Genomic DNA, 64,347 nt, shown 5'->3' on the forward strand with positions numbered 1-64,347 from the left:
AAGCGAGGGTGTGCAAAGGTTCTGTCAATTGTCAAGAGCTACATAAACGCTGGGGTTGTTATTTCCTGCCAAGCTGCCCACCTGTGTTCTCTAATTGTCAAGTACTCCTGAGCAGAGCAGATCTGGACACCGGGGCTCATTAGAAATTCCAGGCGATTCCGTGTCTTTTGCTGACCTCTGCATTAATTCTTGCCCTTTTCTCCCCTCATTAAATCCCGTTCCTGGAGCTGGTATTAGCTCCCTAGTCTCTCCCCTGATTAAATAGTGACCAGGGATCACTCATTTTAGGTGTCCCCCACCTTCATGACACCACCGACCCAAGGCACGCCACCTTTGTGTGGGTCAGTGATTGTTGTGGGCACTGGCTGAGCTGGCAGATACCACCAAATCACCTTTGCTCTATCTCCCGGCAGACGCTTCTCATGCCAATTCTTAAAAGCTTGCCGTTTTCATGGGGGAGGAGACTGCAGTTCTATAAATAATTAGGTTGGGTTTTGATCTTCCCTGCAGTTAAAGGACACTAATGAACCCATTCCATCTGCAGAGTTCTCATCATGAAGCCTGGGATGGTCTGAGATGCTCCCTGCTGACAGCCATAGAGCCCCGCTCTGGGCTCTGCCTATGGCTCCACCATCACATTAGCCCTCAGCTGGCTATCCAAACTCGTGTTTGACTAGTCACCCTTCACAGTCCGTGGCCTGGCCCCTTTGGATGTTTCCTGACCTGAATTAGAAAGTCCAGCCCTAATTCCTTGCAGGTAAAAGAAAAAATACTGCTAGCTTTGTAAATAATCACTGAGCCAATTCAAATACAGGGAAAGGGACTTAAACATAGCATTTGTTAGAGAAGGTGCACACATGGCAAATGAGTGTGTAGAAGACATCAACTGCCAGAGAAATGCCAACCAAAACCACAGAGAGGTACTGTGGCCACAGTCTGATGGCCACTGCCAAAAGGCAGGAAACGCCAAGAATGGGTAAGGATGTAGAGAAAGTGAAACCCTGCGCATTGCTGGGGAAGTAAAATGGTACGGCCAGGGTGGAAAACAACACAAGCCTTCAGAAAATTCAAAACAGGGCTCGGTGGGTAAAGTGTTTGCTGTGCAAACGTAGGGAACCCAAGTTCACATCCCTGGTTCACATAAAGTCAGCCATGGTGAAACATATCTGGGACCCTAGTTCAGAAACTGAAGACGGAAAGATCCCTGGGAATCGAGGGCCTGCCAGTCTAGTCAATCAGTGAGGGAGACCTTGTCTCACAAAATAGGTGGAATGCAGTAGAGAAAAACACCTATTGTCAGCCCCTGGCCTCTACTCATCATGTGACCACATACACATAGGCACACGCACATGTACACACACACACACATGTACATGCATACACACACACACATGTACATGCATACACACACACACACACACACACACACACACACACACACACATATTGAAAACACAACTACTTAAGCTGTGAAAATTCCATTTCTGGTTAAACTGAAAGCCGTAGGGCCAGAGGGGTTGCTCAGTGGTTAGAGCACCTGCTTGACTTGAACATGACCCTTGCTTTAAATTCCCAATTCTGAAGAAGAAAAAAATGTTTTTTTCTTCTGAATCACATATTTGTAAACCTTCTCCACAACATTGTCATGCAGAGCGCAAGTACCCATCAGTAGGTGACGGGTGAAGAAAGAAAGAAAGAAAGAAAGAAAGAAAGAAAGAAAGAAAGAAAGAAAGGAAGGAAGGAAGGAAGGAAGGAAGAATATGTTGATTTCTTCAGGTTGCTACCACAAAATGCCATAAATTCAGTCATTTATAAACAACAGGTCATGCCACCAACGCGTTCAGCACCTAGTAGGCCTGCTGTCTGCTTCACTTTTAATTTCGACTGGCTGAAGACACAAGTGAGTTTCAAAGGATGGATGAGACCTCTTTCGCAAGGGTGCAAACCACACTCCTGAGGCTCTGGCCCTAGCTGTCTCCTCAAGGCTCATTCTCTCGGTGCTAGTGTGCATGTGTGAGAACAACACGGACACCCAGGTCTAAAATAACTGTGTGTAGCCCGCCCCGCCCATGCAATGAAACACTATGCAGCCTTGAAAAGGAATGGAATGCTGACGTGTGAATGAACCTGGAAGATGCTGAGTGGTGTGTGCCAGAGAAAGGGACTCTGTTCCCACAGGAAAACTGTGGACTTCTCAACTAGGACCATTTTTATAAAAAGCTACCCCGTGCCTTGGGACGGGGGTCCCATGACGGGGGTCAAGTCCTGCCCTGTGGGGAGCATAGAACGAAGATACTAGCATCCAGAGATCTCCGGAGAAACCAGGAATGTTACGTAGGCAGTGGGAAAGACGTGAAACCTGTTCTTCTATCCAGAAAGCTAAGAATGGAAGTAATTAACAGCGCGGTGACCTGCTTTATCTGTTGGGCCAGGCCTTATCAAGCTTCTACAACCGGAACCAGAGGTGGCTAGTAACCTAAACAGCCCTTATATTTCTTGTACCGGCAGAGGCTCCTCCAATCTCCCACAACCAGGGCCCAGAGGTGGCTAATAACCAAAATGACCTCTATGCTATCTGTATGACTGAGACCAGGCCAGACACTTAGGCCCTTGCTAGTACAGGCAGCCTACCTCTAGAACCCATCTTCTTAAAGGAAATATCATGGGTACCCTGGGATAATTTTTCTGTGTAATTACACCTCCTTATGCATCGGGGACTGTATTACACTAGGAAACTTTTTTCTAAATTATACTGGGCTTAACTACATTGGGAATAAACCACATGTTATTTGACACCCCGAAGTCTGATCCAGGTTGACAAGTCAACCTACACTGGGTTTTCAGTCTTATTTCTTCCCAGGATTCACCTCCCTGCCTGACAGGAGGGAGCCCCCTCACTGTCCTCCCAACATGTGCCATGTTGCTGCAGAAGCCTGAGAAGAGACGACTCCAGACTTCTAAAGAAGCTAAGAAGAACAAATGGGGTCATAAGTCACCAGAGACTGGTTTATTAATTGGGCTTTTGTCACTGTGACAAAATACCTTCAATAAACAACTTAAAGAAAAGTTTGTTTGGACCCCCAGTTTCAGACGGGTCAGTACGTGTTCACTTGTCTCTATCGTCCTGGGCTATAGTCAGACAGAGCCTCATGGTGGGCCATGTGCGGTGAAGCAGAGCTGCTCAACCCATGGTGGCCAATAAAGAGAGAAAATATTCATACAGCATATGAAGCCCAAGAAGAAGGAAGACCAACATGTGGATACTTCATTCCTCCTTAGAATGGAGAACAAAATACTCATGGGAGGAAATAAAGGGACAAAGAGTGGAGCAGGGACCGAAGAAAAGGCCATCCAGAGACTGCCCCACCTAGGAATCCATCGCATATGCTGCCACCAAACCCAGTCACTATTGCTGATGCCAAGAAGTGCATGCTGACAGGAGCCTGATATGGATGTGTCCTGAGAGACTCTGCCAGAGCCTTACTGATACAGATGAGGATGCTTGCAGTTAACCATTGGACTAAGAAAGGGGTCCCCAATGGAGGAGTTAGAGAAAAGACTGAAAGAGCTGAAGGGGTTTGCAACCCCATAGGAAGAACAACAATATCAACCAACCAGACCCCACCAGAGCTCCCAGGGACTAAAACACCAACTAAAGAGTACATATGGAGGGACCCATGACTCCAGCCACATATGTAGCAGAGGATGGCCTTGTCTAGCATCAATAGGAGGAAAAGCCCTTGGTCCTGTAAAGACTCATTTCCCCAATGTAGGGGAATGCCAGGGTGTTGAGGTGGAGTGTGTGGGTGGGAGTGGAAGCATCCTCATAGAAGCAAGGGGAGGGAGAAGGAGGTATGGGAGAGGTGGTAAAGTGAATAACATTTGTAATGTAAATACATAAAGTATCCAAGAAAAATAAAATTTAAAAAAAAGAGAGAGAAAGATAGCACAAAAGAGACCAAGGATAAGGTACACCCTTCAAAGCCACCTCCCAGCAAACTTCTTCCTCCAGCCAGGCCCCACCTCCTGATCATTATTAGGACCTAATTCATCCAGTGCTGGTGAAATCAACATCTTCCTGAGGCAATTGCCTCTCAACAGCGCCACCTGCTGGTCAGAAAGCCTCAGGACAAGCACTTGTTGGGAATGTAACTTCAACCTCTAATATTTGTTCATAATTATTAAACAAATATAATATTAAATGTACATCAGTGGAGATAACAGAAAACTGTCTCTTTATAAGAACTGAAGAGTGGAATGGTCAAAGGTGGACCTGCCATTGTCACTCAAACGGAAGTAACTCCGTGGCCCTTCAGGGCAGCCGATTTTCCCAGCCTGGAAAGCGGTAGCCTGGGGTCTTCATTAAAAGGAGAAACCGGGCCAGATGCTTTGGGGGTTCCTTGCAGTCCTCTAAAGAGAAGTCCACTTCAGGCCTCCCACTAAAACTGCACATTCCAGTACTAACCCCTAGCTACATATGGCCAGTACATTTAGATTCAAATTAATTACAGCTAAATAAAATGCAGGGTTTAACTTGGTCTCAGGAGTCACGTTTCAAGTCCTCAACAGCTGTGTGCAGCTAGCAGTACACACTGGGCTGCACACAGAACTCTCCTAGCATGCAGTTCCTTCATGGGATCCTCCAGCTCCTTGAGACCACATGCTCCCAGCCTGTGAGTCCACGGAAATCTGGAGAACTCATAGATTCCAGTCTCCCCAGCAGCTCTGGGTACAGAGGAATCCCATGGGCAGGAAGTGAGTAACACAAAAGGGCTACCCTCCTGCCCAGGGGCAGGTTCTTGGGATGTATCCACTAAACAGCAAATTGGGTCTCCACCACTCTGGTTCCCCAGAAAAGTGGAAGGCAAATTCATAAGGTTAACTAGAGAGAATAGCACTGCTGTTCCCCTGGCAAGTGACCTCAGGTGACATAAATCCATGTTTACCGATTAAACCTCCAGTCTCATTCACATAAGGCCTAGCACTGACCTTTTACCTCCTAAAGCCTTCATAATCGCTTTTATTATTATGGCGGAATTTTATCTCAGTTGAAAGTTTCTTTTTTTGCACCCTATTAAAAGTGTTAATAAGCTGCATTTAAAACCTTACCTCACAATTAGGTTGGATAGGCTGAATAAATCAACAGTGGTTCTTGGTCCATTTGAGGGAGAAAATTGAACTGCTGTGAACTTAAATATTTTAAAAGTCAGAGCTGATGAACATGTTAATGCTGCCCAAAATTAGCATGCTTAATTTATGGTGACAAACAGGAGGCCATTCCCTGCAGAGCCCTGGAAGGAAGGAGCACAAGAAGGCGGGAGGCGCTAACGAAAGGCCTTTGGCGAGAGGCTTTCTGGGAGCTTTCTGGTTCCCTGGTTCATGGTGTCCATGGTTATTTACATTCACAACTTCAGACGAGAAACCTCAAGTGCATGTGGTGGGGACGGGGGGGGGTGGGGGGAGCAGCACGTCTCGTGTAGCCCAGCCTAGTCTTAAATTTGCTCTGTAGCCAAGGAATGCCTTGAATTTCTGTTCCTCCTGTGCCTGCTTCCAGAGTGCTGGAATGAGACATCTAACCTAAGAAGCAGTATTTTGAAAGGCCCTGACAAGGACTGGTAAGAGGGCTCAGCGAGGAAGAAAGCCTGCCGGACAAACACAAAGACATGAGTTTGGATCCCAGTGACCATGCAAAAGACTGAACACGCCCAGTGTGCAGCCTGTAACCCCAGCACTTGCGGTGCGAGTGGAGTCAGAGACAGTAGCTGTGACAGTAACTTACTGACAGCCGGCCTAGGATTCAGTCAAAGGAATAAGGCAGAGAATGATAAAGCGGGATACCTGACTTCCTTCTCTGGCCTCTGCACAAGTGTGTACACAAGTGCAAGGCACACCCATGCATACACAGACTCGTGCACATGCACCACACATACACATACCACAGTTACTCACAATACCAATGATAATAAATAAAAGCCCCCGGCAAGTGTTTGTGTGGATAAGCTATGTGGGAGCCATGCAGCTCTGGACACATCCTGCCAGCCCTCTGTGAAGACCATTCTGCCCCTCTCCTCCTAATATGGTAGAAATGTGCCTTAAGAGTAAAATCCAAACAGACCAAAGGTCTAACGTGCTCAGTCTGCCACATCTCTGATGCAGAGATCAAAGGGCCAAAGACGGAAGCTTGGGGAGATTTCTTAGTTGGTAGAGTGCTTTATGCAAGCACGAGGACCCGAGTTCAGATCTCCAGCACCCACATCAAGCTGGATTGGTGATGAACATCTATAACCCCAGTGTAGAGCAGACAGAGACAGAAGGATCCCTGGGGCTTGCTGGCTAAAAAGATGAGCTCCCGGTTCAATGAACAACACTGGCTTTAAAAATAAGGTAGAGAGCGATAGAAGAAGACACTCAACATGGCCTCCATATGGGCACATAAAAATGGGCAGGTACTCATGCACAGGTGTACACACAGGCACACATCAAGCTTACACTGATGCATGTGCACTCTCTCCTCCTCCCTTTCTTCCCCTCCCCCCTTCTCACACCAGGGGAGGGGGAAGAGAGAGAGAGAGAGACAGAGACAGAGACAGAGACAGAGACAGAGACAGAGACAGAGAGAGCACACATAGTTGGACACTGGGTAAGTAGCCCGGTGGAGAGCTTGCCTGATGTGGCAGTTAATCTTCATTTGTCCACTTGACTGGATTTAGAATTACCTAGGAAACAGACTCCAAGGCATACATGTAAGGGTGTTTCCAGAGAGGTTTAACTGAATGGCAAAACCCACTCTAAATGTGGGTGGCACCACTCCATACATCCCATGGGCTGGGGTCCCAGAGTAAACAAAAAGAAATCTAGTCTAGGTGTAGGGCCATACACATCTCATCCTAGCACTTGGGAGGCAGAGGCAGGAGGACCTCTGTGAGTTTGAGACCAGTCTGGTGTACATCGCAAGCTCCTGGACAGCCACAGCTACATAGTGAGACCTGGTCTCAAAAATAAGAGGAGCAGGAGAAGCACCGGAGGAGGAGAAGGAAAAGAATGGGAGCAGAGTGTTTGTCTTTCCGCTCCCTGACAATAAGTACAGTGTGTCTGGCTGCCTCATCCCTGCTGCCATGCCTTCTCTGTCATGATGGACTACACACTCAGCAGGTGGGAAAGCTCACTGGACAAACATGAAGACAAGCGTTTGGATCCCAGTGATCATGTCTAAACAAAGCCTGCCTTCCTTAAAGTCTGCCTTGCCTTGTTCAGGCATTTTATCATAGCAATGAGAAAAGCAACCAAAAATAACTAGTGTAGATAAGACCCTGGGTTTCAGCCCCAACACAGCACAAAAGGTTAGACTCGAGTACAGGGTGTGGTAGTTCAGTGAACAGTGCTTACCTAGCACTGAGAGGTCCTGGAAGATTCCCGTCCACTGTAAAAGCTGGCCCTGGGTTTAATCTCCACACCAAGCTAGAGAATACACAAACCAGCTTTGCAGGTTTCAGGCTGGTGAGAAGGAACACCAGGCACAGACCTACCCAGGGATGGGATCCTGGACATCAAGGCTCTCAGACCCTGAGCAACTTGCCTAAGAGCAAGGCTGGGGATAACTAAGTCAGAACACTGAGGGATAGCCGGATACACTTTTAACAGGCATCTGGGGTGTGGTCTGCAGCTGACATTCATAGGAAGAAAACAACTTAGTACTTCCTTTTTAAATGTCAGGATTTTGTGATATATAATATACTCCTTAACGCTGTCGCTGATAAGGTCTTTGTTTATTTTGAGACAGTCTCAATGTGTAGCCCAAGTTGGCCTGGAACTCACCATCCTCCTGCCTCAGCCTCCCAAGGGCCAGGATAACAGTATGAGCCACCATGCTGACCATCCTCTTTTTAGAACATAAAACAAAAGGTGAGCAAGTTCTCATGGAGTAAAATCAGTGTTCTGAAAAGCTCGTCGGTTTTCTCCAGGACACTGTACATCTCAGCTACAATAGAATAGAGGAGAACATCCACTATGTGCAAGGGAAGTTAAAACCAAGCATGAATTTCCTCCTGGTAACTTTTCCTTCACAGCAGCCCCAGAGGTGCTATTAACAAGGCCCAGGAAGCTTCCACACCTGTCCTGGCTCTCTCATCTCTGCCTAGAGTCAGAGACAAACACCACCACTGTCATCAACCACATGGCACAAGATCTACCAGGGAAGGTGGGGACGGCATGGGGCCTCTAGAAATCCTCTACCTCCAGCACAGGACAGCATGAGTCCTGTGTTGTCAACTAACAGTGAGAGCATGCACAGCCCTAGGCTGACATTCCACCTCAGAACTCTGTAAATGGACTCAAATTGCTCGTGCGCAGTTATTTATTTTATTTATGGAGTCTCGGTTTTCCAAGTAAATTATTCTCCCCTGACTCTGATATATTAGTTTGAAATGACAAGTATTGCAACATTCAACACAAAACACAAAATGAGCTCCAAGTTAAAGAGATGTGAATCTCCAGATGTGGGGTAGAAGTCCATTCGAAGTTTTCGTATTTAAAATGTCAAATAATCTAGAGGGTTAGTACCATTTAATAAGTTACGGGCTCATGTTCCTTAAAATAGTTTCTGTTACAGGAAGGCTACTCAGACTGTAAAACACCCAGGGAGGAAAGGGTCTTGTGTGCCTACACCACAAACACCATTTATCCTAGGTCAGAGGCTTTTCAGCTGTTCATATCTAACCTGGGGTAACTCAGGTGGCCTGGCCAGTCACTCAGAAAGGGTCTTGCTCAGTTCCTAGGACAGCCTCTGGCCCAGGATTCCCAAAGGACCTTCTGCTCTTATGCTCTGCCATGTTTGTAGCCTGAAATGCTGCTGGGCATTATAGTAGGGACACACCAGGGGACAGGTGGCCAGCCTATGGTGTAGAGGATTCCCAGAAGCAGGCTGGAAAGGTATCTAAACAGTCAACCAATCACAACAAAAGAGGATCTCCACATGGACTAGTGAAGGATCCTAGTTCCTACTGAAGTGTAAGCTATTGAGGCTTGGCCTGGTAGAAAGTAGGTGGGTTATGGGGTTCCTGTGAAGGACCCTAGGGGCTTTTGCCAGCTTTACACTCACTGCCTCAGGTGGAAATTAGGCCAAGTATCAGCTTCCTGCATCCGGTCAAGGCTAGGCCAAGTTCCATTCTCCACCCACAGTTCTCAGGAGGAGCAGGGACATTCTTAAAAAACCACAGAATGTACTGACTGGTAGTCACCTGACCTTCTGGTCCCAGATAGAGTTCGAATGCATGTCATATGCTTGCTAGCCAATAGATTCAAAGGTCAATATGCTTAGCCAATAAGTTTAAACTGTAACCTTGCTGATGTAACCTGTTCCCATAAAAAGTATAAAAACTGCTTGTTGTAGCCATTCGAGGTCGCCTTCTAGTCACTCGCCACGAGGTTGAAGGTCAACCCTGATGCGCCAGAAAATAAACCTCTTGTGTTTGTACCAACCTCTGTTCTCGTGTCTCACCTTCGGGGGTCTCCTGGTAGTTAAGACTCACTTCGAGCCTTACACTAGGACTCGAGTGACTGGGTGCTAAAGGGCCCACCTTTAGTTCTGGGCTTAGGAACAGGACATTTCAATTCAACATGTGTGAAACCAACCCACGTTGTCCCTGCTGCCCTGAGGGACAAAGCATCTGTGGCCCTTCCAAGCAGCCAGGCCCACTGGGTCTCCATGATCCTTGATGTGTTCAGGTCCCCCATGACTCCCTCATACAAGACTGTCTCAAAATAAACTATCTCCTGAGCAACTAATGGTACTAGACATGGTGGGCAAGCTGTATGATGGGCAGGTTGTATAGCCTGGTAGTGTACAGCTCTGAGCAATGGCTTCACTCCCACTTGCTCCAAGCACCACCCAGCTCAGGTCCCTGGTAGCCCTGAGCAGAGACCTACAGGACTGGGACTCATGCTGAACCAACAGCCACATATTCCGATGCAGCCAGGCCATGTGTTGTCTCTACCCCAGACACTCCTCAATCCCTAGGAAATACAAGGTTGTTCCAGGCTTGGAAACACTTAGCCTGAGGCCACAGAAGCAAGAAGCTTGTTTTGATAAGCAGAGCTTCCTAGAGGCCAGAAGCATAGGGGGTAAATCTAGGAAACCAAAAAACCAGCCTAAGAACCGGGTGAGTGAGAAGTGAGGAAGACCCAGGATGCAATCCAACCCTGCCTGTAAGAGCAGAGGGTCTCTCTCCCCTTGCTTTGGACCTTCCTTCTCATTCCTCCAGTGTCTCTATTGGGTACTACAATCTAGATAGTGCTTGCCCACTGTGGCTTTGCCCTGGAATTAGTCATCTGGTACTACCTCAGGTTATAAGATGTCCTGGGTCCTCAGACTTCCTCATGCCTACAGTTTTGATCACAGAGAAGGATCCAGACCTATACCTGCAGCTCTGCACAGTGGTGGAGCCCTGAGAACTGTGGAGGTGCTCAAAATACCTGCAATTCTATCAGTTCTATGAATTACACTGGCTTTGTTTGTGATAGACTCGTGCAACCCAAGGGCCTCAAACTCACTATGCAGCTGACGATGGCTTTGAACACTTGATCCTTCTATTTCCAACTGAGTGTTTGGATTACAGATGTGCAACATCATGCCTGGCTTGTGATGAGATCAAACTCAGGGTCTCATGCATGCTAAGCAAGCATTCTAATGACTAAACTACAGCCCTAGCCTGTGACTTTTTAAATTCTTATTTGTAGTCATGTATACATGTGCAAGTCTGTGTGTGAGTACATACGTGAGTCCAGATGCCTATGGAATCCAAAGGCATTGGATCCCCTGGAACCAGAGCTACAGGGCATTGTGAGCTGCCCAAGCCCCGTCACCATAGCTTGTTTCCTCTTGACAGACAGGTTCTCTAGCACCAATGTGAAAGAAAACTTCTAAACCTTTTGCCACAAGGCCTTTTGGAAAACTCACTAATGGCAACTTTCTATCTAGGAACTCTAGAAGAAACCAGATTCCTGTTAACAAATAGAACCTGAATGAAATATTTTAGCAGTGTTTCCTTAGAGGCCACAGCAGCAGGGTCTGGCTCAGTGCTCAGGGTCCCCAGTTTGAGTCCTAATACAGAACTGTGTGCCCTTTCCCAGCTCAGCAGAAAGTCTCAGCATCCAACCCTCGAGAAGTGAGCATCTCATTTCCCTTTTTCTTGCAGGGGACAGCCAAATGACTCACCCCTAAAATAATGGAAATTAAAGAAGATGGCATGGGAAAGGGAGGGGAGGAGGAAGACAAGCCCTGAAATCCCAAGGAATCCCAGCAGCACTGTGTCTCACCCAGGACTCCTGCTCATTTGGCAGACAAATTAGTTTTTTTTTAAAAAGTAACAGAAATTGTTACATTGGAAAAAAAATCCCTTAAAATGAGGTACAAGAGTGCCACCCTGTGGTGCGTCTCTTCAGCATGTCTGGAGATAACTATTTCCTGCAATGTTCTGAATTTTCCTTCTAACAAGCCCAGGTGTATAGACACCTGAGGCCACCAGCACATGCCATCCAGAAGGTGCATGTGGCATCTGAAGAGGTTGAGGCAACTCAAGCTATGCCAGGAGACTCCAGAATCCTGCCACCCCCAACCAAAGAAACTTAGTAAAGCTACAGGAGTGTCTTAACTGACACACACCGCAGAAGAGGCAGTGACAAGCCCTTCGGGGAAAGCTCCATTCCTGGTGTATCACAATGCTCAGTGGTCTAGGCCTGCTCTTCACCACCATCCCTAACCACTGATCTGGAGTGATGGGGGCAGATCCTAACACACAACTAAAGCCAAGCCATTAGCTGTTGTTGCTTCTGTGTCTTCTGCATCTAAAGCAGGCCAGAACCTGATGCTGTTGGTACACTGGTGACCTGAGGACCTCACTCCCTTGAAGGTATGCCCACAAACAACTAAGCTGCAACACTGGACAAAACCCAGAACAAAACAAGTTCACTGGTTGTAGGTTTTTGGGTTTGTTTGTTTGTTTGGTTGGTTGGTTGGTTTTTTTTGGGGGGGGGTGGGGGGGCAAAACAACATTATACTGTTTATTACAGGTGTGCCTTTTATTCTCCTAGACAAGAGTCATTTGGACCCTTCGTGTTCCTGCTGAGAATTAACATGCAGCATAGTCATTAAACAAAGCAGCATCATTTTGGGGTCAGTAGTATTGTGTCCTTGTTGTTTCCCCAATGTCTCAGCTTTGTGAGTTAGAGTCTTGATGTCTCCCCAGGTTACTCGCTTGCTTTTCTTCTTGTAACGTCTCCTCTTGATGGCTTTGTTGTCTCCCTTCAGCTGCTTCTTTTGCCCAGTGGTCATCAAGGTGCTCTCCGGGTTGGACGAATCAGAATGGGAGCCACCTGGCATTTCATTCACTTTATGAAGGTTACCAGGCATTGGTGAAGCACCAGAAGGTCCTGGAGGCAGTTGGTAGGAATTATTCGGAGAAGGCTGGAGTCCTGGGGTGGGATATGAAGCTTCAGGAGAAGGATAGGATGCCGGTGGTTTCCAGGCTCCTGGTGGCACTGTGACCCATGCAACAGGTGGTGCTCCTGACACTGGCAGGGGAGGAGTGGGAGATGGCTCTGGAAATAGATATGGCACATTGGGATGCTGCCCTCCCATTCCTGGCGCCCAAGGTCCAGAAGACATGGATCCCTGTGTACCTAAAGGACCAGCTGGATCTGTGTGTGCACTATTTGGCCTAGGTAGCTCTGGAAAGGGCATATTTGTTGTAACATATGGCTTTGTGTGGCCAGGGACTCGTACAGCAGGGCCTGGATAAGGACCACTAGGTTGGGGACATGATGGTCCAGAAGGAAGAAAGGGTGCTGGAGATCCTGGTAACAGTCTAGCCGGAGGGAGGAAGGGATACATCCTTGTTGGTGCTGGTCTGAAAGGCACAGTGGAGGGTGCTGCACTTAGTGGGCGTCCAGATAACACAGCAGGTGAACACGTGAGTTACTTTTAGGGCTGGAGCCTGGCCAGCCTGGAGGAGATTGGCCAGCTTTTGTCGTGCTCACAGCAGAGGTTCTGGCAGGGGCTGTTCGGTGATCAGGTAGCACATCTGCCAGTGAAGATTCACGTGGTATTTTTCCAGCAGGATCTAAGCCCAAGGCGCAGCCTATAGCAGTGATGAGTCCAATAAGACAGGCAATGGAGAACCGGCCTGAGCAAGTTGACTGTTTAAATGTTTCATAAAGGGAAATTTGCCCTAAATAAAACAAAACAAAACACACAGTTGATTATATCACATTCTGAACCATTAGTGGTCTAACCACTTTACCAAAATGAGGAAAAGGCCTGGAAAAGACTCAAGTCATGGAGATTGAATGGGGATAGAGAAGAGAGGGACTAGAACACAGGGCACAGGTTGGGGATAGAGAAAAGGGATTAACACATAGAGCATATAGGGCACAGGAGCTAGGACAGCATCTACAGAACAGCAGTGAGGAAAGAGATGCTTCTAGAAATGTCTCCATTGCTTATTCTGGAAAACAGTCTTGTAAAACTTTTAAAAGGAGTTTTGTAGATTAAAAAAACTTTAAAAGATAGTTTTGTAATAACTTAGTAAAATTCTAGTAGAGTAGAATTCTCCCAAATTAAGAAAGAACATTAAAACCAAACAAAGTTGCCTTCTTTCTTAATGGTGAAAAAAGATTATTTCCACCTGAGATTAGGAAGGACAAGGCTTATCTGGGAAAGAAAAAAAAAAAAAAAAGGAAGGACAAGGCTGTGGTGCCCATGTCACCATGCCTACTTGGCATCACAGAGGAAGTCCTAGCCAACAAGAGCCGAAAGAATACAAGAAAGGAAAATAAAATGTATGTAGAACAACAAAGGAAACCAAAAAGTCTTTGTTCTGATTATCCCATTGTCTATGTGGAAAATTCCAACAAAAAGACCTTCTGTGGGTTCAGTCCTCAGCTGGGGGGGAGGGACGACCTCCTGGAGATCACAACCAGGCTGCAGGACAGAGTCACCACATAAAAGCTGACTTCTTTCCTCTGTACCAGCACTGTAACTGGGCATAAGTATCAAAAGAATTAACATCAGAATTCCAGACTCATCAAAGCAGAGCAACATCAGAGGAGCAACACTGACATCAAATAAGTTCATATGTGACAAAAGGTAAAATAGTATGATGCTTGAAAAAATAAATAAATAAAAACAATGGAGTAGAGGAGCCAGTCTGGAAATAGACATACACAGTATCAACAGATTTCTGACAAAGGAGACATAACAATGGTACAAAGAAAGTCTAAGGCTGGAGAGATGGCTCAGTGGTTAAGAAAACTGACTGCTCTTCCAGGGGTCCTGAGTTCAATTCCCAGCAACCACATGGTGGCTCACAACCATCTGTAATGGGATCTGTCACCCTCTTCTGGTGTGTCTGAAGACATAGTAAGTCTAATCCACAAAAGTTGCTGAAATCCCCAATGTCCACAAGCCAAAAGCATGTAACTTAGACACAGATGGACACCTCTCAAATGCAGCTCAAGTGGATTATAGACCTAAAGGCAAGGGCATGACAAACACGTACGATTCTTTAAAAAACAAAAACAAAAACTGTAAGAGATCTTTGTGTGACATCAGCTTTGGCAGTGAGTTTTTAGATACAATACCAAAGCCAAATCACACTTGTGAAAGAAAAACTAAGAAAACTAAGGTGGATTTCTCTAAAATGTAAATGGCCCATCTCTGAGAGATAGCTTTCATGGTACAAGAAGCCACGCCAGCTTCCAAAGGAGGGAAGTAACCAAAAGTCCTACCTTGTGTCCTAAGCTATGACACCTATGAACCACAGCAAGGACCAGCATGGCACAGCACCCCTAAGGGTGCAGTAGTGGGGTGCACACCTTGGTGGTAACCGACAGCTCTCTTGTTGGACTTAAGACCCGCTCAAAGAAAATGATGCCTGGTACTGGAAACCTAGCTAACTACTCAGCACTGAGGAGGTTATAGAAGTGTGAGAGAATCTATAACCACCAATTTACTAAACCACCATAATCCTAACAATAGTCTAGCCACTCGTCAGTCCTTATACCCATGGACTAAGCACGGTCTTCACCCCTCATCAAGGAAACTTCTCTTGCACAAGATGGAGACCATTGCAGAAAACAACAACCAATCAAAATGCAGAGTTGTGAAGCCCAGTCCCAGTGGCTACATGCACAAAACATTCCTGCACCTAAGGCTCAGAGAATATTGTAGAAGAGAGGACAGAAAGACTTTAATCAGGAAGTTAGAGGCTATCTCCTGATAGCCTCCAAAGCTATACCCATAAAGTCTCACCAACATGACTTCCCAAACATTAGCTGAACAAGGACCTCCTTGCACAAGTGCATATGCTGAAGTGGATAGGCAAAAGCCCACAGGACTCAACCCTACACAAAAAACTATAGGATACCGAAGAAAGCTGGGGGTAGCAGAGGTGGTCTTCTCTAGGGAAGAGCACAGCAACTGGGTTGTCCAGTGTCAAATGGTCAACACTGAAAACATAAATACATACAGGTAGCATAATCCATATATTTACATATTTATATGATATGTATGTGTGCTATATTATGACTAACCTTATATATATTCCTATATAACCTTATATGTTCCTATATAAACATACACATATACATGCATGCAATAACAGTTAAAAAGGAGGCCATAAACTTGACGGAGAGTGGAAGAGAGCACCTGGGAAGGTTTGAGGGAGGAAAGGGAAGGGAGAAATTTTGTAAGTATATTATAATCTTAAAAATTAAATAAAACAACATCTCTGGTGAAGAGCTAGTGTCAAAAAACAGAGGAGTCCAAAGAAGAGGGCTGGTTGCTATACAGTTTTATCGAGCTACTGTAACAAACTGCCACAGACTTCATGACTTTCAGTAACAGAAATGGACTCTCCCTCAGATCAGGATATCAGAAACACACAACCAGCTTCACTGCAGTCTGGGTGACTTTCTCTAAAGTCCTTCCTTCTGTCTTCAAAGTACATTACTGCAGTGTCTCTCAGTCTCCATCTTACCTGTTTCTGTTTTGCACTTTGCCTTTACAATAAAATCACTTTCCAATGTATCTGGGTCTTGAGACAACTTGGTCTAGCCTCAACTTGGGGCTAGAGAGATGGCTCATCAGTTAAAAGCATTGGCTGTTCTTCCAGAGGATCAGAGTTCTGTTCCCAGCATGGTGGCTCACAGCCATCTATACTTCCAGGCCCAGGAAATCCAATGCTATCTTCTAGCCTTTACCAGCTAAACACATGTTACACACAGACACAATGCAAGCAAAACATCCATACACAATAAATAATTTGTAAAAGTCTCTCATCTGAATCCTATCCAAAACCTCATGTCCCAGTGAGGCCCCACTCACTCACTGCTCAGGGAATGCAAGCATAGATACATTAGCCTCAACAGTCAACACAGGAAAGGGTTAGCCAAAGGAGAAATGGCACATCATCTCACAAGGAGGCCTGAGATCCCTGGCTGGCTTCAGCATCTAGGTAAGGTTTAGAGGAGTTCTCATATCTCATGAGGAATCATGGGAAATTTCACTAATAGTATCAGACAGATGTTGGGTTCTTAAGGTGACTCCAGCAGAAGGTTAACAGAAGGGCTGAAAGGAGATGAGGATCATTAAAGAAGGGTCAGCCAGACATTCCAGCTCATAGAAAAGCTGTGGCAGAAACTGCCTGATTGACTATGACCTGTTTTGGTAAACAGTTGTGTTTACCAAAGCTTCATAGCCATAAACAAGTCGTCTGGACAAAGCTGGGTCTCCTGTGAAGACCTGAGCCCAAAGTCTCATCCTTGAATGGAACACAGAACAATTAGCCATGCCTCAGAGGCAGCCCTGCATTTTCCCCAGAACCCCAGATAGTAGAGACCTATTGTGCTTTGTGAGGTTGGCTGGGCCAGGTCATCTGTCAAGGAATGAGAACCTACACACACACACACACACACACACACACACACACACACACACCCCTGCCTTGCTTCCACTCACTTTTCCTTCCTGTTCTCCCTTCTTCCTTCTCTCATTCCCTCATCTCTGGCAGCAAGTGAGAGCTAAGGCCAAAGGTCAGGGCTAGGGCATGTCCATAGCTCAGATGCATCCTAATGATCTCACCCCCACTCAAAAGGCTAAGATAAAAAAGGTTTCTGTCGCGGGGTTGGGGATTTAGCTCAGTGGTACAGCACTTGCCTAGCAAGCACAAGGCCCTGGGTTCAGTCCCCCAGCTCCGAAAAAAAAGAAAAAAAAAAGTTTCTGTCCAGGGTCTTACAGTGAGTGTGCTAGTGTGTAAAGATTCTGCCAGTTCATATGGGCAGGCTTCAGCCTCTGATCTAAAGGAATTTCTCTTCCCAGGATGCTTTTGTGAGCACATAATCCCAACCAGCATACACTTTGGTCTCTTCCAGGACTTTCAAAGTGATCACTGAGTTGCTTCTCCTGTCTCGTCCAGTAGAGGGCAACAGCTCCCTAATGAAGAAAGCACCTGCCGCCAGCTTTGTGCCTAATGAAGCTCCTCCAAGAAGGGCTGGTACTTCCTTCTCTGGAAATGTGTACACACACACACACACACACACACACACACACACACACACACACATTTAACTTACATATATACACATGTTTATATGTACATGTATGTATGGACTGGGACCCATAAATGACTCCCACCTCTCTGAAACTCAGTAACAAATATCTCATTGAGGCCACAAATAAGGCTGGCATAGAATTTTGGTTTACTTTCTAGAGCCCTCCTAACTCATGCTCAAGGATAGGAACTGTTGCTCCTAACTCTTGGCGATGAAGAAACTAGTTCCGATAAACTAAAAAGGCACGGTGGCACGCACTTATGTATGTACCCGTGTGGTGGAGTACACCTGTAATCTCAGCACTGGAAAGACAGAGGAAGGAGTTCAATGTCATCCTGGGCTACACAGAGAGTCCAAGGTCAGATAGGCCTACATGAGACCCTAATAAATAAAGGGGTGGGAGAAAAAAGAGAAGGCAGGAGAGAGGTGAAACTTTCAATCTGGAAGCACAGCTTCAGTTCCTGACTTTGTTGGGCTCCTGGCCTTGGCCACTAGGGCGATACCTTCTATAATCACCTGGCTCCTGCATGGGGAGCTGGGGTGCTGCTCCAGCTGGACATATTAGGGTAAGTCCCATGTACCACTGTCAAGTTCACAAGACCAAGCTCTTGGACACCCATTGTGTTAGTTCTAAGGGCTCAGAGGACAGAACATGGGGCTGCTGGAAAACACATTCCTTGCATATCTTCCCTTCCTTATTACTTTTTACTGAAGGGCAGGTGTCTCAGCTGTAATGAGTCACTAGGCCTGGTGTGGGTTCTGATCCTCATGGTGGCCTGTTTCTAAAGGTGACTCATGGGGTAGATGTCAGGTGCTAAAATGAAGGGGCTGCCCTAAAAGGGCTTTCCCCTGAGCAAGCAATCAGAGCTGAGGCAGGAGAGAGAAGCCCTCACTCCCCAGATCACATCAATCAAGCTGACATTTCCTCCCACAGGAAGATAAGACAACTTGCATTGTTAAGGAGCTTTGATGTACAAAGAGCTTTCCCCGATATACAGGATTCCTCAGTTACTAAGATAAATGGGGAAAGATTTGACATTTACTGTGCATAATTTAAGTTCAAATAGGTTCCCAGTGAAGGAAAACTGCAAGTTGCTGAGCTGGGTCTGTGCCTCCAGTTCCATGCCTTCTGTCGCCATTTCGGCTCTGCCTTGATTTTATAATTTAGAGAACAAAGCCATATTGTGGAATATTGGGAAGCTGTATTTCTATTCTTGAAGTGAAGCTATCCCCATCTGTGAATTATTTCTTTTCCAGAAAAACACTTAAAATGAGCAAGTGGTTTTCTCTCACTCTAAAATATGATTCAAAAACATCGAATAGCTGACAATGTTTAAAAAAAGAAAAGAAAATGCCAGGTATCTATCAATTTAGAGCGGGAAAGTGTTCCCAAGCTTCTAGGCCAGCCTCTGAGACCTTCTGTGCATGGATGTGATGAAGTGTGTATTCTGCTCCTAATTAAAAGCCTGCTGTGTTGCTCTAAAATGTGAAACAGAGAAATGCCTGAATATCCACGCATCGGCTCAGGATGAACAAACCATGCTGCATCCCACTATGACAGCAAGGACAGCAAGTCTCGGCCCTTTGCTTCTACTTTTTCCTTCCCTTCAGGCAAGGGAAGAACAGCATCATGGAAGCCAGAGAGCAGCAGAAGGGGCAGGTGCACTCCCATAGGTAATGCCGTGGCTTTGGGAGTTCCTGAGCTAATAATGCAGGTAAGTGGTAAAGCCAGTGCTTTTCTTCTGTCACCAGGACTTGTAGATCCTGAAAGTTAAGAGCTTTGTGTTGAGTCGTTATTCCTAGAGAGGATGTTATGATCTCAGGTATGGGAAAAGCTTAGCAGTAAGTGTCTGATTTGTATTCTAAGCCCTTCAGTGGGCTCTGACTTACCGATGACGTACACTTACCAGACCCAATGGATACATATTAGGTAATGCATCTGCTTCTGATACCTTGGGTGACATCCTAGAAATTCTAGAACTGTCAGCAGAATCGGGCCAAAAGCAAGCTCAGGGATTCCAGGCAAGGAAGCTGGCAACTGAGCTAGCAACTCCAACAAGGCATATAATTGTCCCAGGACCCATGCCCCTCAGTTCCCAGGGCTCCTCTATGCTCACCTGCCCTCTCCCCTAGGTTCCTGTCCAGTCCCGAGGAACCCAAAGTGTGAATCAGGATGGGATCTTAAGCTGAAGTTAGTGCTGGCATTCAGCTACATGAGCCAAGCAAGTTTCTACAACCCATCCTGGAGTTAGGCCATGACTGTCAACCCAATAGCCTCAGCACCCACCTTTCCGGCTAAAGCTCAGAACTCTAGCCCATGCTGAGTTTCCAAGGACTCCGTTCCATCAACCTGCTTACATCGTAGACAGAGATGGCTCAAAATAACCTGCTCCTTATGGACTCTGAGCTCCTGTGCACAAAGACTAGATCAGTCTCACTCAACAGACATACAGTATTTGTTTCATTAGTTACTAACAATTGCTATGGAGACCTTAAGATCACAGAAGGCATGAGCTGCAGCACAGTAGCTTATGGTCTTTAGGGAATGACCCACACGTGTTCTCTGTATAAGGACAGAACCACGTCCTTAGAAAGGAGGGTGATAAAGACAAGAGAAGAAAAGTGGGGATAGATAGAGTGGAGGTGGAGAAAAAGGCAGGTACTATCCTACTCCACTTTAGAGTAAGCAACAGAAAATGATGAGAATAGAGATGGTTCAGTGGCTAAAGGCACTTGCTGCTCTTCCAGAGGTCCCTAGTTTGGTTCCAAGCACCTGTGTCAGACAGCTCCCAACTGCCTATAACTCCATCACCCTCTCATGGCCTGGATGTAGATGTACATAAATTTTAAACTTAAATTTGGCCTATGCTGGCTCATTTCTTGTCAACTTAACACAAGGTGGAGTCACCTGAGAGGAGGGTACCTCAATGGGGAAAATGCCTCCATCAGATCTGGCTGAGGGTAAACCTGTTATTTTCTTAATTAGTGATTGATGGGGAAGGGTCCAGACTATTATGGGTGGAGCCACCTCTGGCCTGGTGGCCCTGGGTTCTATAAGAAAACAGGCTGGGCAAGCCAGGAGGAGCAAGTCAGTAAGCAACACACTTCCATGACCTGTATCAGCTCTGCTTCCAGGATCCTGCCCTGCTTGAGTTCCTGCCATGACTTCCTCCAACGATGGACCGTAATGTGGAAGCATAAGCCAAATATACTGCCTGTCACTGATTATTAGGGCAGCTACTTACAGTTCTGTCCACTCAGTCTGTCATTCTTCATAGAGAGCATTCCAGTGCACACGGGCACACGTCTGTGACAATGGGAACCGTTTTAACTATTGCAGTCTTCTTACATATCTTAAACATGCAGCTACAATTAGGCAGAAAGGAATACTTAGCAACCCAGGCATTACTTGAGATACCCCTGTCTACGTGGAGTCTGAATAAACTTAAGTTAGATCCCAGTTCTGCAAGAAGTCTCAGAATGCTTCTTCCCAGGCTTGGAATTCCTTCCTCAGGCTTCTCCCGGTATGTCCTCTCAGAGCTGTATACATATGCTTCTAACTCTCTTGATGATCTGGAGTGTCACTTGAGTGACACTCCTATACCCTCACTACCTCACTACTCATTACTCTCACACACCCAGACGCCTGCGGCTCATTTTACCCTCCTACTTAACTCGGGAGACAGTTCTTTCAGAAACAACCCTGGGTGCTGCGGCTGATGGAGGGTGCTATTCCATCATGACTTTCCCAAACTCTGCCACAGCCAGTCCTCTCATCAGAGTTCACCCCCTGAAGACATCGTCCTGCTTTGTCCCTGACCACCATGCCTCCACTACCATGACTAGCCTTCTTTGGTCACTCTGTTCTCCCCTCGGCTTCTGGCTGTGCTTTAAACATGTTAGCGAGCTAGGTGTGCTCAACAAGGTGGAAGCAGAAGTATTTCAATTTAGAGACCAGCTTCAGGTTACATGGCAAGACCCTAATCAAAGTGTGTGTGTGTGTGTGTGTGTGTGTGTGTGTGTGTGTGTGCGCGCGCGCGCAATTGAATTAAAACTAAAAACATAGACAAGGTCAGGGTGGACCTTCGTGTGCACTGGCTGTCCCCACTTCTAGCAGCTGCCCAAGATTTCGGAAGGAGACTCTTATCTCCTCCAATTGCTCTCCTTAAGATAGCAACTGCTCCAATCTCCTTTCCCCTGCTTCTGTGCTGTATTTAATTCTACGCCACTTGACTTTCCCCAGGTTTTTCTTATTGTCTCTTCTCCACTGCAGATTAAGCTCCACCAAGACAGACGCATCACCTCTACACAAGCAGCATCCCAGCCAAGACTGAGAACAGAAAAGACACTTGCTAAAAGGCAGAACAGCATTTGTGGAGAATGCTCTGGTTTGGAACAACTGCCCTCTAGTGGTGCAATAAGCTCACTGCCAACTTCATAGTGACTTCGGATACGTCAAGCCCACGAACGAATAATTCCTGTTCATGCTAGAAAAACACACCCACAAATAAAGCAAATGTCGACGGTTCCCTGGAGCTATACTGAGAGCTCAAAGAAGTGCCCTGAAGTAGCACTCTGGTGAGATCGGTGCTCAGAAGCTACGGTCAAAGATACTGGGGGCAAGCAAGCCTGAGTGATGGGCAAAATTACGCACGCAGGTGCTGGGTTCCAGGTGCTCCGGGATTCAGAGACCCCGCCAGCCCACGGCCGAGCGCTCTCTATTGGCAGATCCACGGAGGTTCCGCGTTCCCGTTGGCTCAGCTGTAGGAAGGGTCCAGGCCTTCGAGCATCCAATCCAGCCGGCCGCAGAAGAAAGTCTGAGGCCTTAAGAACGCAGAGGGCGTCGCGTCCTAGCCCTTACACCACTCGAGAAGGCCATCTATATCTGCTGGCCGACTATTCCAAGACACTCTTTCCATAGACCGCAGCGGCTACGCAGGCCCAACCTCAAAACAGCTCGCGCAGACGCAGTCGGTGCACGGTGCGCCCCCGGCAGCCCCCGCGGCACTGACCGTCGGAGGAGGCGGAGGGGGATGACGTCATCCGGCGGGGCGACGGGCTTTGGGCGCCATTTTGAAAAGGGAAAAAAATTCCCTCCCCGGCGGCGGCGGCGGTGGCGGCAGCGGCAGCGGCGGTGGCGGCCGGGGCTGAGCGCTCGGAGCGCCTCGGTCGGCCGCGCTCAGCTGGGCGCGTCCCGCCCGCGCCATGGCAGGTGAGGACCGTGCGCGAGCGGGCGGGCGGGCGGGCGGACGGTGGTGGGGCGGGGCGGGGCCGGCCTGACGGCGCGCTCTGTTGCAGGAGCCGGAGGTGGCGGCTGCCCGACGGGCGGCAACGACTTCCAGTGGTGCTTCTCGCAGGTGAAGGGCGCTGTCGACGAGGACGTGGCGGAAGGTGAGGCCCGACCGATCCCCGAGTCCCGGGTGCAAGGTCACGCTCAGCCGCCGGTCCGGACGCGGTCGCCTTTGCCCGCCTGACCGGCGTTGTCTTGTGAGACCCTCGGCCGGCCAAGCATAAGAGAGGGAGGGGCGTCGGTAGGGAGACCGCTGTGGACGCAGGCATGGGGAGAGACTGTGGCTGAGTCCCGCTTCGGGGGTCTGTCGGGGAGACGGCGGTGGACGCTAGCCTTGGGAGGCTGTGGGGAGATGGCTATGGACTCCGGCCTCGGGGGTCGGTAGGCAGATGGCCATGGAGGGCCAGTCTCGGGAGGCTGTGGGGAGACGACCATGGACGCTGGCCTCGAGGTCTGTGAAACGGTAAGGCTGGGGCAAAGGTATCAAGCCTTGTAAGGAAGCTAGGCCTGTGGTCACAGGTCTTTGGAGTCTAGGGTGCACAGCCGTCGTAAATGCAAGTCTCTCTAGAGTCTATACGGAATAAGACGGGACTGTAGACACTAGTCTCTGGCAGTGGCCCCGGGATTCGGCTAGGAGTTGGTACCACAGGGTGAGGTGAGGCTCATTTGTTGTGGAGGGGGGGGGGGGTGATGGCAGTTGACCTATGGGGTAAATCAGGTCCCGGACACATTTCTGTGGGGGCCCATGGGCTGTCTTCTCCCTGGCACCTGTGTAAGGGGGAAGGATATTCATGCAGGGTTATCAGTCAGTCTCCGGGAGCCCATGCTCTCTGTGCTACTTGACTCAGGATGGGATGGAGCACTGAATTTCTCAGGGTGCCCTGTTTGTAGACCTTGGTGTGCCAGTCTGTCCAGTCCAATCTCTGGCCAGGTAGACATCGGTCAGCTCTGATCTCCACCTCTTGGTGTTGAGCAAGAGGAACTTACTTTGTCATGGGATCTCCTGAAGCTCTGCAGTAGTGGCATTTCCCTGAGTGTTTTCTCTTCCTCCACAGCTCTTTAAAGCCACTTCTCCAGCCTTCCTTCTTAGTTTTTTGTTTTGTTTTAGATTTATTGGTTGGTTGTGAAAGGGTCTTGGTATTGTAGCCCAGGCCTTAAACTCTGTCCCATCCAGCTAAGTGCTGGAATTTCAAAGTGTTTGTGAGTGTAGGCTTATACACCCCCCTGCATGTGTAAAGATTAGAGGACAACGTGTCAGAGGAGTTGATTCTTTTCACCATGTGAGTCCCAGGGATGGAACTTGGGTTATCAGGCTTGACAGCAAATGACTCTTCCTGCTAAACCCCCTTAAATTTTATTTGTTTTTGGGTTTTGAGACAGAGTCTCATGTAGCTCAGATAGGCCTCAAACTCCCTATGTAGCTGAGGCTGGCCTTGAACTGTTTGTGAGACAGGGTTTTTCTGTAGAACAGCCCAGGTTTTGTACACGAGGCTGGCCTCAGGGATTAAAGACGTGGACTGCTATGCCCAACTTTGGCCTTGAATTCTTGACCCTGCTGTTTCCGCTTCCCAAATTCTGAAATTATTGGAAAGCGCTGCAAAGCCCAGCTTTCCTTACGACTATTCCTGAGCCTCCAGACTCAGTCTGTTGCTTTGTTTTTCCCCTAATCATAGTTTAAATGTGCCAGGTACACAGGGAGCTAGGAGAGTCTAAAGGCTGTGGAGTTTATTCTTAGAGATTTAACATTAGCCTTTTATATTAGAGTCATTGCAGCTTGTTCAGTGTCTAATACATGGGCCTTTCACTCTTTTAAAAGAAAGTCTATTTACTCAACCCACCTTTCTTGTCACTAGCAGCCTCTCCTCTGATGTCCTGTCCTGCTTCTTGTTCCCTCCTTCACCCTGTCTCTTCTGGAAGTATCTGGCTTGACTCATGACCCTTGAGAACATTCAGAGGTCTGTGGCCCCAGGGGACAAGACCAGACCATGTCATCTTGACCTGTGAAACTGCTCTCCAAAAGTTGCAGAGGTGCATGGTTTGGGGTTGAAGTCAGGTGACTTTTATGTGGAGTAGTTTATTGATTTTTTTTCTTCTGTATTGGCATAAAATGTATTACTGTGTTTCATTTTTCATGTGCCAGGTAGGTGACAGGTCAGCCTCACTCCTGTTGACTCATCCTATTTGTGATAATAGTGGTAGGAAGGTTAATCTGCCTTAATTTTGGGTTTCTGTGTGGTTTGGTTTGGTTTAGGTTTTATTGACCAGTTAAATGAATTTTTTAAAACCTACTTTTATTTATTTTATTTACATGAGTACACTGTTACTCTCCTCAGAAGAGGGCATTGGATCCCATTACAGATGGTTGTGAGCTATCATGTGGTTGCTGGGAATTGAACTCAAGACCTCTGGAAGAGCAGTTAGTGGCTCTTAACTGCTAAGCCATCTCTCCAGCCCCTCAGTTAAATGAATTTAAAACGACTTTATACTTTGTTAAATACCATTCTTTCCCTTAAAAATCATAACAGAAATATTTTGTTGCTTGTGTTAAACTGATTAGAACTTTTTGTGGGTGTTTTGTTTTTGTTTTGGGGGGTTTTCTTTTTAATTTTTGTTTTGTTTTGCTTTTTGTTTCGAGACAGGGTCTCCCTGTGTAGCCCCAGCTCTGTAGACCAGGCTGGCCTTGAACTCAGAGATCCTGCCTACCTCTGCCTCTCTGAGTACTGGAGTTAAAGGCATGCTCCACCACTGCCCAGTCCTTTTATGATTTTTAAACATGTGTTTTAAGTAAAACTTTGAGTACATCTAAAATTTTTAGTTTGCAAGTCTTTTGTATGTGTAATATTATATGATTGCCTGTATTTTTTTCAGTTGTATGTATTTACAGCTTTCTGTTTTAACTCACGCACTTCTTAATCCATCATTTATTTTCTGTCATTTTGTCATCAGACAGCTGAGATATTGTTTGACTTTTCAGTAATGGTTTAAAAAGGCAAAGGTAGTCACTGGACTAGGACTTGTACCAACAAAAATCACAACCCCAGTCTTATCCAAACTCACACTTGAAGAGGAAATGTTGGTGAGAGATAATTAGGAGGTGGCATTTCAAGGGGTTTAATTCATGTGCTGAGGCTTGGATTTGAGATTTTAAAGTATAGCAAAATTTATGTGTTGAAACTTGTAACTTATGGGGCTTTTTGTTCAGCTCTGCAAAATTCCAGGTAGCCCTGCTCCTATTTTGTCTTTCTGCTGTCCTGGGCATAATGGTCAGATGTGTGCTAGAGATTAATAAGTCTCAGAGAGCCTAGGGGACAGAGGGCAGGGTGTAGATAGGCTGGCCAGGCAGAGCAGGATAGAAAGGGCCTTTATTTCTATTTGAGTTTTGTGTTTTAATGTAATAACCCCTGATACAGTATTGAACTGTGTACTAATTGATGCACTATTTTTATGTATATAAGAATTAGATTTTGCTCTGAGTCAGGTTAACTCTTGCTGAAAGTCAAGGTTTCATTGTGTGGTGAGTCCTATATACCTGCAAATAGGAGCAAACTAGGCTCACAGAGAGATTAGTAATTGTCCTGCTGGTGCCCAGATGTGCAAGTGGCTGACAGTAATGATCGGTTCTCCTTCTCCTGTTGGAGAGTAGAGAAAGAAGCAAGAATCAAAATGGCAAAGCCAGGGGACTTGCAAGTACTGGGCTTAAGAATGTTCACTCACTGCTTTATTTGGGAAGATTTTGTGATGTGGAATAACCTGCAACCAGCCTCTGCTTTCTGACCCTGAGCACGCTTTTCTGCTAGTGAACATTGCATGACACTACAGCCTTTTGCATGTCTGTGCTTGGTAGACTGAGTCCTTAAGGCTAGCTGTCACCACCCTTTCCTAGGCCTTGCACAGGACCAAGCCAAAAAGCAGTGATAATTAATATTATTGGGTACTTCATGTTCCAGAAATTGTGCGGAGGTGTACTACCTGTGCCAGGTAATTTAGTCTTTGCCCATCTGAAAGGCTGTTCATCCCAGTTTCAGATGCACAAACAAGGCACCAAAGAGTGATCAGCTCAACTCCATTAGATGTACTAGAGCAGAGAGAGGGTGTGAAATTAGGCTGCCTGTCTGGAAGGCCTGTGTGCTTTACTGCTCTAGTAACCAGTTTTAGCCAGCCCTGGGGGGAGCACCTTGTAGGAGCCAGCTGTCTGTTAGCAGAGATTGTACCACTAGCAATTGAATTTAACCCTTTGAAAACACAGGAAAATGGCATGCCTTAAAAGGGAATGCTTATCAAATAAAATAAGGTCAGTAGTAGGAGTTCAAGGGTTGAGTCATTTTCTCAAACTTAAAGAGTAGGCATTGTAGGAAACTCAAAACTGGAGCCCTGCGTAACAGTAACTTAGTCAGCTCACTCACAAGGAACCTCAGATCCTCTCTTTCTTTGTGTTTATTGGTGTGTCTTCGTCGTCCCCCACCCCAAGAAATGGGGAACTAGTAAAAGAGTCTTACGTTGAATTTAGTGTTTTTGAGCTTGGATCACAAGATCAACCAGAGGGATCACATCTGGTTCCTTAATTTCAGGCTCTGACATTTTAAATGTCTCGTCTTTTTATTTAATTATTTTGTTGTAATTTTTTCTGCATTTACATTATTTCTACACCTTCATCCCCTTTCCATTTTAATCCCCTACTACCTCTCAGACCTCTTTTTCTTTAGTAGTGTTACCCATGTATTTTGTGTTTAAGACTGACCACGTGGGACTGAGTGACTTTCTTTCTTTCTTTCTTTCTTTCTTTCTTTCTTTCTTTCTTTCTTTCTTTTTTGGCTTTTATATTTGGAGAGCAGGCATCAAAGACAGTTTAGGGGAATAGTCCACATGGCCTCCAGGGATTAACCTAGGTTCATCAGGTTTGTTAGCAAGTGCCTCTCCACTGAGCCATCTTGCCAACCCTGACGTAATACTTTCTTAATCCATGAGGTAGTTTATTGCTTTGAATTCAACTTTAATCTTTTTCTCCCTAAGAAAATAATACAAAGTCAAACTAAGGGTCTATGTGCTTAACTCCAGGCTGAATCTTAAGGGTTATAAAAGTGACTTAGCAGACTGAGTGATTTGGCATAAATTATAAAAGATAAATAGATAATCTCTCCTTAGGGGTTACATGGTGTTTTCAAAGAAACAATCTCCCCCACTCCGCCCCCTGCCCCGTAACAAAATGAAGGGACGTTGGACTTGAAGTCAAGAGATAACTATGTTTCACTGAACATAAGATACATCTCATTTGAGAGATAGTAAAATGTGGAGACTATGGTTATCAGGGAAGGAACACTTGGTCACAGACTTAATGATCAGGATTGATTTCCACATAATAGACCATGGACAGTGGTGCTACTATGGGTCTTTCTCCCCATCCTATCTCCCCTTTTTTAGAAGTCTCAGTGGCACAGGATCTTTGGTTGAGTTATTCCCAATGAGTTCTTCACTCTGTTGCAGCATTGTCATTGGTAAAAAGCCTTTAGGAAAGTATCTCAGAGAGAGCATCAAAGAAGCAGGTGATCCAGTAGTTTTAAGTTTGCAGTGAAACTAGGCTTGGAAAGGGAGATTAGACACTGCTTCTCCCAACATCCCTGTAGTTCTTCATCCTTACTTGCATCTTCAAAGTTGGGTCTATGACCAAGCTGTGACCAAAGTCACAGTTACATAATTGTTATGTTTGTAAGATTGTCGATAGCATGAATTGAATACTATTTTTAGTCCTTGATCTGAAGAATTCTTGTTTGAAGGGAGATTGTGGGTTCAGAGTGTGTCCAGTGGTTACCAGTTATAAAGGCCCTTTCTGAACCTTGATTGTCTAGTAATTGCACCAAATATTTGTGATCAAAGGGTGTGTGAGGTGCTAACAGTACTCTTGTTACCAGTTAAAATACTGATCTGGATGTTAAATAACCAACTTGGAATGTTTGATTCTAGGAATGTTTAAGCATAGATTCAATTTTACATCTGCAGTTAGTGAATCCTGTCTTCTGGGCCTGGCATTTTGGTTTTTTTCCCTGTTAATCTGTAAGTGTTGCTATCTTTGCATCATTGCTCCTATTTCTTTCCTGTTCTAGATTATTCTTCATTTCCTGCCTATTCTCAGCCCTCCACTGATCCTTCTTGTTCCATTAAATTGCACCTTGTTGGAGGATGTCTAGTCTTATCTGCTCTTCACACTTGGCCTTGGACTCTGGACTGTCCTTTTACATTGTTTGGCATGTCCTGTGTCTTGAGTTAGTTAGGCTTGTGTCTTTAGGTTGATGTCAGTCAGAGTAGACCGGATACATAGCAAGACATCATGCAGAGATGTGGATACAAACCTTTTTCACCTTCTTACTTCTTTGTGTCAACTTAGCAAAATACTTCTGTTTCCCTGTTCAGAAAGTGGGGACTTCACCTATAACCATTTCAGGGTTGATGAAATTCCAAAGAAGCTGAAAAGTTCTGGTAAGCAGGGACACAGGATCTGGTGCCTAGGGTGCAACATAGAGGAGCTGACTCTGTTGCTGTGGGGCTAAAGAAGTAGTACCACAGTGCACCAAAGAAATGAAATTCAGTCAGTGTGGTAAGGTGCATCCCTGCTAAGTCTAGGATATGTAGAGAACTGGAGAGGAGTGATCATTGCACAGAAGAGGGGAGGGATGGAGGGGAGAAAGCCAGGGCACAAGAAGAAGAAGGGAAGAGGAACATTTGAGGTAAAGGACGGTTTGAGGAGTTATAAGAAGCATGGCTTTCTGAGAAGTAAGAGAACCCAACTTAATCCTTTGGCAGGCAGGAATTTGCTGAGAAGCAAGGGACCAGGCCAGCTTGTAAAAATGCTATAGCCCTTGAAACTCATGCCAAAGGTTTTGGGTTGTGCTTAGTGATTATGAGCCTCAGTGATGGCAACATTGTAACTGCATGAAGGTCACTCTAGTCTGGCATTTAGAGAATGGCTGCTGGTAGAGGAGCACAGGTTCTAGGGAAAAAGTCAAACTCTAAGGAATTTGTACACTTTTCAACAAAGGACCAAATGGTAAATAACTGAGGCTTTCTTTGCGCTCTTGCACTGTCTTTTCACTTGGTGTGACAGTGTTTGGCAATGTCCTGTATCATGCTTATTTCTTCAGCTCAATTCCAGAGTACAGAAAAGCAGGACACAGAAAATCATTGTGCAGAGATGTGAGTGTAAGCCTATACCTGCCGACCTCAAACCTACCTGGTGGAAGGTAGTAGCTGCTCCAGTCACCTTTATGGTGTACCTTGCTGCCACACTGTAAATCCTGACTTGCAGGCATCTTAACTGGGGACCATTAGAACTTCTGTCTGTGTGACTTAGATCTATCAATACTTTTTTTCTTTGAAATTAGTACAGCTTAATTTTCATATTTTTTTTTTACTTTAACTCACTCTACATACTGCTCTTTTTATGTAAGTTCACGGTACACTGAAAGATCGGGTTCCATCACAGATGGTCATGAGCCACCATGTGGTTGCATACTGCTCTTTTTAATGCAGAACATTTTGTTTTCCTATACAGGTTTGGTGAAAAGAGTACTATTGTCTCACACTTAGCAGTTCCTTCAAACAGCTTATTAAGACGCAGCTGATGCTCAGATCTGTTCCCTGGCTGGGTCTCTCACAGTTTCTTTGTTGACATTAATGAAGCAAATTTGGCCTCAAGCAAAGCCATCACTCTTTCTGGGGAGTGATGACTGTTCTGCTCCTTAGTCTAGGCTTTGTTGCTCCCTGGAATCTGAGCCATCAGGTATTTGGTGGGGGCAGGGGTGTGTCTTTGTGTCATCCAAGCTGTTGTGAAACTAGCTCTGTAGACTGAACTAGCCTTGAACTCATGGAGATCAATCTGCCTCTGCCTTTCTAGTTCTGGGATATAAAGGCATATGCCGCCACCACCCAGCCTTTGCTGAAATTTTCTATTGTGGATGTATTTGGAATGTTTTCAGACACTTCTGCATCTTTTGAGATGATTTTTTAGTATATTTTTATAGTGATAATTATATATATATCACATATATGATATAGTAAAATGAATTCGCTTAAGTATTTAACCAATTTTCCTTATCTTTAATATGTCACCATGTGATCAAACTGATGAATTTGAGTAGCTAGTTTCATTTTTGTTTTTTGGGTTTTTGTTGTTGTTGTTGTTTATCCATCCTCATGAGGGATATTCTCTTTTTGGAATATTTCTGCTGGATCTCTCTTGGGTATGGGAATTAAAGGTATGCACCATCTCCTCCTCCCTCCTGTCAGGGAATTGTTGTGCACCATGAGGCCAGGCTTAGTAGTTCTTACTCTAGTGGTAGTAACTGTAGATGGAGCTATTCTGATTTTTAAAGAACATTCTTTGACTCAAGAAAATTGTGTGGGCTAGAGAGATGGCTCAGGGGTTAAGAGCACTCACTGCTCTTCCAGAGGTCCTGAGTTCAAATCCCAGCAACCACATGGTGACTCACAACCATATGTAATGAGATCTAATACCCTCTTCTGGTATGTCTGAAGACAGCTACAGCGTACTTATATATAATAAATAAAATCTTTTTGAAAAGAAAATTGTGTTTGTTGATGCCACCATTGATCTCATCAGAAACGTTTTAGCAACTGTTCAACAGCAGCAGTAGATATAGGCTCCCCAAAGTCTAATCTGTTCTTGAAAACTCAGATTTTATTATTGACAACAAATTTTATTCATAATTTCCCCTGAAGTAAGAGACTTCACTCTTCTCATTTTCAAAAAAACAAAAGCAAAAAAAAAAACCTACCACATGTCAAAGTGTAAATGACCAGTATTGTTAAGCCATTCCAAAAAAAAATAGCATTCTATGAAAACAGTGGCAATGAGGTGCCTTTCCAGACAGCTGTGTACAAAGAAGCAACAGACGGGCTTTGTGAGAATACAGAAAAGCCTAGCTGTGGGATAAGCAGCAAGTCAAGTCAAAGTCAATGATTCCAGTGTTTGTCAGGGACAGTCCTAAGGAAAACTGGCTCTTTGCATTTTCTTTTGCCACATGGATGTCCTGCTGGACTTGAGGGGTGCTACTGCATCATGGTGCTAGACGCATGTGGCCTACACACAGAGGACAACACCGATACAGTAGATCACATATATGTGACATTGTCAACACAGCTTTGACCCTTCCTGAAGGTTCCATAGAACTAGCATTGAAAACCACTGCTATGCAGGAAGCTGCTAACAGTGGAATGGCTAGTACAAGGCAGGTTTAAAGAACAGCCACACCCTTTTGTCTGGCTAGATTTTGTTTTTGTCCCAGAACACAAAAATACAGTGTTATTTATAGAAAACCAAATGGAGTTACAAAGAAGCTGAAAAAAATGAAGACTTTCCAGGTTCTCTGATAGTCCTGGAATCCCTCCGAGGTCCCCACTTGTAATTAACTGTGTGTGTTCTCAGCCATCCTTTGGATTCATCTGTTTATATTTTACGACTTTATTCTTTTTTTTCATAAGCAGCAGCTCCTCTTATGAACTCCTAAATTCTGTTTGTAACTTGCCTATTAGTGTATGATTTGAGGTCCCTTACCAGGAAACTACTATCCCAGCACCTGCAGAGAGGCATTCCTAAAGAAAAGTGAGTGATTTATGACTCCTCATTACACATATTATTAGCTGGGTAGGAGCAGTGGCCTTGCCCTATGTACATGTGGGCCTAAAATATGAGCACTTACTAGATATCCAGCTGGATACCATGTTGAGGGGGCTCGCAGGGAGTCCATTATGAGTCTTCCTAGACTGACTTAGTTCTGACCTCCTGGACTGAGTTATGAGTGTGAGTGACATGGCAGGGTTGATGTGTAATTTGGGCAAAAAAAAGTAGAAAACTTGGAAAGACTTGTGGCAGGAACATTTAGATGTAAATGGGAGAATAAAATGAAGGTGTAGGTCAGTACAAAAATAGTGAGAGTTCAAAATTGTATGATCAAACATGTTTAAAAAGCAAAGAGTACTCTGGCTGAAGTGATCCACATGGGCTGGGATCTGTTACATATGTGGAAAATACATTAGTGTTCAAGAGTATAGTAAGAATGTTGGTGTCATTACAGACTTCATGATTCCAAAGTACTTTAGCATCTACTTAGCTAGCTTGTAACTACTCACATCTAAGACCACAGGTATTACAAGGCAGTGCTACTGCTCCTTTGCTGGCTAACAGAATAGATAGACTTGCCGTGACTGGTGTGTTTCGAGCGTACTGAAAGAGTTTCTAAGGATGAGTCAGTAGGTAGGGACGTTTGCTACCAAGTCTTGATAAACCATAGTTCAATCTCCAGGCACCATGTGGTGGAAGGAGAGAACGGAGGAAACAAGTTATCATCTGACCTTCACATAAATACCACGTATGTATATACACACACACACAAATAGTATTTAACAGAGGAATTTCTGCAAATGAAATTAAGCATAAAATGGTAGAGTGAACTTTGTATAGTATGCCAGTGAAAAATAAGTACTGAGATTAAAGATGCACACAACTGCACCTAGCTGAAACTAAATGATACCTTTTAGAAGGGAGTAGTCCTTACTGTGTATGTAGATCAGGCTGGCCTTGAACTCATGTAGTTCCACTTGTTTATTGAGAGTGCTAGGCACATTTTTTTCATAATCTGAAAAGAACAGTCATTACTTTTCTTCCCTCCACCCCAGCTATATAGTTCATTGTATATTTTATGCTTAGAAATTCCCATGTCTGTAGGTTTTCCTGTTCTTTGATACATAAAATCATGAGAGATGTAGCTTTTCACATCTGGCTCCTTTTCTTAGTGGTCTCAAGACTCATCCCTATTGTAGGGTACATCAACACTTCCTTCCCTTTTCCAATAAATAACAGTCAGATATACTGACGAGTATGCTACAATGTGTTAATCCACTCATTGCCTGAAGACTTTTCTCCATTCCAGCTCATATGAATAATGCAATTTAGGAATACTCTACAGGTATTTGTAGACATGTAATTTTAACTCTCTTGACATATACCAGTGACTTGTTTGGTCACTGGCTATGTTCAACATTTTTTTATTATCTGCCCAACTATATTCTAAAATGGTTATTTTCCAGTTTCTCGACATCTCATCAGTCTTTGTTGTCTGATTTTTAACTCTTTTGATCGTGGTGAAGTATTTCATGGTTTTGACTGCTCCCTAGTGATTATTTATTGAGCGCTGTTTCCTGTGCTTATAAAACACTGGCATAAGTTTGAAAATTATTTGTTGAAATACTTTGCCTAATTTTAATGACCTTTTTCTTTTCTTTTCTTTTCTTCTTTTCTCTTTTAAAGGTCTGGTGTAGTTCAGTCTGTCCTCAAACCTTGATCTCCTGACCCTCCTTCCTCCAGCTCCCAGGTGTGCTAGGACTGAGGTTTGTTCCTGGTGTTTTGTTTTTGGTTTTTGAGACAGGTTATCACTAAGTAGCCCTGGTTATCCTGGAACTTACATAGATCAGGCTAGCCTCCAACATGCCTCCCATGTGCTGGGATTAAAGGTGTGTGCTACCACTCCTGGCTTCGTTCATTTTTCTTGAATGATTTATCTATTTTATGTGCATTGGTTGGTGGTTTTGCCTGCATGTATTATGTCTATGTAAGGGTGTTAGATTCCCCTGAAACTGACAATTGTAAGCTGCCATGTTTGTGCTGAGAATTGAACCTGGGTCCTCTGGAAGAGCAGCCAGTGCTCATAACCACTGAACCATCTGTCCAGCCCCACCCCACCCCCCTTTTTTTTGCAAGGGGAAGGGAGGGTTTGAGTGGGTTTGGATGTGGTGGGAATACAAGAGCTAAGGAGATTTTGTTGAAACACTTTATCCAGTGAGCCATCTTCTTCAGCTTTTGTTTCCTTCAAAGAATTTTATAACATTGGTGCTTAAGGCTTTGAGATATTTTAAGAATTTGTTTTAAACTGGGTGTTGGTGATACACGCCTTTGCCTCTCCCAGTCAGGGGCAAGTGGATCTCTGAGTTCAAGGCCAGCCTAGTCTAAAGAGCAAGTTTGGGGCAGACAGCTACACAGAGAAACACTATCTTTAAAAAAACAAACAAGTAAATATAAAATATAAATTTATTTCATATAAGATTATTTTATAATATGCATGACTTCTGTATACTGTTACCTTTAATTTTCATATTGAAAGTGTCCACATTCATCATTTTGATTGACCAAAATATATGACTATGTCTGCCTTGCTTTGTGCAAGTCCCATACTATGTTGATTCTTGAACCTTTTTAGTGAATTTTAAAATAAAAAAACTTGAGTCTTCCAACTTTCTTTAGTGTTACCCTACAGTACTGTTATAGTATTTCTTTGTGGATCATGTAGTAATAGAAATCTGTTTTGGGGTTGCTCGTTGCACTTTATAGACATGAAGTGAACTTTGTGTAGGTTTGGTCTCCTGAATCTTAGCTAAACCAATTCAAGATTGATGGTTTTAAGATTGTAAATACTCCAGCCTCCTCTGGGAACGGTTTCTTTTTCTTGCCTAATTGCCTTGTCCAGCCTCTTTGGAAGAATATATGTACTAGACATCACAGAGTACCTATACATCCTTGTTTCTGATCTTAGAAGAGTCTTCATACTTTAAACATTAAGTATCTTTGTGGTTTTGCAGAAGTTGTTTGACAGTTTGAAGAAGTTTCCTTCTATTTTCAGTTTATTGTTACTGTGAAAAGGTTCTGGACTTGTCAGATGTGCTGTTTGCATTGGTGGTCATGACTGGCTTTTGTCCTTTAACTTTCTTAACATGATGTTACATTGCATCATATTCATTTGTTAAGCTAACTTTGCCTTTCTTGGGTATATTTTCCTTTTATTAAAATTTTATTTGTTCCTATAACAAACTAAGATTTAGTTGTCCCTTGTTACTTTCCTATTTTACGGTAATTTATCTTAAGCCTATCTTCTGTTAACTGATAGAATATAATTCAAAACTGATTGTACTGTCACAAAACATCATCTCCAGAGCTCTTTGTTTTTATTTTTAATATAGTCCAGTCACAATTTAAAGACACTCTATTTCGGGTGTTTGAGAGTACAGTGTTCCTATAAACGGCTCTTACATGGTTGGCTTGCCTTTTTTAAAGTCTTCGATGGGGGTTATGCTTCTATTATTTTGTTTGTTTTCTTTTGTTCTTTGAGTCAAGGTCTCATGGAGCCAAGGTTTATATTGAACCCTTCTCGTCGTCCTGTTTGCAGGAATTGCTTGTAAGCATCACCTTGACCAGCTATTGTCTCAGTTTATGTCTGGCTTTTGAGCTGAGATAACATTTGCCTTTGGATGATCTACATCAAAAAGCAAACTTAGAAGTGTCTGGGAGAGATGATTCAGTGATTAAGAGCATAGACCTACCAAAGGACCTGATTTCAATTCCCAGCATCCACATGGCAGTTCACAACTGCCTGTAACTTCAGTTCCAGGGTTTCCAACACCCTCTTTTGGACTCCTCAGGTACCAGGCATGCAGGTAGTATATAGATATGCATACAGGCAAAACACCTATATGTATAATAAAATAACCTTTTTTTAAAAAAAAAAAAAGACAAAATTAACCTGGCTGATATCCACTCTTATAATCCCAGCATTTGGGAGGCTGAGGCAGGATGATATGGGATTCCCTGCCCTCCACCCCAAATAAAATGAATATCACATAGAAACTCTGTGTGCACACATCTGTTGGTAGAACAATTTTTATTTTTCTGTGCAGTGATCTTTCCCAGTCCCAGAATATTTGGGCATTGCCTGGCTTACCTGACAACCTCAATAAACTCTGCATTGTGGCAGTGTACTGATTTCCTTTTACAAATGTTTGTATGTGAGGGAGTGCCGATGTTCAGATGACTTTTTTCCTGGGGATTCTTTATTAGAATCATCTGTCTTATAAGTTTCTGTATCATGTGTTTGCCTCAGTACATGATGCAGAATATGAAGTGTCTTCCCCTTAGCCTGCTGCCTGCATAGTCACAAGCCAGAGACAGCTGATCTGCTAATAGTTAGTTGCCAAGGCTTGAGTGGACTTCAGTGGGCAAGCTCTGAGCAGTAGAGTCAAGAGCTGCTCAGGAAAGACTGGGAGTAGAGAGCCCTCAGATGAGAGGGAATTAAGAAATGCTTGGCCAAGATACCTGGCAAAGCCAGTAGAGTTCAGGCACTTGCTTAACTAAGCATTCTCCTCTGGAGTTGCAAAGATCAATGAGAAATAAGAGAAGGTATGTTTGGTCCCTTATGGGCTCATCATAGGACTAAGCTTGAGGAGCAAGGTAAGAATATTGCTGCAGAAGTGTAGGGGAAAGTTGCAGGATGAAGACATGGCTGTTTTCTTGTAGAATGTTGTTAAGTGAATCTGTAACACAACAGGTGACTAGTGTGCCAGTGGTAGCTTGAAGTCAGCAGGTATAATGCAGTCAGTGACAGATGAAGGTAAGAGCAGTTGTGGAAGAACATCCAAGGGTTGAAGAAAATCTGAGTGTAGGTGAGCAGAACTGAAGAAGGTTAGGTTAATGGCTCCCGGATGTCACTAGGTTTCAGAGTAAAGAGGCACAGAGAACCATGGAGGAGATGGAGGTTAAAATGTGAGGGGTGAAATCTGAATGGATGAGTACAACTAGTGGGCCTAAGGGTCTAGATGACCAGCTGGGGTACACAGGATTCAGGAAGCCCTACAGTAGCATGATAGATGTGCACAGTGCCTTAGGCCCAGGCTGCAGCAGTGAGCACACTTGAGGAGCATCTGCAGTATAACCATGCTATGAGGGTGAGCACAACCAGGACTTTTTTCTCTCCAACATCGGTCCACCTCAGCTCTGACCTAGCTAATAGGATTTGTTGTTGTTGTTGTTTTCAGGTGGAGCAATGCTATGATAACTACCTAGCCCCACCCCCTGCGTAATCAATTATCCTGGTTTTGAATTTGATATAAGTGACATTAACACTATGAGTACATGCTTCTGCTTTTCATCCTGGTTATGGGTGTTAGTAACTTTGTCATTTTCATTGTTCTGTGAAGTTCTTTTGTAATGATTGCATAACTTGTATATCTGTTCTCCTGAGTGGACATTTGAATTGTCCTTGGGGTACTTGATTGGTACTTGTTTATACCTTCTTCAAACTTAATTAAAACTTGAGGTATAGAAACTGGTTTTTTTCTCGAGTTTTAAGGATGGTTAGTATTCATTCATCCATCTCCCTGAAACCTATGTGAAGCTATTAGCTCTGCTTCCTTTTGTGTGGTTGGAGTCTTTCCTGCTCTGTGTACATGTCCTTGTCCTGCACCTATGCCTGGATTGTGGTAGACTCATCGCAGCTCTTTGGCCTATAGACCTTTGCGCGTAGGAGACCCTGGTACTCTTCTTTTCTCTCTCATTAGAACTATCAACTAGGCCATGGGTACTGAAACCCATCTTCCAGCTGTGTTTGCTCCTTGCAGTTTTTAGGCTGCTATCCTTGCAGTTTTTAGGCTGCTTACATTTCAGGTAAAAGTCCTTCTCGGTCAGGCAGGGATGACAGTAGCTTGCCTCCCAGGCAGAGCTTACCCTGACATTAGCACAGTAATTGCTGTTAGTAGACAGCTGGGCTAAAGGTGTTAGTGGTCACTGTTGATCCTTTATTAGTGGACTTTTTTCCCAAGCGTCTGCTTTGTTTGGTTGATTTTTCTCATATCTGCAGATCTAAGTTGTGAATTTTGTTTTAAAAGTAGGGCCACTGTGAAGACAGTTCTGTGAGCAAGTGGACTTGGAGAACTGTCCACCTTCTGCATTCTTGCTTTGGCATTTCTGAGAGGTATCCTGGGGTACGGTGGGGGTGCTAACCCATCACCCAGAATCACAGGAACATGAAATGGTATGGACCCAGGGAATGTTCCCCTAACTGGAGCTATTTGGCCTTAGGGCAGAGGAGTGGCTTCAGGTCTGACATTGCTCAAAATAGCTGGAATTGTCTGCAATAAAGTGATCTAAATATCAGCTAAACCACCACCTCACAACAGAGAGCCTCAGCGGCCCATTTGTGCCAGTGCAGTGAAGTTGCAGGAGTCGTGTGTGGGCGCTCTAATAGGCAAAGTGAGTAAGCTCAACAAATGTGGTAATTCAGAATTGCCTTCTATTAACACTGTTTTTATGCTTTTAGTTTCAGTCTACGATTGTAAAAAGGTATCTCACAATGAATTGATGTCGATCATTTAAATTTTACTGAGTTTACAATTTAGTTCATGTATATATTTTAACTTTAGAGCTTATCTGGCCATTACAAAGAACATTCCCAACTTTAGACTCAGTCATAATTTGTTGCTTAGTGAAAATTATTTCTCCATAAAGATAGGCTTAGGATTTCCTCTTTCAAAAGATTTGGTTTGTTTTAATTAATCTGAAAATCACTGACAACTAAAACACAATTATATCATACTGTATATCCTCTGAGTATGAATAACATAGATTTAGTCTCTTTTGGGCCAGTAAACAAAGTTGTAGTTTCATTCAAGCATATTAAGTTATTTTGGGTAATTTTAGGGTGTTAAATTAGAGGTGTGGCTAAATGGCACTTGCCTAATATACATGAGGCCCTGGTTTCAATGTGGGGAGAGGGTAGGTGTTGCTAGTAAAAGTCACTCAGCAGGGCATGGAGGCTCATGCCTGTAATCCTAGCTCTTGGGAGGTAGAGGCAAGAGAATCAGGAGTTCACAGTCAGCCTAAACTGTATGAGACCCTCTCTCAAAAAAGGGTTGGGGACATAGTCTACCTAGTCCTTATGCCACACCCAACTGAAGCCTTTTGAAGAAAGGAGTCCCCTTAGTGGGGTCAGCAAGCAATACCAATATAGTCAACCAACACTGAGTGTCTTCAGGAAACTCCCTGGCAATTATTTGACTAGTGCTCTTGTGCAGTGTTGAGTGGTTCTGTCAGAAACATAGGCAGATGCATTTCTGTCTTTCCACTGTGTCAGAGTTTATTGAGTAGCAATAAATTCACAAGGTGTGGTAGCTTCATTGGCTGCAATTTGCCAGGTAGTCCTTTCCTTGACAGCCAGCTAAGGCAAACACCGGCTCTTTTGTTTGCATCATTAGTTACTAGTAGTAATGCTCAAATGGTGCATTACAGATCATCTAGTAATACCTCAGTACCTGTATGGCTACAGAAAGCTAAAGAGGCCCTCTGTACCTATGTGGTTACAGAATGGCTACAGAGGTTAAAGAAGCCCAAGGAGTTACAAAGAAGCCTGGGAAACAAAAGCAGGTGGAGAGGACAAGGAGTAAGAGGGCAAAGCTGAAGGGGGACCTCCTGGAGATGCTGCGGTGTAGTTAAGCTGCAGAAGTGAGGTGTGGGGAGCTGGAGGAGCAAAAGACAAGACCAGATCCAGGTAAATGTTTGAGAATGTCAAGTCCAAACAAGAGTACTAGGTTGAATGGACAGGCAGCAGTTAGAGCAGATCACACCACAGACCAGGCCAAGCTGAAATTCCTGAGACAGGAGTTTTCTGCTTTTGATGCCTTGAATCCTCCTGGATGGTCAGATGGCAGGTTGGGAGGGCCATTGCATCACAGTGTTTGGTGCCTGCCTCTGTACAGGTTTCATTTGAGGAAACCACCTTTTTCCCCGTCTAGACATGCCAGTCTTGGCTTTCCTGGTAATGACTTTAATATACATTTGTACTCATTTACTCTAATAAATTTATAGGACGGCACCCTTTTTACTTTGAAGAATAATTGCTTATCACCCTAGCTCTGTGTGTGTTTGGGGTATGTGTTGTGGTACCAGACAGGTGGCGTTTGTTTACAATGTCCACCTAAGTGCAGTCATCCATTCTTACTGTAGAATCGAACACTGCTTATAAAATGGAGTTTGTTGGGGCAGAGCACAATTTGATCTTATCATATAACCCTTAAGAATTGCATCTAGTTGCTGGGTGATAGTGGTGCACACCTTTGGTCCCAGCACTAGGGAGGCAGAGGCAGATGGATCTCTGAGTTAGAAACCTGTCTGGTCTACAGAGTTAACTCCTGAACAGCCAGGGCTACACAGAGAAACCTGGTCCCAAAGCATATGCATGCATATATATGCTTCTAGTCATTTGGGACTTCTTTTCAGTTCTTTCAGCGTTGGTCCTATTACTTAACTGGTAGAGAAGGTGCTTATAGCTGTGTTCTAGTCTGCCTTTCAGATGTTGTGATAAACACCATGACCAAATGAAACTTGAAGAAGTAAGGGCTTATTTCAGATTCTCGGGTCATTGAGAGAAACCAGGGCAGAATAGGGAGAAAATGCTTCACCAGATAGTGGCACACACTTTTAATCCCAGCACTTGGGAGCCCCCCACCTCTCACCCAAACCCTTCAGCCTGGCCAAAAAAAAAAAAAAAAAAAAAAAAGATAGGAAATGCTGCAAAGAATGTCCACAGGCAGTCTGATTGAGATGGTTTTAGTTGAGATCCTCTCGGGTAATTCTGATTTTGTGTCAAGTTGACAGCTGAGGCTGACCTGAAAAGCTGAATAGTATCTGTCTCTCCAAGCATCCAACTTTAGTAGCTCGTATAGGAAACACAGAAACTCATCTGCAGCATCACTGGCCTCATGGCAGCTATAGTGAGTCAGCTGGCCTATTGCCAAATCAGCTGTAGCTTGGTCCAAAGGATATGCCATACTGCCTCAGAGTGTGTCCGAGCCTCATTCAGGCAGCAGGGGGCACAGTTGAAATGCATCAGACTAGCCTCCAGAGCCTAGCCTAGATTTTCGTCTGGAATTATGACTTTTTTAACCACTCACAGACATGGAGCATACCACCCTGCCCACATCGTCTTCCCCCGGGGTGGCATGCACACCATTTATTTACTGCAGAGGCTCTTCCCACACTTTGGGACTGGGAAAGAGCTCCAAGCCTTACAGCTTGTCAATCTTGAACAGGGTGGCCATGGTCTGTAGTGTTGTACAGAGGCTAGCAAAAGTTTCTATATAAATATTAAAACATTTCTATTATTACTATGTAAGAATCAAATTTAGGGAGCTGGAAAGATGAATCAGTGGTTAAAGAGCACTCTCTGACTTTTCTTGCAGAAAACCCGGGCTCAGTTTCCAGTACCTATGTGGAGGTTCACAACCTCTATAACTCCAATCCCAGGGACTTGATAGTCTTTTCTGCTGTCTGAGGGTACTGTGTACATATGGCACACATACAGGCAAATGTACACATTAAAAAATCATTTATTTTAAAAATTGACATTAAGTATGCATTTTAAAGTTAGATACCATTCTTCTAAAGTCAACTGAGGTGTTTTGTGTTGTTTTCCTTTAAAATTATTTTCCTAAATTCTTGTCTTTGCAATTAAAAGTATCTAAATCCAGATAAGTTACTGTATGACAGAAGCATGAGGTAAATTGGATCAGTGAAATCAGACTCCTCAGAATTCCCGTGTACTGGTGGGTTCTACCTTAGATCCCTAAAACAGACAAGAAGTATATACATTTTCATAGACTGTTTGTTTTATCTGGAGATAAAGTTTGTATGTGTTTGCCATTTGATCCTCACAAAATATCAGGTGTGATTGACTCTGTCTTCTACCAACAGCCGACATCATCTCCACCGTTGAGTTTAACTACTCTGGAGACCTTCTTGCAACAGGAGACAAAGGTGGCAGAGTTGTTATTTTCCAACGGGAACAAGAGGTCAGTGCTTTACAGTCCAGTCAGATGTCATCACACATGCTGCACATACTGCTTCCCAGAAAGGAAACAGTTTTCGTCAACACTCAGGCCTGCTGCAGTTACTACGTAGGGTACTTTTTCAAGCACAACCTTGGGAGATGAGAAGAAGTCTTCTCCCTGTGAGAACTCCTAAGCTGACAATGCATTCCTGTCTTCTGTGGGTCCATAAGGCAGCTGGAAAGAGTCTAAGAATATGGCATCTCTGGATCACTTGTGTTTGACTACTTTCCTTTGGGTTACCTGCTTCCATGTGTGCATGTGCACATTAAAGATTATATCACAATGATACGTCATTGTCTTTATCCTTGGATTCTGGGAACAGCAGAGCTGACAGTACTACACCCCAGGCATGTACAATCATCCATAGGGCAGGGCTGCACCATGGAGCAGAATCCAACATCTAAGAGCCAATCCATCTCTTCAAGCAATAGGAACCAGAATGGAGATTACTAGATAAATACACCCTAAGACTGTCAAATTATACAATCTTGCACTCTGATTCAGTTTTACCCTCCCTCTGTTAAAATTTAAAACTCATATCAGTACCAAAAATAAGCTTTTAGCCATTAGACTTCTCTGCTTCCCCTGATATGGCCACATTAAATCTCTGTGTGTTTTGCCTCATTTTTGTTTGTACTGGCATATTGGAACTGGTAACCAAGGTTAACTGGCAGGGCTGCCAGAGATAGGACTTAGTCCCTCAAACTTTGGTTACAGAAAGATAGAAGAGGGAGCACGTCCACAGACAGGCTTAGTCATGTCCCACTGCTTGTCCACTGCTGAGAAGACTCAAGTGTGCAGAAAAGGCCTGTGCGCTCTTTATTCTTCCAAGTGCATTAATGCCAGCTTCGTCAAGAGCTTTTTGAGTCAAGACCTTTTTAATTAAAAATACGTGATCATTTAATGCTAATGTTGATAATAGTCAAAATCTATCTGCCTTGTGCTTTAAGTTTATTAAAGAAGCTATCATGTTTCCTTGCAGAATAAAGGCCGCGCTCACTCTAGGGGAGAGTACAATGTTTACAGTACCTTTCAGAGTCATGAGCCAGAGTTTGACTATTTGAAAAGTCTAGAAATTGAAGAAAAAATTAATAAAATCAGGTGGTTACCGCAACAGAATGCTGCTCATTTTCTACTCTCTACAAATGGTGAGAATTGTAAATGACTGTTTGATATATTTTTAATTTTAGTGTGATGGATTCTTATTTTTAAATAATTCTAGAAGCTGTTTCTGCTCTAAACTTTGGAGAAGGGTAAAAACAATGCTAGAAAATTCAAATTCTGCATAGAAAACCGTACTAGTATATTTGTTTCCATCTTTAGTTTTTGTTTGTGTGTGTATGGTGCATATGCATATATGTAGTGAATACTTAACTATGCATGCTTCTGGTGGCCAGAGGAAGCCATTGGATGTCCTGCCCTGTCACTCTCTTACTCCTGCGAATAACCCCAGACAGCACTGAGGTTTTAGGGACATGGCTAGGGATGTGAACCTGGAATCTCATGCTTGTTAAGCAGCTGCTCTTACCAGTGATCCACCTCCCCAGCCTCCTAAGCTAAGACACCAACTTAGGCAGGCAATAGTTTCATAGAATGGTTAAATAATAGTGATACATGTTGTTTATGATTTTTCTTTTAATATAAAGAATAAGGTTTTTATTTTCAGATAAAACTATTAAATTATGGAAAATAAGTGAACGAGATAAAAGAGCAGAAGGTTATAACTTGAAAGATGAAGATGGACGACTTCGAGACCCATTTAGAATTACGGCACTACGGGTATGTGCTGCATTTTCTTTAACCCTTCCAGCACTTTTCAGAAATAATCCAAAACAGCACATCAGCTGTGGAGAAGACTGTTTGAAGTGTAACAGGCCTTACCTTCCTGACTCATCTTTATAGATGGTAGTGGCCCTCATTGCTGTGTATTTGTTGAAAATGGGATTCTTCAGTGTCACCAAGGTCATAAGATGGTGCTGAGGGAAAAGCTAGCATTGGGTTTCCTGCTAGAGCTTCTGCTGAGAGGTACCCAGGACAGTTGAGTTTTTTGTGGTAGAACCCAGAGTACTTGCTGGTGTAGTAACAGTGTAGGTAGGATGGCTAGTAAACCAGTGAGACATTAGCAATGGAGCTCGTGAAATTTCCTTGAGTTAATTTCTTCTTGAACACACTGATGTCTTTTTAATTCTTTACCTGTTGGATTGGTCACTGATACTTTCGATGGTGGGCTCAGTGCAAACAATGGCACCTGGGTAGGAACAGAGCACAGCTATGTTTTGAGATAAGTGGCAAACAGGTTTTTCAATGAAATATAAGCTTTTGTTACACTGTTGACCAAGTGAAGGTATGGCATTGTTAGTGGTTAGTGTGTTGGCACAGCGTGAGGACAGAATCATTGACTGCTAACTCTGATACCCTGGTCCAGACTGCAGCTTCTGCTTCTTTTAAGGTTTGTTGTTGTTGTTGTTGTTTTGTTTTGTTTTGTTTTCTGTTATTTTAATTCTGTGAAGGGGGATTTCATTAAAAGGGCTCTTTCAGTTAGGATTGCAATTGCTGCCTCCTTGGTTAGCTGGACACAGTAGAGAATCATGGCAGGTGTGTGTCTTTGACCTGCATATTGTGGAACTGGCATTTCTGTTCTATGAAACCCCAGGGTACAGTCAGCACCTACCTAGGCTAAAATGAGAAGAGCATTATTACACATTTATCTTGGCACACGTTTAAAGAATTTGGCTAGGGAAGACTCAGTTGAAAAATCCTTCTAAGCCTCCAGTTCCTTCATGTCTAATTACAGCAATAAACATTACTCTAGTATTTGGCTTTATCTGGAACCTTGGGCTTCCCTTCCCTGGATAATAGAGAGATAGGGAGCCTTTTCCTCTTCCGCCTCATGGTGTTGCTCACAAGTGCTCGTCCAGGTCCTTCTCCCTGTCTTCTGTCTCTCTCTCTCTCCCTCCTTCCCTTCCCCCTACTCTCTCTCTCCTCCCTCTCTCCCTCCCTCTCTCTCTCTGCACCTAGCAACTGATACCCCAGAAGCCTGTGGGACTGTGGCACCAAGGCTCTCACACCATCCAGGTTATTAGCTGCACTTCAGTTCAGACTACTACATCTCAGACCTCAGCAGATGCTCTGAGAATTAACCTAGGGCATTTAAAAATGCTTCAGTTGTTGCTTCTCAGCCCAAAGGACCCCTTGCATACTCTGTTGATCCCTACATAATGCATGAACCCTAGCACTGTGGCCCATGAGAGTCAAAGCACCAGTGCTATGGAGCAGAGCTTTGTGCGCTCAGCTAAAAAGACAAGGAGTTACTGTCTCATATCAGTTGTGGCCACCAGAGAGCACCCAAGAGAGTGATGCTTTGGTGACCCAGAGAACAAGGTAGAGCAGTTTATCTTCTTTCTCCCAACAAGAACAAGACCATATTACCCATCTGTAATGGGAACAAGGAGGAAGAGCTGGGAACAGATATCTTTCTACTTTGTTCTCTGTAGCAGCTCTCCTGGTTTGAGGTCTTGCACAGCTGTAGAAAACCTGTCCCTTTTCTTGTCTAAATGCCGGACGCTTATGCTATTGTGACCTTTGTTTTAAATTCCTTTCTCCGTTCCATTTTTAGGTTCCAATATTGAAGCCCATGGACCTTATGGTAGAAGCAAGTCCACGACGAATTTTTGCAAATGCTCATACATATCACATAAATTCCATTTCAGTAAATAGTGATCATGAAACATATCTCTCTGCAGATGATCTGAGAATTAACCTATGGCATTTAGAAATCACAGATAGAAGCTTCAGTATCCTTTACTAAGTGCTGCCTCTGTTTGCTTCTTTGGTTAGTTACTGTGTGATTACTTCTCGTGAACAGCTATTCCCCAGTCCCTCAGACACTGACCGTTTAAATGCAGTGTTTTCTAGAGTAATGGCAACAAAAGGTCTTTGCCTGAAAGTTCATGTGAAAAACCTTGAGTCTCTTTGGGTCAGTCACTGCTTTACTTCTAGCTCCTAATACTGCCGTATGCCTCCCACTTCTTGAGCTCCAGTGAACCATTCGTGTCCTGCCCGACTGCTCTGCCATCAGAGGTTCGTGGGAACTCTAGGCACTGTAGTTCTTGTCACCATAGAGGTCACAGTAGACTTCTTGCCCCAAGGCTGCCTTCCTGTCCTTGTGTTCAGTCATCAGCTACCTTCTGTGAGGTCTCAGAGCCTTGGCTCCCCACTATTTCTAGGTGTTTTACCCTGTAACCCCAGCAACTTTGATCTATTTTACTTGAGGGTATCAGAGTTGGGTTGAGCTCCCTCTGCTGCGCCCTGGAACTGACTGGGGCAGGTTGAGACTCATGCTGTCTCTACTTGTGATTGGTCCCTGTCTCTCCTTTGTGGCATCCAGTGAGGAGATATAAAAACTCATACATTGTAATTTTTTTGTTTGTTTTTTGTTTTTTCTTAGTTATTTCTCCTGGCACATAAATCTGTACATCGACTTTCCACAGTGGCCCAGAAAAGGATTTTACCCTTCCTCTTGTTTCCATTGGCTGATTTGTGGTTAACTTCCTGCTATGTTTTTATTGCTCTAGCAACCCAAGCTCTAAAAGTCAAATAATTAGGAAGGGAAAACCATTTGTAATTTGATACTGTCTTTTTTTAATTAGTTATAGATAGAAATATATGTGTAGGTGGCACTGCATTGGCTTCATTGTAGTTCGGTGTGCTCTGTCTTATGCACACTTGAAGCCCCTTGCTATGGGCTCCTCTATGATAGTGTATGTGGTCAGTCTCCTGCAGCTCCTCCCTTAGGCCTCACTGCATAGTTTTCTACCAAATTTCCCTTGGACAGCTAAGCACTGTGCCTTAACATCGTGCTCTAGACATTGTGGACATCAAGCCTGCTAACATGGAGGAGCTGACAGAAGTCATCACTGCCGCGGAGTTCCACCCACACCAGTGCAATGTATTCGTCTACAGCAGCAGCAAGGGGACCATCAGGCTGTGTGACATGCGTTCTTCTGCCCTCTGTGATAGGCATGCCAAGTGTAAGTCTTCTGGGAATGCCCTTGATTTCCTGTTTGTACTGATAGAGGTCCTTTGCAGGCTTGGAGCCTGGGCAGGCTCCCCATGGGCTATGCTAATAAAGAAGTACTCCCACATCTTTCCTCTACCCTGAGCTCTCTGTGACCTAGGACCATCCAGTGGAACACCATCATTATAGCCTCTTATGTAGTAGGCCTTGGGCCATAGCCATCAGTGTGCTGAATGCCTGGAATCCCAGCTACTCAGGAAACGGAGGCAGGATCGTGTGAGAGCCAGGAAAAGACTTCATCTTAAAAAGAGGGTATAGATAAGAGCTGGAGAGATGGCTCGCCTGCTAAGTATGCACTGCTCTTGCAGAGGACCTGAGTTTGGTTTCCACTACCCATTTCAAGCTTTATGGCAAAAACAAGCAAAACCATGTCCTTAATCCTAGCATACTGGAAGCAGAGACAGGCAGATTTCCAAGCAATCTGTCTATATAGTGACAGTCAGCTAGGGCTACATAGTGAGCAAGACACTCCTCAAAAATGAAAACTCTCCAGTTCCAGAAGATCCTTCCACATATGCATACCTAAAGTTTTAAAAATAACCTTTTAGGGCCAATGAGATGGCCCAGCCAGTAAAGGCACTCTGCAAAGACTGATGACCTGAGTTTGATCCCCAGGACCTACTACTTGATGGAAAAAACTAACTCCTGCAAATTGTCCTCTGACTTTGACATGTAAGCTCCCTCCCTAAACCAAGTAAATAAATGCATTTTTTAAATGGGAGGCCCAGGAGTTTGGAGAGATGGCTCAGCAGTTAAGAGCACTGGCTGCTCTTCCAGAAGTTCTGAGTTCAATTCCCAGCAACCACATGGCCGCTCACAAACATCTGTAATGGACTCTGATGCCCTCTTCTGGTGTGTCTGAAGACAGTGACTCATATACACAAAGTATTAAAAAAAAAAAAATGAGGGACCCAACTTCAAAGCATACCAGAGTCTTTGTTGTCCTAGTACATCATCTTAGAAAACTGTGTGCAGCTGTCAGGAGAGCTTCTCATTCCAATACTGCTATACTTGTGCAAAAAGGAAAGCAACTCTTGCTCACCTACTCTGGAGTGGCATTGTGACTTGTATCAACTGGGAAATGCTCTTCAAAGTGTGTCTTGGAATGGTGTTCCTGATAAAGTTTCTGCAATGAAGTGTTTCACTGTATATAGCCTGTGTCTTCCAGATGGTGTTCGTTCCTCAGTAAACAACTTTAGGATTCAAGAAGAGCTATCCTCCTCAGCAGTAGGTTAATTGAGTAAATGCTTCATGTTGGCATAAGCCTGCTTCCAGTCTGTCCCATGCAGAGCCAGCAACCAACAAAGCTCCTATAGAGAGAATTTTAGAAACACTAGAGAAGCTTCAAGAAAAGGAAATGTATCTCCCAGCCTAAAGCATGATACAACATGGGCATGGCTATGAGCTAGGGGATCCAGTAGCCTAACCTCTGCCATGAGTCCCAGGTAAAGGGAGTTGTTAAGCTGCTGCAGACAAAGCTAGTTCTATGGAAGAAGCAATGACACACTTTCACTCAAGTCACTGTGAACATGACCACTCACTACAGAAGACAAACTTCTTTGCTCTCTGGTCTTGTTCAGCAATTCCATTGTATAGCTAGCCACTGTATTGTTGGCTTAAGGTCGGGGCAGTCCAGCAGTCCTACTAGCTCTGTGCCTTCCAACGAACAGGCCCTTCCCAAGGTGCCCACAGCATTATACTTCTGTGCTACACATAGTCCTGCAATGTGGACAGATAGGTAGCACATCATGTCCCCAGCCCAGTGTCTTGAGGGTACAAGCAGCTGCAGTCATGTTCCCATGCATACTAAGGTACTGGGTGGGTGCCCCTATATGGTTCAAGGACTGCATGGATTTGAAAGCCTGAACCTTGTGGACACTGATGGTAGGAGGAAGACAGAAAGCTAGGGAAGTAAGGATGACACTGAGCCCTTCAGGGTCTCTGAGAAGCCCTTGCTGATTTTAGAATGGTAGTCTTCTGGTTTAGCACAGTAGCTGAAAGTGCTCGCTTTGTTTTTCAGTTTTTGAAGAGCCAGAAGATCCCAGCAGTAGATCCTTTTTCTCAGAAATAATCTCATCTATATCTGATGTCAAGTTCAGCCACAGTGGTCGATACATGATGACCAGAGACTATCTGTCGGTGAAGGTATGGGACCTCAACATGGAGGGCAGGCCTGTCGAGACCCACCAGGTACATGAGTACCTACGAAGCAAGCTCTGCTCCTTGTATGAGAATGACTGCATCTTTGACAAGTTCGAGTGCTGCTGGAATGGTTCAGACAGGTGAGGCTGCCAGCGTCATAGCACACTGGCATCCAGAAGTGCCAGTTCCTTTAGGATCTCCAGCAAGCCCCTCAAACTGGGAGGGCATCTCAGTCAGTCACAAGATGCTGACAGGATTGTGTTTTCAGGCCTTTTATTTGTTCCATGAGGTATCCCAGAGAAAACCAGGTCTCTGTGCAGACCTTTCCTCACTGACAGTGCACCATGGTTCATGATTATGTAGAGTGCTCAATGAGTGACTACATGGATTAGTGAAAGAAAGGAAGCAGCAAGTCATTTACTAGTCCAAAGGCTACCATTCAGTTTACCTCTGTGTTTAGAGGGGTTTAAGAAACAGCCTTTAGGGCGGCCCCATCTACCCCCACCCCCCAGGCTGTATCATTTATCTCCTGAACAGATCACATTGATGTTTTAGTGTTACTGAGAGTCTTTGAAATCATCTCACAAGAAGACATGCTTCAGGTGATATAAGCAGATTCTCTTGGATCATCTTTTTGTAGAATTTCTGTTGAGAATTTAAGTGACTAGACATTGTCAGACACTTCAATATTAATAGCTAGGGATGTGGTGGCAGAGTTTTAACCACAGCATTTGGGTGATGCTGCAAGAGAGCCACCAGTTGAGAACCAGCTTGGGCTGTATAGCAACTACCAAAATACCTACGTTAGCTTCTTTAAGTAGTAGTTGAGCTCACAAACTAGAATTGCTACTGAGGTCTATCCTAGCTGCGTGGTGTGAGAGACCTCACAATGAAGAGCTAAATGCCTCCTCAGAGACAAAGTGAGCACCCTTTCACAAACCTTCCCTGGACTGCTCACAGATTAACTAGCATGCCGATTTAGACTTTCAGAGGACAAACACTGCTGTCCTTGGGCTGCAGCAAGCAACATGAGCTTCAGGCTGGCAGCAGCTCCCAGAGTAACTTGTGGGTCTGCTATAAACCTTGAGGCACTGAGTCTGGCATTGCCGCCAACTTATCCTGAGACTGGAAGATCCTCTGCTTTTAAGTAAGCAGCCTATATTTCATACCTTCTTAAGGTTCCCAGGTAGAAAGCATTCGTGGATCTTTTAAAGCTCAGCAAAAAACATGCAAGACTGCCTCAGTCACCATTACCCAGCCCAACTCTCAGGTCTCTTCCAGTGTGAAATCAGTTAAGTTCACAAGAGGCATTTATCACGTGTATTCAGGAAAGTACTATCACAGGCAACAGAAACAATCACATTTCTAGGAATCTTTCTGCTTATTTTTACTTGGGTTGCCAGAGTCTGATATATCCTAGGCTGGCTTCAAACTCAAAATTTAGTTAGCGGTGGCTTTAAACACATAAACTTTCCATGTGCTAGGATTATAGGTGTGTTACCTCATCCAATTTATATGATATTGGGAATCCAGCCCAGGTTTTCATGCATTCTAGGCAAACATTCTACCAACAAAGCTGTGTCTGTACATCCTCTCCCCTTTTTATTTTTGGCACAGATTTGTGGTTTGTAGCTTTGGAAGGCCTTGAACTCAAAATCTTGTTACCTCAGGCTCCTGAGTGCTGGGATTAGAGGTGTGTAATACCACACCTGGCATAACATCTTAAGAGTTCAAATGTAGTAAGTGTAAGAGATTATAAAATAAGAATATTCGAAATAGTTACAAATTAAAGAACAGAATCAAAGCTGAGCGGAAAAGAATAAGACTAATAAAATGTTCTAAGAAATTCTAGCACAAACAACTTTTAGAAATGAAAGATACAGTAGATCCAAGTCTAACTAGAGATTAATGAACAGCAAGGAAGATCAAGAGTTACCCAGAATACAGCCCTAAAACCCAAAGAGCCAGGGAACATGGAAATTAAGAAATACAAAGACCTGGTGGTGTCTGCTTGTAACACCAACAGTGGGGAGCTGAGGCCGGGCTGCACACCAAGAGCTTGTCTGAAAAGGACAAGGTACTGAATCTGAAGAGATGGCTAAGAGGTTAAGAGCCACTTGCTGCTCTTCCAGAGGATCCCAGTTGCATTCCCAGGCAGCTCACAACCATGTGTAACTCTTGTTCCAGGAGATCGAAGACCGTCTTCTGGCTTTCTTGAGCCATAGGCACACAAGTGGTGCATATTCATACATGCAAGCAAAATATCCCTAGCACATAAAATATTTTTTTAATTTAAAGAAGAAAACAATATAAAGTACAGAGAAGATACAGTGTGCCAAGTGGAGAGAAGTCCCCAAAAGTCCAGACTGGGGAAAGGTAGTAGTAAGCTTAGGTTAAATATTCCATTATGTGGTTAGTGCATCCTAATTCAAACATAGTAATAGTGGCCAGAGGTTCTCAGCAGCTTATCCAGGAAGCACAGAACTCCACAGCAAAAGGTGACCTGTCCACATCATCATAAAATCAAAAATAGAGCGATCTTAAAAGTAGTAAAAGAAAACAATTTCCGCAGAGTGGGTGTTGAGGCTGAGAGCATATTTCTCCACAGGAACTGCCTGACTGTTCTGTGTAATACCAGAATCCTAGAGGCTGGTGATTTTATAAAGAAAAGGTTTGGCTTACAGTTTTAGAGACTGAAAACCCTAGATGAGGAAGCTTTATCTCTTCAGCCTCCAATGAGCCTCACATGACAAGTGTCAGAGAGATCACATAGCAAGAAAAAGAAAGCAAAAAATGCCAGCCTTACTTCCTGCTTCCATAAAACTAACTCATGTCAAGGGTTAAGAAACCCTGGTGCACCTAGTGAAAGCTTTGGAGTAAGAGCTGAAAAAAGTCACCCTGGAATGTAATGACGCAAGACAGAGATCTCAGTAAGCAGCGTGGCTGCCAGTTGCAAGTAAAGCTGATGCCTATGACCTCGTGGACAAAATGGTATTGTCCTAGGCAGGCAAAAAACCAGAAACAAGAGTCCTCTCACACTGCAGTAAATAATGGGGAAAAAAATCCAGGGGAGCACCTTTGCAATGTCTGGAGATGGAAGAGCTTTTGACACAAGCCTCAGAAACCCAGGAAAAACATTACAGAATTTTACTACGTTAAAAGTTCTAGCCATGAGGCTGAAAAGAAAGCTCAGTAGGTAAGAGCACTCAGTGCTCTTGCAGAAGAGTCTAGTTCACTTCCCATCACCCACTCAGCAGTTTAAAACCACAGGGAACTAATGCTCTCCTTGGGCACAACCATACACAAAATAATAAAATACTTTTAAAATAAAAAGATCTCTCCCAAAATAGTGGCACACATTTTCAGTCCCAGCACTGAGGAGGCAGAGAAAGGCAGGCACATTTCTGCCAAGGACAGCCAGCGCTACATAGAGAAACCCTGACTCTCTGAAAAGAAAAGGAAAAAAAAATTGTTATGGAGATAGCTAGGTGAAGTACTTTCTATGCAAGCATGAGGACCTATGCAAGCATGTAGCCCTAGCACCCACCTAAAAGCCAGGTATGGCAGTACACAGCTGTAATCCCAACACTGGGAAGGTTACTAGGCTTCATTGGCTCTCAGCAGGTCCAGCCAAATCAGCACCACATTTAGTGAGAGACCCTGCCAAAGTGGGTGAAAAGGTGAAAGGACTGGAGAAATGACACAGCAGTTAAAAACACTAGTTCTTTTTCGAAAAGAACAAGGTTCATTTCTAGGGAGATCTGAATGAAGCTCTCCTCTGGCCTCACCTGGTGCACAGGTGCAAAGGCAAAACACCCACAATATATATTGTGAAATATATTTTTAATGGAGTGATTGATAAAAGGATGCGAGATCAACCAGTGGCTTCCAGGGGCATGTGTGTGCACATGTACCAACCCCCAAGTGTACATATACATAAGAGAGTAGTAACCATGGAGATAAATGTCCATAATATATCAATTACAAGTTTAAGAATGGCTACCATGTGTGTGCATACTTTTTAATCTTACCAATTACGAGACAAAGAGAGGTGGCTCTCTTGAGTTCAAGGTCACCCTGATGTGCAAGGTGAGTTCCAGGTTAATCAGAGCTACATACAGTAAAAACCTGCCTCGGAAAAGAAGATGATAATAATGAGAAAGACCACAAGGAGAATGAACAATGGGAAATACAGTGTCAAGGAGGAGTGAGGCTAGTCGTATTGCCTGGCCTCCTGTGGCATTCTGCTAACATCAGTATAGTGGGAAGATCTTGCACAATAAAGACAAGAAACCTGAAACATCAGCCAACCCGCTTATTGACTGTTGGGGAGCACACAGCTAAATTGTTTGTGTGTAAAAAAGGCACTGGGCATCAGTGAACAAGACCAGCTGGATCACGAAATTAGTAACAGGACTGAGGGTATAGCTTAGTGGTAAAGCATCTGCTGAAGCTGTAAAGGTCCTGAAATTGAAAGCCCAGCAACACAAAAAAGATCTGTTATATTCAAAATACAGCTGCATGGAAGTTACACCCATCTGTTTTGAGGCGATGTCTTTCTAAAAGGTACTTTGTAGATTGTAACCATCTCAGAGATGGCTTACAGCTAATGGTCTCTATTGTATCTGAAATACTGCAGCACATCCCCAAGAATATGGAAAGTTTTCCTGGTAACGTTTGCTCCATCCCTTCATTTCCTGCAGTCCTTTCCTCCATCTTCTTGCTCAGAAGCTTCTGTGTCTCAGTGGAGTGGAGTGGAGTGTCGCCGTCTTCTGTCAATGCCTGTGAAGCTCTGCATTTCAGTGTTCCACTTTAGTCAGCAAAGAGACAGTTACCTGCACCGTGTTTTGTTCTGTTTCTGGGTGGGGCAAACCTGAACCAGGCTACCTGCTTCTCCTGCTGCACTCAGGTGCTGGGTAGGTGAGGAGATGCCCACTTCAGTGCAGGCACCTGCTGCTATACAGTGCACCAGCAGTTCATACCCATGCCGATGACACACTTCTTCCTGAGAAATACTTTTGGCCACTGTGCTCTTTGTTCTTGTTGCAATTGCTAATGGCCTCACCCCTACTTCCATAAGCATCAAATTCCACATGGAAATAAATCGAAGAGGATTGTAACAGTGGGTCCTCTCCTGCAAACACAGTTCTGCACACTTATTTCAGGTGCTCTCTCCAGAGTGTACCAGCCATGGCTCTCATCTCCAGCCTCCCTGGTGCTGCTTGTTTGAACAGATTTGAATGAACAAGAGTAGCTGTAACAGGGCTTTTCTGTAAGTTTATTTGGTATGGAGTTTGAGGTAAGGCTAACTGATGCTAAAATATTTACAGGCAGCTAGGAAGAATCCCGAGCAATGTAGTAACTTGAAGAACTTAGGCATTGTAAAGACCACTAGCCATGCAGCTCTAAGACAGCAAGACCATGGAGGTCAGGATAGGAACAGGAGAGTTTGAGGGTTTCCAAGGAGAAGGCAGAAGAGATTGGTTGGTCTTCACTTGGCGGAAAAGTCAAAGAGCCATGTGGAATATCCTTTGTTTTGTCTTTTTGAAACAGCATTATGTATTTTGTAACCCAACCTGACCTTTAACCTGCTATAGAAATAGGCATGGTGGCATACACCTGTGTCCTCTGTACTTATACACGTACAGGAAAATCAGGAGTAGGTGGTTATCCTCTGGCATATAACAAGTTTGAGGCTAGCCTATGCTATATGAAATCTTGTTTCTAAACCCAAAACAAAATGGAGAGGTGGGGAGGGTGGTTCCTCAGTGTATGGCAACTGCCTACAATCCCAATACTAGCATCAGCTTGCAAACCACATACACATTCTAAAATATAGAAAAAAAAGACCTCTTCCAAAATTATGGATCAAATTGTGACAGCCTCCTGCCTCAGCTGTCTTGATGTTGGGATTACAGATGTACACCTCCACTGTACCTAGCTTTGAAAGAAACTTAGAAATTTAGATCAGGCTGGCCTCAAACTCGGATCTGCCTCCCAGGTGCTAGACTAAAAGTGATTTGGCCGGAGTTAAATTTTCATCTTTCTTCCTCATCCCTCCTTTCTTCTCCGCCCCAGTCTGCCTGCTTCTCCTTCCTCTCCTCTCCTAATTCTTCTACACGTTAATTAGATGAGAGAGATAGAGGAGTTGTGTTCTCAGCCCCCATGTCAGACAGCTCACATTTGCAAGGGATCCAACACACGCTACTTCCTTGGTGGGAATGTATTTAAATTATGGCTCCATTACTTTTCTTACTTGGACATGAAAATAAGTGAAGTTCACTGCAGAACCTGTACTACATTTCTTTCCTGATAATGTAGAAATGTGGGCCTGTAGAGGGTCCATACTTCATGCCATTACCCTGGTTCATGCCATTGCCATGGTCCTGCTAGGTACTCAGTGTCCCCTCTTTTCTCTCCTGAACAGTGCCATTATGACGGGGTCCTACAACAACTTCTTTAGAATGTTTGATAGAAACACTCGGAGGGATGTTACACTGGAAGCCTCAAGAGAGAACAGCAAGCCCCGAGCCAGCCTGAAGCCCCGGAAAGTGTGTTCAGGGGGTAAGAGGAAGAAGGATGAGATTAGCGTGGACAGTTTGGACTTCAATAAGAAGATCCTTCACACAGCCTGGCACCCCATGGAGAGCATTATTGCTGTAGCTGCCACCAATAACTTGTATATATTCCAGGACAAAATTAATTAAGGAACTGACTGGAGGACCAAGTGTTGTCTTGCATACATACATAAGCCGGTCGTTTTCCTGTCCAAAAAAGGCATTGTCCTCTCCATTGAGAATAGTGACGCACTTCTACTTCCCTCATAGACACAGGAGAAGAAGGGGTCTCAGCTGGAGCCTTGGGAGAGATGAGTGCTGCTGCTGAAGGGAAAACCTACTTGAAGCTGAATTGGTGGACTCTGCTCAATAAAGGCCATTACTCAAATGTATTTATTTAAGTCTGAGCCTTCCTTTCCAGTTTTTAGACCAAAAAACTAACATCTGAGAGGAAAAAAAATCTCATCAAATCTCTCCAGCTCTTACCTCTGTCTCTGCCATCCATCCCTGGGCCTTATCCTGGACATGGTGTGGCCACCACCCACGTTCCTCTCTGGCCCTGGAGCCCCAGTGGGCTGCATCACCCACCGCTGGTGCGTGGTGCATGGCTGTGCCCGAGCAGGCTCAGGCAGCTCTCCTCACCCACTGCACCTGCCATCACACCTTCTGTGGAGCTACTTAATAAACACAGCACACTGTGAAGTGTTTTTAAATCCAAATGCCACTGCAGTCTTTATTTGTTTCATTTGCACATAATGAAAGTACTCAGGCTATTTATACTTTGGAATAAATTGAGAACTTTTTTCCTTTAGCAGAATGGTTGAGTTTATACAGAATTTCAGATTCTACATGTAACTATCCCAAATTGCCACTTGGTTTCTGTAGAAACTCCATCTGAGAAAGCCAAGCTTGAGTCAACCTCTGAAAGCAACAGAAGTGTTGCTCCGATTAACACCTAGCTTAAAGTAGGACCCAGAGTTGCGTGCATACTTTCTCTTGTAAAAATATTGCTAAAATGATATGCATGCCAGATTTCATACTGTGCCTCAACAGCAGAACTCAAAAATTGTACTTGGGTTTTATGATACTACCTGTACCTATGACTCATTTTAAAACACTCTGGATATCAGGGGTCAAGATTTCCTGACAAGCATCTGCAGTGGTAGCATGCCTCTCTGTCACAGGGACTAACTGGTGCCACCCACCTCTGTTGACACGGAGTTAGAAACTGAGGACTTACTGAAAAGGACTATGCCAGTTGTTGCACATGCCCCTAATCCTAACAAGCAGGAGGCAAGAGCAGACATATCTCTGGTTTCCAGGCCAGCCAAGGCTACGTAGTGAGACCCTGCTAAAAAGAAAGAATAAAAGTAGATTGTTAGACTAGCACATGGCTTTAATCCCAGCACTAGGGAGGCCAAGGCAGGCAGATTTCTAAAGTTTGAGACCAGCCTGGTCATAGTTCGAGAACAGTCAGAACTACATAGTGAGATGGTCACAAAAATTACATCTTGGCTCTTGATTGTGGCAGCTTACAATGTCAGATGATACCAAGTTACAGAAGCATCAGCCCTGGTACTAAAGGAAAACCAATCCTAATATAGCAGGACTGTTCCCGTGCATCTGTTCTGCCCAAAAGTTCGATACATTTATATGTTTAACTGGATTACACTGAGTAGTTAGACAACCTTTTCCATCTTTAAAATCTTTCCCAAGAGTCTGCTAGCTACTTGGAGAGGAGGCAGTAGGGGAGTGTATAGGTTTGTCCTGGGAGCTCAGCTGACCCCTTGGATTACAGCAGGTGCTATCTCCCTTACCAGACTGAGCCTGCAGGCTCTTTTCAGAGACAGTTGTGCATTGCTGTGATGTAGACGACAGGTGCTTTTGATGGCAGTTACCAATGATGGCTAAAAAGGCTTACTGCTGACAAATAGACACTCTCATGGCTGGTTTTGTTTCCATACAATATTCTCACTGTTGTAGCCCAGACTGGCATCTTCTTCAGTCTCCCAAGTACATCATCACGCCTAGCTTGGTACTTAAGGTAAGAATCCTACAGTTTTCAAATTTAAATTGGTCTTGTTTTTTATATTCAAGCTTGGAATGGCTAGCATTTTTTTCTCCAAAATGTTCCATTTAAGATACCAGTTTCCATCAAATTTCATTGCTCTGCTTCTGAGCTGAGGACCTAGACAAGAGAAGGCCTGTGGATTGTTTTGGAGTGGAAGACATGTCTTACCATGTGTCACTGGCCTGGGACTCCTCACTGGGGAGCAGGCTGACATCATGTCAGTCTTAACCTGCCTCCCAAGGGCACCACTGAGTGTGGCATACATGTGGCATGTTTTATTTTGATACAGGGCTTCACTGCCTAGCTAGCCTTAGCAACCCTGTACTAGTTAGTCTAGGTTGGCCTCAAACTCAGTTTCTCCTGCCTCTGCCTCCAGAGTGCTGGGATCAAAGGTGTGTGCCACCACATCTACCCTATCCATTAGAATTTAAACATGTATTTTTGCTAGATTGCATGTAATCCACATACTTGGGAGGAACAGAAGTACAAGCTTATCCCCTGATAGATAACATGATGAGTTGGGTTAAGCCAACTTTGGCTACATGAGATCCTGGGGGTTGGGGGGACCTAAGCATATTGACTCACACCTTTGATCCCAGCACAAAAGAGGCAGAGGCTACTGGATCACTTGAGTTCCAGCCTGGACTACAAAGTGAGACCCTGACTCAATTTTTTTTTAATTAAAACATTAAAAGAGCTGAGGAGATGAATCAGCAGTTAAGAGCACCTGCTTATCTTACAGAGGACCTTGATTACTTCCCAGAATCCACATGTGGCTCACAACCTGCCATAACTCCCAGTTCCAGGGTATTTAGTGCCCCGGATATACTAGGCATGCATAGACACATATATAAACTCAAGCTAATCACGATACATGGAAAATGAAACAGATCTTTCTAAAGGTTTTCAATTAAATATTTTCTGCTGGTGAGTGGTGTTGAATGCCTTTAATCCCAGCACTTGGGAGGCAGAGGGAAATAAATCTGTGAATTTGAGGCCAGCCAGAGAAACCCTGTCTTCTTTGATGTGGTTATGTATTAATCGTGCCATTTGACTAAACACTGAAAGTTGCAGTAAAATAGATGCCTGGAAATGATCCTATGGTCCTAGGACAGTCTTCCCTGCTGTTGAAAGTGAAGGAAAGTGAGGCTATTCTCTGCTGTTATTCTTGGGTCCTGGCCCATCTGCCATAGCTGGAAAGTATTCCTATGCAGAACTGTGTGTGGCAACTGGCTTCTAGCCAGAAGTCACACACTGTTCTTAGCTGAGGGCCTCCAGTGGGAGCTGCCCACAGTGTGACCCACTGGACAAATGGTGGGTACCTGACACCCGTTTTAGGCCAGTACTGTTAGACCCTAGCCCATCTGCAATGCTTTTAAAGTCTGAAGAAATGACTTGTAACTGCTAGTCCTTGGACAGTGCAGATAGAGAAAACACCCAAGGGTGCTGGGTGGCAGCTGCTCTATGCATGCAGCACAGCAGGGTGCAGCTAGCGAAGAGAAAGGGCCAAAGTTCCATTCTGGAGGTGTGGGAGGCTCTCTGCCAGCCCACACTGGGGCATGGATGGTGCAGGTAGCTGCATTTCTAGAGGTTCAACAGCATTTGTGAAGACTGGCATGCAGGCAGGTAAGAGGCCAGCTTGGTCTACATAGCAAGTTGTAGGACAGCCTTGATGGACTATAGGATTGTGTCTCAAAAACAAAACACTCCTGACATTCCCACCCGGTCTGCCTGCTCCTGCCTGTCCATAAAATAACCTGTTTTGCCTCAAGTTCTGCATTTTTTTAGTAAATTCACGTTTCACTCAGAGGACCAGGAAAAAGATTTTTGAGGCAAAGCAGCAAAGAAATGGTCAAAAGGGTGGTGATCTCTCTGGGTAAGAGCCAATATGGTCTGGAGCTCTCCCTAAAGTGGTCCCGACAATGATTTTATGTAAATTTTTCAAGTAAAAAACTAACACTTCAAAAATGGAAACTAGTACCTAAATTTGCCCATAGCAAACAGGAACCTATCAAACTGATGGGATAGAACTCATGAAATAAAAAGTGTTACATTGAAAATCAAAGAAAGCTGTCTAACTCCGGTTTTGTGGTGGTTTTGATGGGCAATAGACTTTGCTGGCAATCCTGAGCTGAGTGACTGAAGGCGGCGTGTTCAGTTTGCTTATACTTTTTGAAAGTTGTTGAGTTTGCAAAGCTTGTGTTGACTTTTCAGGCGCAAGGTGTGTAGGCACAGAACCCTGTTGCACCACTCAGACCTCATGCCATGGCTTGAGGAGCATAACTCCTGGCTCTTGTGACTGGAGGGTACTGTCCAGTGGCCCTACACCAAATGCAACCCTGAGAGGAACACAGCCCAGACGGAGACATAGACCAGAAGCTCTGTCACTTGTCTTGGCCCAATTCCACTACTACAGTGATGCTTATTTTCAGGTTATTGGCTGAGCTGGGTATTGTAATGCCTCTACTTGGTAGGCTGAGGCAAGAGGACCACAGTGAGTTTGGTGCCAGAATGGTATACAATAAAATCTTGCCTCAAAAAAATGAAGGGTGGAAGAATAGAAAGCTGGACATTGTGTCATAATGCAAGCAGAACTCTGAATTTGAGGTTAGCCTTGTCTACCTGTCTCAAAACAAACCCTTTACAGCCTCTTTATGCCAAGCCAGCCTCAAACTCATATGTAAGGCAAGCATAACTCTGAACCTCCTGAGTGTGAACGCATGGTCTATGTGGTGCTGGGAATCAAACCCAGGGTGTGACTGCCAGTTTAGCACTGCTCGCTGAGCTATATCCCAGAGTTCATGTTGTGCTTCACATAGCCGGCTTGAACTTGTGATCCTTCTACCTACACCTCCCAAGTACTGAGATGGCAGGCAGGCGCCATGATGTGCTTTTTGTTTGGTTAGTTGGTTGTTGTTGGTCGGCCAGGGGTTATGGATTTTTTTTTTTTTTTTTTTTTTTTGGTTTGGGTTAGTTTTTGAGACAGGGTTTCTTTGTATAATCTCTTACTGTCCTAGAACTATGTAGATCAGCCTGCCCTTGCCTCCTAAGTGCTGGGTTTAAAGGTGTGGACCACTACCACCTGACAGTTTCTAAGTTTTAAACTGTCAATAAATACTATATAGACTTTGGAGCTCTTCAAAGGAGTTTGGTAACATCTTATCCTACTTCTTTCTGACCCATGTGATTGTTTCTTTCTTTGGCTTTTTTAGACAACCCAGTTTTATGTAGAGGGTAGTTCTGCCCGTCACTTCACAGAGCTTCTCCAGTCTGCAGCAGCTCAGGACACAGAGCATGTGCCCCACAATCTACATTTCCAGAAATGTCCCTGGCAGTCCTGCTGCTGCTGCTGGCCCAGGACCACTGTGAGTAAAAGGCTCCGTTTACTTTGTCTTAAACAGGGGTCAGAGAACATTCAGCTTCCATGGTGACGGGGGAACGCTGTCTCACTTGAGCCACACAGCTTTGGTCTTACCAGTTCCTAAATGTCCTTTGTCTAAGAGCACCCTGCATTATCTCTTGTCTGCCAGTCTGTCCCTCGTGATCTTGAGAACTTTGGAGACTATGGACAACTGTTTCATAGACAGTTTAACCCTGTCTAATTTTGTTTAATAATTAAATTACAATAAGGTATTTTGGGAAAAAAAAAACAATAAAAACAATAAAACCGGAGGGCCTCAGCATTAAACTGGCAGTTGACAAAGCACCAAGTTTCTTCAGGATCTAGCTATTTCTGACTGAGCATTTCATGGGGAAAAGATGAGAACATCTTTTTTCCCCTCACTAGAGTGTGATACTAAATGTGGAATCTCGTGTTTAATGTCTCTGTGTCTGGGCTCTCTGGGGCAGAGCTAGCTGGATTCATTTCATCACCTACTTTGAAGCATCCAGTTACTTTCCACCATTGGCTTCAAGCAGCCTACTCCAGCCTGACTTTGTAAATCAGGTAGAAGACTGCGCTTTTACTACTACCCTTAACTTACTTCTTTTACTCAGTATCAGTATATGCAACCTAATCTCATAGGGCATTCCCTTACAAAAACACTTTACTGAAGCAAGAAAACACCTGTTTTTAACTATTACATCCTTGTAGGCTCTACTCCAGATTCTACTTGCCAGAGAGTAGGCTCCTACTCTTGTCTCCCAAACCCTACAGCATGCTTTTTCAGTCACTTTAACTCTGATGAGTACCCTTCTTAGTACCTGGAAGCCAATCAAGCACCGCTGCCATTCTAACAGTCTGCTCTTACCCGTCCCACTGTCTTGTCTGCCCATCACATCTCTTCATTTCTGACTTTGTCACCTCAAATTTTGGCACAAATGAGATGTGCTACATTGTCTCCAGCTCTTTCCTCCCAAGGATGAGTATTTCTTTTGGTTTGAGCAGTACTGTGGGTGCAGCTCCATGTAGCATCAGCTGGAGCTGGAAGACTGAGGCTAGGTCAGCAGGGTGAGCTGGCCAGCATGCTTCCTCTTCACTGAGCAGTTTGGCTTCTTCCCAGCATGGGAGTCTGGGGTCTAAGACAAAGTGTCCCAATAGAAAAGTAGCCGCTGTCCTCAATTGCTTGTCCTGTCCCCAGTTTGTCCAGAGTTCCAAGGGAGTGAGCCTGCTTTATAACTGTCAGATTTCTTAGGTCACTTAGCTTCAACACCCAAAAGGCACTCATATTTTGCTTGTATTTTTCATGTTATTTTCTATACCCTGGGAGTCAGTCAGTTCCTTGTATTTTAGCAGCTCCTTTGTCTATGCCATGGTTTCATTAACCAGCCTCATCATCAAACCCAGGTAGCTCAGAGGCCTAAATATCTGTTATTTAAGTTAGCACTTTACTGGGGCTGGAGATGGCTAGTGGCTGCTGCTTCTAAATGATACCCGCTGCTCTTACAGTGGACTTGGCTTCAATTCCCAGCACCCACGTGGCATCTCACAACCATCTTCAACTTCAGTTCTAGATCTGACACACATGCAGGCAAAACACCATTGCATGCAAAGTAAATAAATCATTTAAAGAAAAAAGATTAGCACTTTCTCAGACTGGCCTCAGTGCTGTGGTCTTGCATCAGCTTCCAAATGCTGGAATTAGTCTTATTTTGTAATTCTTGAGGTCTCCAGAGAAAAGTTATGGCATTTTAAAGAAAAGGTATTTATGCTGGTTTTTGTTTGTTTTGTTTTGCTTGTTTTCTTAGATCTTTAAGTATTTTACCTATATCTACATTTGTATACCATATGCATGAAGTATGGGCAAAGGTCAGAGGTCAGATCCACTAGAACTGGAGTTCTCTGAGCTGCTGTGTTGGGTACTTAAGTCCTTTGACAGCACCAGAGTTCCCTCCAGCTGAGCATCCTTCCAGCTGCTCTACGTTGTTTTTAAGGTTCTACCCGCTAGATCTTCTCCATTGTAACCATCTACACTAATGCAGTGTCACCTTCTGTAGTATGTTAGCTCAAACGAACTGCATTAACTAGTGGCCCAAGCAGTTATTCTTAAATTACTACATTTTGCTGCCTGTCAAGCTTGCTATTTAATAACTAAGCAATAGTACAGTTACTTTATTTGTATGACTGATTTATCCCCATGCATATCCATGCACCTTGTCTCAGTCAGGTGCCTGCCTGCAGGGGCTAGAAAAGGGCATCAGACCTAGGACTGAGTTACACATTGTGGTGCTAGGAATGAAACCCAGGACCTCAGAAAGAGCAGCCAGTACTTAACACCAAGGCATCTCTCCAACCCCAGGAAGTCTTTTTTTTTTTTTTTTTTTTTTTAATATAAGCAGGCTGGTTGTGGTAGGGCAAGCCTATGATCCTAGCAGAATGATTCTAGAGGCACAGGCCAGCCTAGTCAACATAGTGACTATCTCATAAAACACACATACACACACTAGAAACATA

The 64,347-nt window shown here is 44.3% G+C and overlaps 2 protein-coding genes and 1 long non-coding RNA gene across 7 annotated transcripts; 1 reads left to right on the plus strand and 2 right to left on the minus strand.

Annotated features, from left to right (window-relative positions):
* Positions 1–12,054: 12,054 nt before the first annotated feature.
* On the minus strand, positions 12,055–22,558 carry Mapk1ip1 (mitogen-activated protein kinase 1 interacting protein 1). Of its 4 annotated transcripts, NM_001419506.1 has the most exons (4): positions 22,259–22,558; positions 20,850–20,970; positions 19,892–20,014; positions 12,055–13,223 (listed from the first exon to the last, which is right to left on the minus strand). In NM_001419506.1, the coding sequence occupies exon 4, from the start codon at positions 12,884–12,886 to the stop codon at positions 12,095–12,097; it is 792 nt and encodes a 263-aa protein (NP_001406435.1). In that variant the 5' UTR covers positions 12,887–13,223; positions 19,892–20,014; positions 20,850–20,970; positions 22,259–22,558; the 3' UTR covers positions 12,055–12,094. The 4 variants fall into 4 exon arrangements, with proteins under 4 accessions (NP_001406435.1, NP_001406433.1, NP_001406434.1 ...); NM_001419504.1 differs by lacking the exon at positions 19,892–20,014 and having other exon boundaries at positions 20,850–20,911; NM_001419505.1 differs by lacking the exon at positions 19,892–20,014.
* A 94-nt stretch (positions 22,559–22,652) lies between these two features.
* On the plus strand, positions 22,653–56,775 carry Ppp2r2d (protein phosphatase 2, regulatory subunit B, delta). Of its 2 annotated transcripts, NM_144746.2 has the most exons (9): positions 22,704–22,816; positions 22,903–22,995; positions 42,471–42,568; positions 43,590–43,755; positions 44,274–44,386; positions 46,224–46,401; positions 47,473–47,637; positions 49,705–49,966; positions 56,254–56,775. In NM_144746.2, the coding sequence occupies exons 1-9, from the start codon at positions 22,810–22,812 to the stop codon at positions 56,531–56,533; spliced, it is 1,362 nt and encodes a 453-aa protein (NP_653347.2). In that variant the 5' UTR covers positions 22,704–22,809; the 3' UTR covers positions 56,534–56,775. The 2 variants fall into 2 exon arrangements, with proteins under 2 accessions (XP_087474630.1, NP_653347.2); XM_087618504.1 differs by lacking the exon at positions 43,590–43,755 and having other exon boundaries at positions 22,653–22,816.
* On the minus strand, positions 27,650–31,722 carry LOC148007842 (uncharacterized). Its single transcript, XR_015652686.1, has 2 exons — positions 30,399–31,722; positions 27,650–30,315 (listed from the first exon to the last, which is right to left on the minus strand). It is a non-coding gene; the product is annotated as an uncharacterized LOC148007842 (long non-coding RNA).
* Positions 56,776–64,347: the final 7,572 nt, after the last annotated feature.

Source organism: Rattus norvegicus, chromosome 1 (genome assembly GCF_021556685.1).
Source record: "Rattus norvegicus strain SHRSP/BbbUtx chromosome 1, alternate assembly SHRSP_T2T, whole genome shotgun sequence".
In the NCBI taxonomy this organism is placed as follows: domain Eukaryota; kingdom Metazoa; phylum Chordata; class Mammalia; order Rodentia; family Muridae; genus Rattus; species Rattus norvegicus.

Excerpts from the sequence above, each read along its gene's own strand:
- Mapk1ip1 (NM_001419503.1), bottom strand. The coding sequence starts at position 12,886 with ATGTATCCCTTCCTCCCTCCGGCTAGACTGTTACCAGGATCTCCAGCA.
- Ppp2r2d (NM_144746.2), top strand. Across the intron at positions 22,996-42,470 it reads CGACGAGGACGTGGCGGAAG|CCGACATCATCTCCACCGTT; the intron begins GTGAGGCCCGAC and ends TTCTACCAACAG. Across the intron at positions 49,967-56,253 it reads TGCTGGAATGGTTCAGACAG|TGCCATTATGACGGGGTCCT; the intron begins GTGAGGCTGCCA and ends TCTCCTGAACAG.